We start from the raw sequence: 72,089 nt of genomic DNA on the forward strand, positions 1-72,089 counted from the left end.
CAAATAGCAAAGGTTGGACGCTAACACACAGCATCCCTTTGGCTTTGCGATGCATTCCACGACTATGAGCTGAGCCTCCTACAGACCTGCCTTTTCTATGCTGAAACGCAACAAGGCAAAAAAAAAAAAAGCTAAATTGCATATTTATGCACACAACCATCTGGAAACCTCAGGGGTGTTACCTTGATCAAAAAGAGAAACAAGAGCCGGGCGTGGAGGCGCATGTCTGTAATCCCAGCACTCGGGAAGCAGAGGCAGGTGGATATCTTTGAGTTTGAGGCCAGCCTGGACTTGCTACACAGAGAAACCCTGTCTCAAAACTAAAGAGAGAGCAGAGAACAAAAAAAACAGAGAGGATGAGAGACGTTGAGAGGAAGTGAGAAAAGAGAGAGAGAGAGAGAGAGGAGAGGAGAGATGGACGGAGAGAGAAGAGCATGGGAGGAGAGGAGGAGAGAGAGATAGATAGAGAGGAGGTAGAGAGCGAGCAGATAGAGAGAGCGAGAGATGAGATTTCAAAGCAGGACAGAATGAGAGATGAATATAGCTTTTTTTTCTATTACAATATTATTAGCAACTATATAGAAAAGTTGAGAGCTGTTACTCACCCATCAGGAAAATGATTTTACACTTCCTCAAAATCCTCCATGGAGCCTTTAAAACAAGAATAATTTAAAATATTAGCAAGAAATGCTGCAGCAAAGTCCCTGCTCTGCTCCTGTTCTGTAAACAGCTTTTTTTATTAAGATCAGGTGAGGCCACTGGGAACAAACAAGTGTGCTAAGCAGGTGATAATGACTGCTTTGGTCTTTTTCCTAGACCCAGGCACCATAGTTTTATTTAATGTTGACACCAATTTCAAGTGTAAAACTGATACCATCAAATAGTGGGACTCACAAAGAAAGCCAACTCCTTAGTGGGTTTTTAAAAATTACGTATTATTATTTTTTAATTTGAGACAGGGTCCCACTGTGTGTCCCAAGCTGGCTTCAAACTCAGCTGGACTTCAAACTCTCCACTCTTTGCCTCAGCTCTGCGAGCGAGCGCTGGGATCACAGGTGTACACCATGGCTGGCTAGAGAGCCGATCTCAAAATTTATGTTTAAGTTTTCTTAAATATGTTTGTTTTTTCACTTTTAAAACGTGGCACTTTTATTTGTTAAGGATTTGATACATGCGCATGAAGTGCTCAGAGGTATGTATTCCTGTTCTTCTCCCTAGTCTCCTAGATCCACCCCACGCCGGCCCAGTAATTTGCATTTGCAGCCATCGTGTTTAATAGAGAAGGAATTGATACACAAGTAAAGACGTCTACAAGACAAAAATAATTTACAGCTGCAGCAGACAATGCCACTTTCTAAGGTGTGATGTAAAGTTTCCTTTAAAAGCATATCTATTTATTTAATAATCACGAGTCAGTTTGCGGAACAAGACCAAATGAGTAGTAAACAGAATCATCAATGCACAGTGATGATCATGACAGTGAAAACAAGATCCAAATTTGGGGAGCCACGACTTTAAGGTGAAATGAGTAAGGGAAGGAAAAAGTCTGAAAGCATCTGGAGTTAGTGGATCCTAAAGGGTTTTGGACTGCCAAGTGCTGAAACGGAAAACACAGGGCAGTAGACAAGTGTGCATCTCTAGTCCTATAGGCAACAGGCTTGACCTAAACAGGGTGTGTGTGTGTGTGGGGGGGGGGAGTGGCATTGAGATTATGTTTTTACTGGTGTATGGAACTCACATTTTTTCCATACATGTCAAGCAAGGGCTTACTTAACCACTGAAATATATTCCAAATCTTTAAAATTTATTATTAGCATTTTTCACTTTATGTGTTTTTCCTGCTTGCATGTTTGTGCACCACATGTGTGGTTGGTGCCCACAGAGGCCAGAAAACGGTGTCAGCTCCCCTGGCGCTGGAGTTACCGGTGGCTGTGAGCCTTCATGAGCATGCGGTGTGCTGAACCCAAATTCTCTGGAAGAGCAGCCAGTGGTCTTAACTGAGGAACTGTTTCTCCAGCTTAGCTGAGTCCTTTTGTTTTTAACCTTTTAATTTGGGGTGGGGTGGCACTAAGTGGTGTAGGTTACCCTTGAGCTCACTCTGCATTCGGATATCTCTGACTTGTCCCCCTGAACAGCTGGAATCACAGGCCTGGCTATTGGTCCAGATGGTGTCTGAAGTTTTCTGCTAAAGCCAAAGACACCGAGTTTCTCACATGTTTTTCAGCTTTTCTGAGCAACTTTGTATTTGCGGTTTGGGAAGTGGCCACATTTTTGTGGTTATTTTCTTGTTTTCAGGAGAGGTCAGATTATACCCAATTTCAGCTTAAAACCCGATTATTCTTTTAGTTGCTAATCATTTTCAGACAATGTAGTAATCAGTAAGGTGTATAAACAGTTGTTGGTGGCTTGGGGACAAGCTGAGACACCAATGGGTAAGGAAGAGTGAGGATCTTTGTATACACACAGACTCTGGGTAGAAGCAGGATAGAGCCCACATACGAAGTGAGAATGCCAGCCACGAGTGTATGTCGCTTGTAAAGCTTTAGAAGGTTCTAGTTTTCTACCGTCACATACTTCTGAGTGAGCACACTGATTTTTACAGGCAGGACCAAGTGTAGCAGCCAACCTTCCCACCTCTAACTGAGATGGAGCCGGTTATGGCCAGGGGCTGAGTGATGGCTGCATTGCAGCTCAGGGTTCTGTGCCCTCCGGGTGGCTCGCCACAGTCTTCGGCGACTGCCGTTATCACATACTGATGTTTCTACTTTCACTGAATATCATGTCATGGGGCCCTTCGTGGATGAATGGGGAATTAAGAGCAGGGGCTCTTTAAAAGGCCCAATCACGTGTGAGTTACAGAGAACACTACAGACCTACTTCCACAAACCTCGTCAGCTTTTTTTCTTTTAACCAAGTAGATAGGACATAATGTATTAATCTAGGCAATTATGAAACTTGTCTTTTATAAACACTATAAAATTCACAGCATTTGTTCTATTTTCAGTTCTACATATAGCTAGCATGGAGCAGATATTTCAGTTTTTAAGTAACTGTTTTTAAGACAGGGTCTCATGTACCCCAGGCTAACCTCAAACTTACTATGTAGCTAAGGATAATCCAGAACTAATTCTTGTGTTTCCACCTGCTGAGTAGTGGGATTGTCGGTGTGCACCATCGCACTGAGGTTACCGAAGTCTAGATATTGAACCCAGGGCTATGAGCATGTTAGGCAAGCATGCTCTCGTCCTTTGAGAAACTTCTAACATGATCAAAATGATGAAATAGGATGGGTTTTGCTTTGGCTCCCAGTGGAATACTATTTCAGCACTACTATTTGTGACAAAGAATTCTGTTTCCAACATTATTAACAACAATTGCATCTCAGATGAGCCCCATTGGCTCTGTTACCAACACTATGAAGCTTTTATGTGCCAATTAAATTTGAAAAATACTAAGGAGGGAAATCATTCCTTTTACAGTGGGGCCTTGCTACACTGTAATACAAATGACTTCCAGTGGGGATGGGACAGCGAGTGCATCCCACACATCGTTCCCAGAGCATCACTTCTCACTGAACATCTTAGGAGTCACGTTCTCTGGGCAGTTAGAAACCCTTTGTTTGTTTGTTCGTTTTCCAAGACAAGGTTTCTTTGTGTAGCCATGGCTGCCCTGGACTCGCTTTGTAGACCAGGCTGGCCTCGAACTCACAGAGATGAATCTATATGCCTCTGCCTCCTGAGAGCTGAGATTAAAGGTGTGCACCGCCACACCTGGCTGAGAAACATATCTTAGTGATGATCCCCTTTTCCTCCTGTGGACAAAGAAGGCAGCCAGCCACAGAGTTCCAGGATGATGCAAGGCTGCTGGCTGGGGGAAGGCACCCTGTTGCTGTTGTTGGTGCTTGTAACCTTCTTGGTGTTAAATTAAGAGAGCGTATCAGAAGCTACGTGGTCTGATTAGCAAAGGAATCTTACCTCCTGCGGTTTCCTCTCCAAATAGATTTAGCTGATCATCACCCTGTTTTAAAAATAATGACAGCATTAGACGGTAACATTAACAGGTCCTTGCTGACCTTTAATGCTTGACAGTTGAAACAATTCTGTTAAGGGAAGAACTCCCAAACTCTTGTACAGATGAGTTTCAGGAGTTACGTTGTTGAAAGCCACTCAGTGGTAAGGGACAGAGTTCAAAGGTCGACACGGACCATCTGCCCTCAGAGGCGGTGGGTGAGAGCTACAGGATCCAGTCTCATCCTTTTGGAGTTTGAATTATCTATGGTCAGAAAAGCCTGCTTCAAGAGCACAAACGCCTTCACTGTTAGAAGCTAACGGATAGGAATGGTCACAGCTATTTTATGAAGCTGGCAAAGTTTTCAGTAAAAGGACGGGTAGTGGTTCAGCTGTGAGCCTCTGTGTCTTTGGCCGTAGTTACATTTTGTTAGTTCTTAAGCATAAAATGAGGAAAGGTCACTTGATCTTTCCTGCCATGTGTTTTTTTTTTTAAAGATTTAATCATTTATTATGCATACACTGTTCTACCTGAACTCCAGAAGAGGACACCAGATCTCATTATAGATGGTTGTGAGCCACCACGTGGTTGCTGGGAATTGAACTCAGGACCTCTGGAAGATCAGCTAGTGCTCTTAACCTCTGAGCCATCTCTCCAGCCCCTGCCATGTTTATCTTTAAAACTCTTATTTTGCCTTTAGCTAGGTGACCATTTTTGTTATAGAGTAAGTAGCCTATCATATTTAGGGGGAACATGTTTATAAAGATTCATCTGTTGGGAACTCTCATCACCACCTACACCATCGTCATGCGCTTTATTTCCCCACATCCTTACCCACAGGCTGACACATGTGCAGGCTAGTTGTAACTCTCGACTTGACACAGCCTGGAATCATCTCTGGAAAGGATCTTAATGAATGTATCCAGATGGGGTTGGCCTCTGGACATATCTGTGTTGAGTTGTCTTGACTCTTAATTGATCAGTAAGGTTTAGTCCACTGTGGGTGGCATCGTTTCCTAGGCCAAAACCTGAATGAGGAAGGCTAGCTAGCAAAGCACTTATGTGGCATTTGTTTCTCTCTGTTCTTGACTGTGGATGTGATGTCACTAGATGTTTGATGTCTCCTCAGTGGTGGACAGGAGCCCAGAACTGTAAGCTGAGGAAACACGTTCCTTCCAAAGCTGCTTTTAGTCTGGCTATTTTACCACAGCAACAGAAACGAATCTAGGACACCACCTATAGAAGTTTCTTTCCAGGTAGATGAAAAAGTGACTTCCAGATGTCCAATGATACAGTATATTCTGGAGAAATGTCTGTCACTACCGAATGTTCTCAGTAGAGTGTTCTTGGTTGCACAGTCTTCTGTTGTACTGTTGGTACCGCTGTTAATCTTTAACCTGCTCTTTACTGATGAGCTGAGCTGTTCTTGCATTGCACTATTTTAGAGAAAGTGGCTCAGTGAATACATTCACATAAATACTGCTTCACACATATATTCCCGCAGGGTAAATTCTAGGATGGAAGCTTTGTGGGCACACATTATATGTATTTATAATTTTGATAGATTTTGCCAAGCGGGTCTCCATAGAGGTTGCAGTGTTGTGCAAGGACAGTGTCTCTGGCACTTTCCCTAGGCTTGTGCCTTATTTCCCTTGGACCATAGAGTCTATTAAATGAGGCCGGTGGTTACATGGACTCGCGTAGGCAACCTGCATGGAAAGCACTTTGTGGAAGTTCAGCACCTTGCCACCTTGTTAGAATGAGAGCCTTCTGGACATCTTTACTGCTTACAGTTGCCCTATCTCTGGAGATGCTGCAGTAAGACAGGATGCTTGGTGCAGTGGTCACTCGGGGACAAATTCACACTAATTAATCTCCTCTGAGAAGGGAAACAGCCTCAGGGCTCCTCGGGGACACTTGCTCCTGTTACTTCCCTTATTGAAACTGCCAAGTTCACAGTGTGGAGAACGGGCCTGATTCCCCGCATTCCTGCCATTCCTCTTCCCCAGTCTGAAGAGGAAGATACCGAGGCTTCTGGCTGTGCCACCATGCCCTTGGTGACGTCAGCTGCAGAATGAGAGCCACGCTTTTCACTACCTTGAGCAGCTCCAAAGATTTAGTCCCACCAGCAGAGCAACCATGGTAGGGGTTGGTAGTCTCCCATTGCCCTCCGGACCCCTGGCCCTCAGGATTGATCAGTCTGTGCCCGTGAGCAGGGATGACTCTACAGTACAGATGGCACTCTAGAGTTCCCTCCAGAATCAAGAGAGCTTGGATGGAGCCTGGGGACCATAGTTCTTGTGCGCTTTTACCCCTGCACCGTCCTGAGAGTAAGCCCACTTACACCCAGGCATAAGACTCCCCAACCCGGGGCAGCTTCTAGGGCAGCCAGCTATGGACACATCTGGAGGAATGACTTTGCTTGTCCAAAGTGCACACTCAGCAGGAGGATTGGAACACTGGTTGGAGAACGGCTGCCAATCAGACTCTGCTCTCCACCTGTCTGTTGTTAAATACATCTAGGTGATGTCAAGAGGGAACTGAGTGAACACCCTCCCTTTTCATTATTGTTTGACCTCAGGATGAGATACCGACAGGCTGAGATGGCCTCACCTTTCCTGCTGATGGTAGCATGTCTTGGGAGTTTGAACAAAGTTAATCTGAGTTCCTAAAACAATGGGCCACATTGCGGAGGGACCTTCCCCACCTCTCTCTGGCTTCTGGAGTCTGATCTGTTTTTATCTCTTGCTCTTATTCACAGCCATCTATTCTGATCAGTTTAAGGCTTCGACTGAACCTCACTTTATTTCTCTTAGCTCACTGGTAGTAAATAGGTTTCTGGGCATAGAAGGAACTCTAATTTGTTCTTAGGAATGCCAGGCACAGGCATGGAGACCCAGATGAAGGTGATGTTTGATTGAGGGTACTGTTCTCCAGCAACTCCCAGAATAACTCACACTTCCAAGGCACATCTTCTGTAAGTCATATTATAGGCTCAGTGGCAGAGTGCTTGCCTAGAACACCCAAGGCTCTGGGTTTTATTCTCAGTGCTGTGAAATAAAAACCAACCTCTTGCCTAGAATGTGTGAAGCCACAGGTTCCATTCACAGCAAAACAAGCCAGCCAGCTGACTAACCAACCAAGATCAAGGGCTCGGACTGTAGCTCGGCAGTACAGTCCTCTCCTGGCATGCAGATGGCTTAGAGTTTGAGCATTGCAAAAATAATATTTATTTGGGTTGTGGATATAGTTCTATGGTGGAGTTCTTTTCTAGTTTTTCTACTGAAAAAGAAGAAATGAGAAGGGCAGAAGGAAAGGAGGGAGGAAGGGAGGGAGGGAAAAGGAAGACGGAGGGAAAAGAAAATGGAAAGATATCTGGCTTCTTACACACACACACACACACACACATGCATGCATGTGTGCACAACACGCCTGCACATGTACACACACATGCATGTTCACACACTCGCATGCACTGGCACACACACACATATGCGTGCACGCACGCACACACACAGTGTTTGCTTTGGTGAACAGGGTGCTAGAGGCCTCTGGAGCTGCATCTCATCTCTCCCAATGCCGAGTATGTTCTACACGAATGGTGCTGGTTTAGGGCTACCTGCTGGACAAGGAGGGGCGCTGTGGGATCACTCTGGACCACCTGATGTTCTACTTTTGCTCAGCTGCACTGAGGTTTCATCTGAGGGGAGACTTAAGAAATCCCAACGCTCTAACCACCAACTGCTCTGGACACTTCTTTGTGTCATAGCTTTTTGCTGTGTAGACTGCACACAGGCAGCTGTTTGTCACTCTGAGTCTGCACTGAGGACTTATTTATAGGTGATTTCCTACAGCCTTAAACTAATGTTTAAGGGGACAGGCTGTGGGACAGCCAGTTTTGTGAACCGACAAAGACAGCATACCTGTTTATGCACGGAGTTTATGTCAATGTCATTTGTGACTCACAAACATGGAGTCTAGAAGCTACCTAATGCCACTGAAGGGCGTCGGTGGTGGCCTGCGTGTGAGGCTGTAAAGTCATGGACACGGCTCTGCTTGCTGCGTGCTTTTGTCTCTCTATGTGTGGCATTGCTAACTGGTGGGGAAGCATCCATAACTCAACATTCGTGGCTCACACATCAGCATCTGATGTGCATGCCGAGGTTGACGGGTCTCTGGTTGCCATTGTTCAGCTAACCTGCACTGACTGCACTTCCCATCCTGCCTTCCTCCGGGGTAACGGAGGCTGGGTTAGTTTCTTCTCTGGTCTTCAAGACCCAATGCTTGACAAGAAAACTGAAGGGACAAAGGGACATTTTGGTTTGAGTGTATAGTTCATCCTGGTGAGAAGGCGTCTCAACAGGAGCCGCTCTCACGCAGCAGTGTGGGAGCGTGACGCTGCGAGTCCACATGGCAGACCAAGAAGCAGAGAAAGATGTGTGGGGCAGCGTCATCAGGCTCCTTCCTTCTCCTCTTCTGTTCAACCACACAGTGCTGCCACCCATGTTCAGAGTGTGTCTTCTCTCTTTAACATCTCTGGAGACACCTTCACCGACACCCCAGGGGTGCATCTCCTAAGTGACTCCCATCACACTGACTGAGCGAGCACTCACTATCACGGTGTCTGGCAGCACCAACTCAACAAAGCAAAGCCTTGTCACGGTTAGTTCCCTGAATGACTGAGAGAGGACAAAACTGAACAACTTAGCGGCACAGATGCTTCTGCGATTTAATCACCGTCCCTCTCTAATGGCAGCACAGCATGCACTTAAGGCTGAAGGGCCAGTTCTTACCGAGCTATCACGGGAGGAAGCTGATGCAGATCCCCATAATTCAGAGAAGGCATTTGCAGCTGTGAACTCACCTGATCGTTACTGTGGCCCCATGGGTAAAGAATGGAGTGACTGAAGGGGTGGGAAGCCCCTGAGTGGAATGTGCCTGGGTATCGATATTTCAGGAGGGGTCAGGGCACTGAATTCGACTTCCTGATGCCAGCCTCTGCTTCCCCGGTGTCACAGTGTGACACCTTCCTATCCTTCCAAGCTACCAGGCTGATTCCAGCTTCGGGAGAGGCTGCTACTCCTGTTGTTTACAGGACCCTGCCAACATCCTGCAGCTTCACACAGGCACAGGCACAGGCACAGGCATGTGTGCCCGCACATGCACTTTTAAATATGACACACACTCACACACAAAATAACAATGATGATGGGCACTTTATATTCCCAGGGGCTTTCAGCACGCGTGAGCTCATCTGACCTCAGCACCAGTCAGTAGGCGGCAGGCAAGCTCAGGGTTCCTGCCTGACTGATAGATGAGGAAGCCCGACCTTAGACAGTAAGTGGGAGGCAGTAGATTGGCGTCAGTGTTCTGAGCACTAGGCCTGTGTGCTGTTTCTCTCCCACCGTCCGACACATAGACCCGTGAAGCACTGAGGACCCAGTTTAGCCAACATGGAGAAGTCACAGAAGTCTGTGGCATCAGCGTGGAAGTGAGGATGGATTCATGGATGGCTTGCTAGTAAATGAACTCAAGATAGATCGCATTCACCAGAAAAAAAAAAAAAAAGACTTATTTATTTATTTTTATGTGTCTGTGTGTTTTGCCTGCATACATGTCTGTGCACCACATGCAGTGTTTGTGGAGACCAGAAGAGGGCATATCTTCTGGAGCTGCAGTTTTGGATGGCTGTCAGCCATCATGTAGGGGCTGAGAACTGAACCCAGGTCCCATGCAAGCGTGGCAAGTGCTCTTAATCTCTGAGCCATCTCCCCGGCTTTGTTTGCTTTTTGACACAGGGTCGCACTGTGTGGTCCTAGCTGACCTGTAACTTACTACGTAGACCTTTGAGCTCACAGGGACTTGCCTGCCTCTGCTTCTGCCTCTGCCCCTGCCTCTGCCTCTGCCTCTGCCTCTGCCTCTGCCTCTGCCCCTGCCTCTGCCTCTGCCTCTGCCTCTGGAGTGCGGGGATCCAAGGCACAGGCCACCACACTTGCCCCCATCAAACCGTCTAACGGTGGGGCTGCAGTAAGAATGCTGAGAAGGAACTTTTCGAAATCTCTCTTACCTCCAGCAGGAGAAGAGAACCCCCTAATGTATGGGAAATGGTATACAATTTAGTTATACTCAAGAATTTAGTCTGCAGCAAGTCATGATTAGAGGACTGCTTGCTGGAAAGTGCTTGCATAACTGAGTAAACAGACGGAAAAACATGGTGTGTGCCTGGCTGGCCCTTCCCCAGTCATCCTGAATCGCAGGCTCTCTGTGCGAACAGCTTTTAGAGTTTTACAGGCCTCCCTCTCTAGGAGTGGCACTTTTATTTTTTTAATGAATGGATTGAAATGCTGACTTTTCTAGTCAGTAATTTTAAGGAAAACACTTCCTTGGTAGCCTATAGGTTCCTGGTTTCATAGCCACGTGTTTATGTCAACTCACCTGTCGTCCTCACACACTGTGTGCGGCCCTTCAGTGAAGAAGGGCACTATGAGGCTGGTGGACTAAGGGAAAGGGTTCTTATTAAAAATTTATGTTATTTTCATTTTGTCTATGGTGTCTGTTGGAATGCTTGCCCTGTGAGGATGGGTGCTGGGGCTGGAGTCACAGGTGGCTGTGAGGTGCCTGACGTGGATGCTAGAAACTGGACTTGGGCTTCTACAAGAGCAGTGAGTATTCTAAATGGCTGAGCCATGTCTCCAACCCGTCACGTTTCCACTTTGACTTTTTTCTCACTTGAAGTGAGGTTTGGATTTGGGGAAACAGCTGAGTTTGCTAAATGTTTGCTGTGTGGGAGGTTCTGAGTTTGATCCGTAACACCCACATAACAAGCCCTGTGAAGCCACACGAACCTGTAACCCTAATGCTGGTTAGGAAGGGACAGAGGGACAGGAGGATTCCTGGGATTGCTGGCCAGCTAGTCTTGGTGAATTGGTGATTTCCAGATTAAGTAAGAGACCCTCTCTCAAAAAATAATGTGGAGCACTATTGAGGAGAAAACATTGTATGTTGATCTCCGGTCTCCACGCAGCACACGTGGACAGTCCAGGGCCTCGGACAAGCCCCCCTCAGCATCCTTTTCTTTGGGTTCTTTGCTGAACATGGTAAACCCAAGGCACTGTAGTCCAGGGAACCTCTCAATTATCACCACTGTGCACAGCTTTTCAAAGACCCCCCGAAGCCACCTACAGCTGCCACCATGCACCAACATCGCCCCTTCCAATATCCTTCTACTGCAATGTAGTTTCAGTTCCCTGAGAGGCCGAGTAAGGTCAGGTAGAGAATGGCACAGAGATAGAGACTGTGGACCAGTGCAAATGTGGAAGACAACATCAAAGGGACAGGTCAGAGTATTAGATCATTCTCCCTCCCTCCCTCCCCCCCCCTCCCTCCATCCATCCCTCTCTCTCTCTCTCTCCCTCCCTCCCTCTCTCTCTCCCCTCCCTCTCTCTTTTCCAGAAATCAGACTGGGCTCCCTTGCAGCTTTATCTCTCTAGGACAGAGAATTGACAAGAAAGCAGCAGCCCTCCCCATTCAGCTGTAGGATAAGTCTATGGTTTCCCACGCACTGCCTGTCCCTTGACATGTAGCCTAAGCCAGACTGTCACAAGGTGTGAAGCACCTCTCACTTCCCTCACCCCCAAACCCTGCGAGTCAGGAGTCAGACCTCTCCTTTTCCCTCTGGGACTACAGGGTCTGCTTCTCCCTTCAGGGCCCCTGCATGCTGAACATGGTGGCTATTCACTTCAAGACCCGAGCATAGCCCTTCACAGTCCCGAGGCTCTCTCCTAATAAGGCTCATCCTGAAGGTTAATCTCAGGCCAGCCTGCTGTTGAGGTGAGATGACAAGAAGAGTTCTTTCTGAAAGAGATATTTTCTAGATTAGCCAAGAGAATGCCTAAACTTTAGTAGTGTTATTGATCAATGAGAAAAAGAGAGCCACACATTCTCAATCTCAGAATTTGGGAGGTGCAGTGTGTATGTGTGTGTGTGTATAGTATGTGTGTGCAGTGTGTATTAATGTGTGCATGTATATAGTCTATGTGTATAGTGTGTGTATATTGTGTGTGTATCGTATGGTATCTGGTGATCAAAACCAGACTTGATGCTCGGCAAGTATTCTACCACTAAGTTATATACCCAGCTCTTGTGTTTTGGGACATAGGATCATCCTATCTAGCTGAGACTGGCTGGGAACTTGTTACACAGCCCAAGTTGACCTCACACTGGTGCGCCTCCTGCCTTGCCTCGTGAATGGCGGAATTAGAGTCATGTGCTACCATGTCTGACTTTTAAAAATTCCGGTGTCTGTGTTTTGCTGTTCCATAGTACCAGACTCCTCATGGCACCACAGGGGCACCCATGGTCTCCCATTTTTATCCCTCGCCACAGAGCCTCACGTCCTAGCCAAGGAGAACTTTGTCTCCACCCTTGACTCATTGTCAATTCTGTTACTCAGTGCTCAGCCAACAGGAATCTGGGGAGAGGTTGGGCTAACTCTTAGGCAGTTTTCAAGAGCCTCTGTGCTGTTTCCTCCCTCGTCTCTCACCAATACTACAGGGACAGACCTGAGCTGGCCTGCATGAGCACAGGAGGACACATGGAAGGAAGTCTGAGTCACAGCACTGGCGGCCATCTCATAGCTGGTCCCTGCCTCAGCAGCTTCTGGCCACCCACACCAGTCAGACACAAGTAGAGACACTTATTTACTGTCATGCCCTCGTCCACGTCTTTTCCTGGCGTTCATATAAGAAACTGGCCTGACATTCCAGACAGCTGTGAGTCTAGAGGTTGGATGAGGCATCAGACATGGTCCGTGAGCTTCTTCTCTGGATAAGGCCACCAGGTCCTAGAGCACAATCCCTTTAGTGAGCATCATCCTGGACTCACTTTGTAGACCAGGGTGGCCGTGAACTCACAGCGATCTCCCTGTCTCTGCCTCCCGAGTGCTGGGATTAAAGGCGTGCGCCACCACTGCCCTGCTTTGGCTGGGATCGTTTCTGTGCTCTGTTGTCAGTTGCTCTCTTTGGACTTGTTCACACTTCCCCCTGGAAAAGTCACTCAGCAGTGCAGCACTTTAGCGAAGCTCACACATGGATCTGACTGCCCCACACTGTAAATGCAGGAGCCAGTGGAGATCAGCCAAGCCAGAGGACCTGCTCAGCCAAGCCTAGTGTCCAGCCCACATCTGGAGAAATCATCACAAGATGCCGGCTTAAGTCCCCAAGTCCTCGGCAGCGGTACAGCAACAGTTGATAGAATCCCAGCTTCCTCTTTTGAAATATTTGAAAATCCTTCAGCCCAAGGACGACTGCCCGTTCCCCTCCCCTCCACTCTGCTTCCCTCCCCCCTCAGGACAACATAGAAATCATCTCCCAGCATGGTTTGCAGCATGGCCTCACCTAGTTGTGTGCTCCTGGCTACAAGCTGGCCTGGGAAGCCAGCCTTTACAGTGCCTCTATCTCTTAAGAGGTTAGCACAAAACTCTGCAGGCAGAAAGGAGAGACAGTTACTGGTTTTTTTGAAAAGCTTTTGGGGAAGAGTATTTTGGGAATATTTAAAAGGCACAATGACATCACCAGGAGCTGTGCACATTTAACCACTACAGATGCAGAAATCCAGGAAACTGGCCTGCCATTTCTACTTATACAAGCCCTTCCCAGACAGCACCGAACACAACAAAGACCCACTGTGAAGGGGAGAAGGGAGAAATGCTCAGACAAGGCGGAGCCTGGGCTGGAGTGACCCTTTAGCAGTCAGGACATTGCCAATGGGAAACAGGGTCCCTAAGGAAGAGGGGAGACTTCCCTTTTCTGTGACTAGAAACCAGAGGCCTGCCCTCAGGCATGGCTGCCCACATGTGCCCACAGCTGTGCACTACTGCACAGACATTCGTGGCTAAAGGGCTGGGTGGCAGCTGACTGCACGAACCAATGCATATTGGTTCCTAGTTGATGTAAGGATGGGTGTATCAATACTTTTAATTTTAAATATTCAGACTATAACATGATGAAAATATGAGAATGAGAGTAAATGAAAGTTTATAGATTTTTACAAACACACAGGCATGCTACCTGTCAATGCTGCGGGACTCATCTGACCCAGTCAGAGTCTGAAAGTGCACTTCCTTTCCCAGCTGAGGACTTGCTGGCTAGCATGGCTCAGATCAGCTCTCTAAGCTTTCCCTTCTTTTGTGAGAACAAGGTCTTGCTGGACAGCCTAGGCTGACCTTGAACTCTTGATCCTTCTCCCTCTGCCTGCCTCCTGAGTGCTGGAATTGCAATTGTATAGGCATGCGACACCACGGCCAGCTCCTGCCCTTGCTGACCCTGCTTCCCTGTACATGCTGTAGAGTGGCAGCTGCTGCTCCCTGCCTTCTCTGCTGATGGCTAACAGAAGAACCATCACCCACCTCCCACCCCCACCCGCACTCCCATGATGGCTGTGGTGTGGGTCTACTGAGGTGTGAGGAAAAGGACGGTGCGAGGAAGGATTGGAGAGGGTAAGGGGTCTTCTCAGGAGTGCCTGTGAATTCAGAGTTGGTGGGGCCAGTCGAAGGCAGGCTGGGTCCCTGTTGTGAGGAGGAGAAGGCTGGGTCCCTGCTGTGAGGAGAAAGCAGCCAGAGGCAGGCCTTTCAGGCATGGCCGCTCTATACCACTCACTCTGAAGATGCTCAAGAAATTAAACACCACCAAACCAAGTAACCCAATTGAAAAATGGGGCTCAGAACTAAACAGAGAATTCTCATCAGAGGAATATTGAATGGCTGAGAAATACTTAAAGAAATGCTCAATGTCTTTAATCATCAGGGAAATGCAAATCAAAACAACTCTGAGATTCCATCTTACACCCATCAGAATGGCTAAGATAAAAAACTCAGGTGACATCACATGCTGGTGAGGATGTGGAGAGAAAGGAACACTCCTTCATTGCTGGTGGGAATGCAAACTAGTACAACCACTTTGGAAATCTATCTGGTGCTATCTCAGAAAAATGGGAATAGGGCTTCCTCAAGACTCAGCTATGCCACTTCTTGGAATATACCCAGAAGATGCTCCACCACACAACAAGAACATTTGCTCAGCCATGTTCATAGCAGCCTTATTCATAATAGCCAGAACATGGAAACAGCCTAAGTGTCCCTCAGTAGAAGAGTGGATAAAGAAACTGTGGTACATTTACACTATGGAATACTACTCAGCTATTAAAAACAAGGAATTCCCAAAATTTGTGGACAAATGGATTGAACTAGAAATGATCATAATGAGTGAGTTAACCCAGAAGCAGAAAGAGTCAAATGGTATATACTCACTTATATCTGGACTAAGAGGCATGTCCCATGAAAGTCTGCACCTACCAGGAAATTGGGACAGAGAGGAAAGACTTCCTATTGGGACTCTAGGTGAGAGAAGCATGGGAGAATGGGAAAATAGAAGGATCCAGAGAGTCCTAGAAACCTACAAGTACAACATTATGATGGGCAGATCTGGGCCCAGGGGTCCTGCTCAAACTAAGGCACCAGCCAAGGACAATACATGCAGTAAACTTCGAACCCCTACCCAGACCTAGGCAATGGGACAGGACATTCTCCACAGTTGAGTGGAGAGTGGGGGTCTGACCTTCACACAAACTCTGGTGCCCCATATTTGACCATGTCCCCTACATGGGGAGGCCTGGTGGCACTCAGAGGAAGGATAGCAGGCTACCAAGAAGAGACTTGATCCCCTATGAGCATATACAGGGGAGGAGGTCCCCCTCAGTCAGAGTCATAGGGGAGGAAAGTAGGGGGAAAGCGGGAGGGAGGGAGGAATGAGAGGATGGAAGGGATGGGATAACAATTGAGATGTAATAAGAATAAATTAATAAAATATATTAAAAAATAAGACAGTGGACCATCCACATGGCTGGAATCAATCCCTCAATGCCCCTTCATGACTTTCTCCTCAAGGTACTAAAATGAGAGAATTAAGAGGCCTGGATAGGAGAAAACATGGAGGGGATTATGCTTGGATTCCACACAGCAGTATTTATTTTAGGAAAAATATCAAGAATAGAATTGCCATATGGAAACTAGATAATATAGGAAATGTTTTTTTCTGAAAGTAGTTTTTACTTTTTGTATACATATATGTATGTATGTATGTATGTATGTATGTATGTATGTATGTATGTATGTATGTATTCAGGTGTGTGTGTGTGTGTGTGTGTGTGTGTGTGTGTGTGTGTGTGTGTGTGTGTGTGTGCACGCGCGTGCGCACGCATGTGCACATTTCTGCATGTGAACATAAGGAAGCCAGAAGTCAGCCATCTACCTTCTTTTTTGAGAGTCTTTCACTGCCTGGAATTTGCCAGTTAGGCTTTCTAGCTAGCTAAAAAGCCCCAAGGTGCACCTGCCTCCACCTCCCCAGACCTATAGGTCTGTATCATTATGCCCTGTTTTTGTTTGTTTGTTTGTTTTTTACATGAGTTCTGGAGATTGAACTCAAATCTCATATGTGAATGGCAAACAGTTTACTCCCTAGGCTCCAAGTGTTGCTCCTGAACATCGGCTCTACAAGCTCCAATAACTACGTCACCAGCCTTGGGCTCCCAGGGTGCCTTCCCTGTCCTGCTCCACTCACTTCTGAGCAGCGTGCAGATTGCAGAGTGTGAGAGGCTCCTTGTCTCTATGAAGGTGAAACAGGGACCAGAAACAAGGCAGGGAACAGAGGTTCCAGAGGTGGGTGGGATGGTCGTGGGGCAGATGGGACCCCATCCGTGGCTATACCAGTGATAGCTGCAAGGCTGCCGTCAGCCAGGGTTTGGACTCCTGAGATTCAACATACTTTGTGTATGAATGAATTGGGAACTGAAGAAGCTGGATGTTATTTTCCAGGCTGGAGTGTGTAACTCTGTATGCAAAAGGCTGTTGTTTGCTGTGTGACAACAGCTAAATTGATGTGGTTGACAGAAAACTGTTGCTTTTTCTACATAAATTTGTGTTTTGTGTTTTAGGTCTTCATACCATGGAGAATTGTTTCTTTTCTTTTCTTTTTCTTTTCTTTTCATTTTTTTGGGGGAAGGTTTCAAGATAATGTTTCTCTGTGTAGCCTCGGCTGTCCTGGACTTGCTTTGTAGACCATGCTGGCCTCGAACTCACAGTCAGCCTCTGCCTCCCTGAGTGCTAGAATTAATGGTGTGTGCTACCACACCCAGCTGTAGTTTCATTTCTATGATCTGCAACACTGTGGTATGTTAGGAAAAATGCTAGGTTTGGGATCCAAACTCTGTCAAGGTGAAAGAACCTCCATCCAACGCTGAAGAGCTGTTTGTCAATCCTGGCCAGGTTTGGGGGAACAACTGCAGACACACAGTCATGTCCTCGCGACTCGCATCCTCACGAGATTTGAAGAGTGACACCACTCGGCACATACATAAGTGAGTGTATGTTCAAATGAACGCATGTTAGATGCAGATCTCTAGGAACATGACATTGAAAGCTCTGATCTGAATAGAGGTTGGAGAGTGAACTCAGTCGGCCAAATACGGAAGAGAAGGGCAAGAGGGTAGAAACACGGACATCCTAGGAAAAGCCCTCTGGAAGGACAAAGGAACCCGCTGGGTGCCTGGGGCCCAGAGCTGGGATGTGGACTCAAAGGGGTACATGAGGGGCCCGGAAGAGCAGGGTTACTGGACATCATCAGCAGAAAGAAAGAGCCCAAGGGCAGACAGCAAACAGAAGTGACAAGGCCAGTGTGGGGATTTTACAGAGACCATTCTGTGAGGCATGGACATGGAAGGTTAAGGAACAGTGGGTGGAGGGGAACACCAAGCCACCCTCACAAACTTCAGCCCAAAACGTGCCCCGCCTACAAAATGTGCAGGGATAAAGATAGAGCAGAGATTGAGCGAATGTCCAACCAGAGCCTGGCCCAATCTGAGACCCACCCCGTGGGAGAGAGCCAACCCCGACACTATTAAGGATATTCTGCTATGCTTGCAGACAGGAGCCGAGCACAGCTGTCCTCTGAGAGGCTCCACACAGCAGTGGATTGAAACAGATGCTGAAGTAGCGTGTTTATTAATACTGAAAGAGATTTATGACGTATTGTGGGTATAGAGAGGTAACAAAGTAGCAGATATATTGTGATCCCATTTTAGTTACTTATTTCCCTTTGTAAGTCATCTTACAGAGTTATTGGCTTTTTCATATACGTACTGAATCCTTCCTCATCTCCCATGCCACCCTTGATAGTTTTTCCTCTTCTTCTTTCATGTCACACATCACCACTGCTTTCTCCCTGCCAGCCCCTGGCTGTCCTGGATTCTCACTGTAGACCAGGCTGGCGTTGAACTCAAAGAGATCTGCCTGCCTCTGAGTGCTGGGATTAAAGGCATGCACCACCACACCTTTTAAAAAAATCTTTATTTATTTATTCATTTATTTATTTATTATGTATCCAGTGCTCTTCCTACATGTACACCTGCAGGCCAGAAGAAGGCATCAGATCACATTACAGCTGGTTGTCAACCTCCATGTGGTTGCTGGGAATTGAACTCAGGGTCTTTGGAAGAGCAGGTGGTGCTCTTAACCACTGAGCCATCGCTCCAGTACCCGCCTCCTTTTTTTAAACCTTTCTTGATCTTTCTTCTAGCTTCATGACCCACCTCCAACTCACGTATGTAAATACACAAATTAAAATCTAAGATCTACATGTGAGAAAAATATAGCATTTGTGTCTTTCTGAGATAACTCATTTTGTCTAACACAATGTTTTCCAGGCTCATCACTTTTTGGTAAAATGTCATTTTTTTTAAACAGCTGAATAAATTCCACTGTATTCCCTACTCATTTATCCATATACCTATTGATAGGCATCTATTCTGATTCTACATTTGCCTATTGAGAATAATCTGGAAATAAACATGGATATGCACGTGTCTCTTTGGCCTGGTGACTTAGAGTCCTTCACGGGTCTATCTGCCCAAGGGCAGTATAGCTGAGGCAATGCATTAGCTCTGTTCTTAATGTTTCTGAGGAAACCCCACGCTGATTTCCATGGTGGCTGCACATGCTTACACTCTCAGCAGCAGTGAGCGAAGCAGAAGCTGTTGTGGTGTGTTTTCTTGATGTCAGCCATTTTCACTTGCGTTTTCCTCAGGTATACACATCTTAAATGCGTTCCCAGATAGTCACTGACAATGTGTTTTCTTCTTTTGAGGATTGCCTATTCAGTTCATTAAGCTATATTTGAGTGGAAGATTGGTTTTTCTGGTGTTTAATTTTTTTTACAAGTTTTTATATATTTGAAATATTAGCCCCATATCTATCTGATGCATGCTTAGCAAAACACATTTTGCCCAGTCCTTAGCTATCTCTTCACTCTAGTAACTGTTTTTAGTTACAGGTAAGCCCCCTTGTCTGTCCTTGTGTCCTTGTGCTGTCAGAGTCTTCCCTGAAAGCTCTTGTCTGTCTCTATCTTGACATAATCTCTCCGTTTTTGCTAGCAATTTTAGAGTTTCAGATTTTATATGAAGATTTTCGAGCCCATCGGAATGGATTTTTGTGCGTAAGGGGCGTGGTTAACTTCATTCCTCTGCACATGCGCAGCCTGTTTCCCGCCATGGCTTGTCAGTGAAACTGCCTTCTCCCTGAGTGTGTGTTTGTGATGTTTTTGTCAAAGATTAGGTGGTGTAGCTTTGTGGGTTTATCTTTTGAGTCTTTTACTCAATTTAATTGGTCTCTGTGAATGTATCCATGGCCGTGCCAAGCTGAGATGTTACCAACCACGGGAAGGAGAAATAACTAAGCTGTGTGATAACTTTGTGCGTAGTTATGCCATCACACAGGCAAAATGCACTGAGCAATCTGAACCGTCAACATAGGCTGAACAAAAACATCAAGCTTCATGCAGATCCGGACAGCACAGGCATTTATAAGAGCTGAAAATGTAATGAGAAACAACTCTGATGTCATGTAGAAACACATTACTTAAGAGCAAATAAGTGACATCTGCCACATCCCAGTCATTTTATGTGCGAGCGATGAAGAGATGGAGTGCCTGAACTCCTGGTCCTGGCATGCTAGAGACAGTGGAAATAGGAGGACAGATGGAGGATTGACAAATGGTGCACTCAGAGCAGTAAAAGCTTCTGGGAGGCCAGAGGGTGTGAGCAGAAAGTGACACACAAAAGCTGTCTGTCATTTGAGCTTTGTCTGGGCAGTGCAGTGTTGGCGGTACAGTGGCATTCACAGTGGCCTTCCAAGTATTTGAAGCTTTATTTCTTTTTTTAAAAATAATTTATTTATTTTATATGTGTTGGTGTTTTGCCTGCATATATGTCTGTGGGTTATGGATCTTGGAGTTACAGACAGTTGTGAGCTGTCATGTGGGTGGTGGGAATTGAACCCGGGTCCTCTGGAAGAGCAGTCAGTGCTCTTAAATGTTGAACCATCTCTCCAGCCCCACAGTTGTATTTCTGGAAGTGGATCCATCCCGTCTCCAGTTTCACTCTCTGCAGTTCTTAGCCTTCTGAAACCTAATGAAAACTGATTTATTTTTGTTCCCTGGTTTTGCTTGTACAATTTTCTTTTGTTCCAATAAAAACTCGCCTCCTTCCCACAGACAGCACTGAGGTCACAGGAAGATTGGTAATGGAGGTCTTGGGGACAAGCTGCATTTAAGAAAGCCTGTGTGCTTGGGAATGACATGATGTCCTGGTACTCTCTCTGGAAGGGTGTGGGCTCCACTTGGCCTCATCTGACCATGATGGGGTGTCAGAACAGAAGCTCAGCGCCCTGTGGGTGGCAGGTGTTCTGGCATTCTGTTCATTTTATACCCTGAGTTGTGGAGCACAGAACTGGATTAGGTTTAACAACAAACACAAGGCCCTAGAGTCCATGTTCCCTTCTGTTAAGCCCATGCTGTGTGGCAGGCACTGGTGACACAAGGCACCACATGTTCTATGACAGGCAAACACATATTATGACTTAAGGTGTCATGGTCCCCCTGTAAAAGATGAACCAAGTATTGTGTTAGTTTTTCCTTTTGACAAAGAGTCTTGATCTGTTGCCCAACAGAACTCACTTTGTAGACTGGGCTGGCTTTGAACCAACAGAGCTCTTGCCTACCTCTGCCCCACCAGTGCTGGGATTAAGGGTGGGCACCACTACACCCTGCTAACCAAGCATGTGAGTAAGAGAAGGGCTTCCTCCTGGAGAAGCTTGGCCCTGGTGGTGCACATCAGGGCTATCTGGGATGGAGGTGACGGGGCTGTGGAAGCTTCTCTATGGAGAGGAGAGACAGCAAGACAGAGCCCTATTTCAGATGGCTGTAAATATTGTATGGCTGGACCAGCCACAGGGGTGAGCTGGAGAGCAACTCAGGGCTCATATTCTGATTCCTAGGTTCCCGTGTGTTGCATTAAGAGATTCTCAGAGCAGCAGAGAGTTGGGGGAGGGGCAGGTTCTAAGCAGTAGACGTCCATGAAAGAGTTTGCTTTCATAATGATAATTTTGAGTGGTGAGAAGACTGGAGCAGAAAGACTAGTTAGCTGTCCCAGGCAGGTGGGGAGAGGAGGGGCTCAAGGGAGGACAGTGGGACTGGAGGGGACCAGAGCCATTCCTGCACGGAGACCTGATTACCCTCCCAGCTGAACCTATGTGGGCAAGAGAGAAAGGAGAGAGACTAGCAAGGCACCTTTACTTTGGGCCTGGGCAGTTGGGGAGGTGGTGGTATCATTCACAGAAATAGAGACAACAGAAGGGAGGGCAGATTTTGTGGGGGAGGATGGCTTTGGACATGTTGAGCTAGAGATGCTCATGGGAAATCCAACCAGTGCTATTTTGTGGGTAGATACATACAACAGGAGCTTGGCGAGGAGCTCGGGGAGAAGCCAAGCCAGGACTGGGGCTAAGGCTTTCAGAGGAGAGTGTCTGCATTCACGTGTAAAGTGGCCACAGTTGTGATGCTGGACATGCGTTTGACTAATGAATCAGTGAAGAATTTGGCAAGGAAATGAAAACTGAGTGAGAAGAGAGGTGGAATGGAGAGAGCACACAGATGGTGGGGCTAGAGCCTCAGCCTAAGACCAGGAGCTTTGTACTCTGGGCTGGCTGGGGCTAAGGCCTCCCTGGACATACAGGATGCTCCATCTTGGTAGAGCCAGCAACTCTATGGGCCATGGGGTGACCCCTATAGGGTTAAGGTTGGGGGTTAGGGTCCTATGATACCAAACATGGGGTGACCCTCATAGGGTTGGGGTTAGGGGTTAGGGTCCAATGCTACCAAACATGGGGTGAGGCAATGTTCAGTTAAGACCTAGTTCATTCCTCAAGAACAGGTTCAGTGTTCCCCAAACCCCCAGCCTTCCATGATCTCTTTGGAAATCACCCATAAAAGGCCCTCTGAGAAGAAGGCCCCTGGATTTTGATTCACTGTCCCAATACAGCCTAGCCTATATTTGCTGACGCTCCTCTCTAGAGAGTCGGCTCTCTCTGGATTTGAACTCCGTTTCTACCTCTTGAATGTCCAGATTTGCCTCTTGTTGACTACCAATTTTTGGGTGCCTCAGTTTCCACATCAGTAAAGCAAGGCATAGAAATAGTCACATCTATCACATGTTTCCTAAGAGCAAAACCACCTAAAATAAGTGAAGGAACGAAGATTCTAGGGATATCAGAAACTAACATAGAGGCGAATATCAAGAACCAAGGAGCAGTTCTCTTGAAGGTCACTAAGACTGAGACGTGCCCAGACATGCCTAGGCCTTGCTACCTAACGTAAGAACACCATTTTGTCTTCTCTCGTTCACATCCAGTCCTTGTGGCCTAGAAGAGAAGAATGACAGTGAGGACGAATGGGTGTTCTGCCTCAGCTGAACCACAGTACCCTACTATGTTCCTTTCTCATGGGACCAGTAAGGACTGGGAAGTCCCCCAAGTTCCCGAATCCTACATCCCAGCCAATCACCTTAAAGGTCAGCTGATAATACTTTGCCTCTAGTTAGCAAAATGTAGTAGTGCTGCCTTCCTCCTTCCTTCTACCCCTGGCTTTCCTATAAAAAGCCTGCTGTAAGGGCAGATCAGGGTCACAATTTGGCTCCCGAGTCCACTGTGTCCCTGATCATGATCAGTCTTGGGGTGTGTGTGTATAAATAAACCATCCATATCTGACTGAGATTGGTGACTGGATGGTTTGTGTGGCTATTCTTGGATTGTTAACAGTTTGTAGTAGAGATCAGCCAAGCACGGCCCTCAGCCAGATCCATCTGGCTGCCTACCTCTGCTCAGCCTCTCTGCTGAGAGCAGTCTTACTGTTTTTACATTTGTTGGGTTTTTGTTTTTTAAGAGGAGTATATATTTTATTTCAGTTAAAAATCCAGTCACAAGCCGGGCATGGTGGCTCACATCTTTAATCCCAGCACTGGGAGGCAGAGGTAGGTGGATCTCTGTAAATTCGGGGCCAGCTTGGTCTACAAAGGGAGTCCAGAACAGCCAAACCTAACACAGAGAAACTCTGTCTCAAAAAACAAAAACAAAAACAAAACAACAACAAAAAATCAAGTCACATTTTGTCTTCCCTCAGATCCTTTAGCCAAAGAAATGAAGACAGGGGTAAAACACAAGTTGTGTCTCTACTTTCAGTTTGACTTGGTTTTTAAAGGGTTAAATATACCGCATGAGACTTATTTGGAGTTCAGATTTCATTCCCCACAACTATTGTCATATTGGTCCTCCGCCATGTTGATTTGTTACGACTCTTTTAGTCTGAGTCACTGCAGCAGAGACCAGATGGCTTGTAGGACCCAAGATACTTGTTACCTGGTTCTTCAAAAAGACAACTTGGTGAGTTTTACAGTGTCAAATGTACCAAGGTCAAGGATAATAACTAAAAAGTGTCACCTGGAACTGGTAATAGACTTCAGGAACCTTGGCCATGGTTTCCTTAGAGTGGAGAAGCAAATTTTGGTGCCTGGAACTACATTAGACTTCAGGAACCTTGACATTGGCTTCTTTAGAGTGGAGCAGCATATTTTAGTGATTTCTGACTCTCAACTTTCACCTGTGTGGTCCTAGGAACCACGCACCTCCACTGTCCTCAGCTGTAGGCTGGGGATGGGCAGAGCTGCTACATGGCAAGGTGAGCGAAAACCACCGTAAACCACAGAACATGGTTTCTGCTTTGTAGAGTGCTCCAGACAGCAAGCCCAAAGTGCCCTGTTCAATCCCTTCTGTAGTGCCTCATCTCTTTGAAGGTCTGGCTTTCCTCTCTTGTACTTGACCCCATGTGTCGTGTGTCACTTCACTAAATCTCATCTCTTTGTTGCGGTCATCCATTTAGTTGAGCATTTTATCGAATGCTGTGCTCAGCCCCATGCTCAGCTCTCAGCTCCCCTCTCCCCTTTGTGTATCACAGCTGACAACCTGGAGACCACTCTTGAAGGAGAGATAAACCTGTTTTTGTTATGATCCCTAGTGTGGGATGGGGAACGGTCTTGTGAGAGAACAGGTGATGTTAATCCACTAGAAGACAAACCACCTTGTGCGGGAGCTTGATTGTTGTCAGCTGAAAAGATCTGTGAACAGACTCTGGGATGATATATATAAATGAGCCAAGAACTGGAGCTGGGGACTTTTGGAGAATTGGGATAATTTTGGCTGTTCATCGCTCCACTTCGAGATGCTCCTAGAGAGAACTGCTCGAGGGAAAGGCTTTGGGGATCTGGGCTCCTGCTGAAGTTCCGGGTTCTGGTTGCTCTAGGTTACAGCAGAAGAAATCCTGCTAAATATGCCAGGAGAATCGTTCCTCAGAACTCATATCCTTACAGTTTTGTTATTGTATTCTTTAATCCATTTTTCCTATTGTTTTGGTTAGTTGGGTTATAAGTGACGTATGCTCAGTTAATAAGTTCGTAATAAAATATATTTGTTAAGCAAATTGAGACTACACAATCTTCCATGCATGGCATGGTCTTGGTACCCCTGAATTAAATAGCTGTGATTACTTGAAAAACACAGGATGGGTCAGCATCCTGTCACGGAGCAGGAGAAAGTCCATAAGACACTGCTCCCTCCTGAGGAGGTGTAGGCAGTTAAACATTACCGAAGATGAGACACTTTCTTCAGTGTTGTAAGTGAAAATTCTATTGTAAATGTCCCCCAACCCTTATGTAAGTAACCATAATGAAACTCACTGAGTCACCAAAATAAACCAACAAAACATGAAAGTAAAAGAGGTATCAACTGGTTGGATAATCAACAGACATGGGAGGAGATTGAGAGAGTAATGGGGGTGGGTATGACCAAAATTCATTGTGTAAATGTGTGCAAACAACACAGTGAAAGTTGCTAACATGTATGCTTAATGTATGCTAATGAAGATACTATAAACAAGAAAGTACATCCTATGTTCACATCCCCATTGTGAAACTGTTCATGTGACCGGGCAAATGGCTTTATCTACCTTCACTTTCCTGTCTGTGAAGTAGAATCATAATTCTACCTGTAGAGATGCTGTGCAGTGTCAGCGCAGTGGTTAGCGCAGGGCCGATAGCTTAGTTTTCCATGTAGTAAATCCTCAATAGCTGTTACCAGGTACCATAAATGCATGGTGACCATTATGTATTTATACATCTGTCAATACTTCCATGTTTTGTGATGGAAGGATCTTAGTTTATGAGCACACACACACACACACACACACACACACACACACACACGAACACACAACCAGTCATGTGGACAGAGTCAGATTCATTTACTTCTCTGACATAACTTAGTTGGAAATCGGAGCAGAAGCCATCATGAGAACACACTTGAGTCTCCATCACTTCTGAGAACATTGACTGCAGTGGGCACTGAGTCTAAGACCTTAAAAAAACAAACAAAAAACCCTAAAGCCTAATTAGGGAGTTAGATCATTTGCCAACTATTTTAGTTCATTAAAATATAGCAGTAGAGAAAGTTCCTGCTGAGAGGAAAGTGACCCAGATAAATTTCCTCAGTTTTATTTATTTTAGCTCCTTGGGCATCATTCTACCCAAAGAGTTAAATACAGAAGAGCAGAGCCTGAGTCCATGGCTAATACCCAGCCCCATTCCTCGCTTTTGACCGGGAAGGTAGTGTGCACTCCTTACCTTTCTTGTTGCTCTGATAAATGTTAAGAGAAGTAACCAAAGGAGGAGAGGGTTATTTTGACCCAGGGTTTGAGTCTATCACAGGGAGGGGAAGCACAAAAGAAGGGTGGGTGTAGTTACAGAGAGAGAGAGAGAGAGAGAGAGAGAGAGAGAGAGAGAGAGAGAGAGAGAGAGAGAGAGAGAGAGAGAGAGACAGAGGAGAGACAGAGAGACAGAGAGACAGAGACAAAGACAGAGAGAGGCAAACAAAGAGACACACACACACACACTGAGACAGAGGCACAAAGAGAGACAGACAGGGACAGAGAGGAGAGAAAGACAGAGACAGACAGACAGACAGACACAGTGGGGGAAGGAGGCTGCTGCTCATTGGCTCTCTTTTTTCTTTTTACTCCAGCTGGGACCCCAGACCATGAAACAGTGCTTCTCCTACTTGGATCTTGCTGTCAGTTGATTCCTTTGCCCAAAAGTACGACTCACTCATGTCCTCAGCATTTATCAGTCCACTCAACTAGACAAGATGAACCGTCACAAAAAGAGACAACTTCGTGGGCAAAAGGAACTCATTTGTGTCTCAAGGAATTTTCCTTAGCAATCTCTTCCTTAACTAAGTGCTTTGGGTCTATGAGTGGGAGGAGGTGAGAGAGCAAGGCGGAGCTAAAGAAGGCTGTAGATGACCGCAGCTTAACATGAAATGCTCTGTCAAGACCTCACAAGTGAAAATTTCAGGATTTTGTGTTTGTTTGTTTGCTTGTTTTGAGGCACAGTTTCTCTGTGTAGCTTTGGCTGCCTGGAACTCACCTTGTAGACCAGGCTGGCCTCAAACTCAAGGAGATCAATTGTCACCACTGCCCAGCTGAAAATTTCAGTTTCTTTTAATATTCATAAAACATAGAGATTAAAATGAAGAACACTTTTAGGCTTAGTTACCTGGTTATCGTAGTCTGATCCTGTGTCAACAATGTCTCCAGCATCAAACAGCATCGAAGGGTCAAGGTCACTTGAATCTGAGTTTAGGAAAGGCACAGTTAGCTGCTGGAGACTGTGTGTGTTTCTACAGCACATTTACACGGGGCTCCATCTGCCACCCCCTGTGTCTGGGCTGCTGGTACAAGACGCAGACACACCTGGTCCCAGCCCTCAGAATATCGACCTCTGGAGGAGGCTAATTTGTCAACAGCAAGGTTCAGAAACCGGCAAATGTGAGGTTCTAAACCTGACTCAGGCAGGGCGACAGGGGGACTGAGATTCTGCACAGGGAACTGATTCAGGGATTTGAGCTCTGGGAGTGACAATAAGTGGTTAGGAGAAACGGCTTGAGGGCATTGTGGAGTGAGATACAGGGGCAAGAAGAACCAAGAGAAGAAGAGCACGGTGCTTCTAGAAACAAGGGCTGATTTCCCATTCTGAGATGTGGCTTTTGCCTCAAGCCTGTGGGGTCACCTCAGCTCTAGTTTCATTTCACTTGCTGTGACACATACCTTGACAGAAGGAGATACAGGGAGGAAAGGAATTGTTGGGCATTCAATGCCAGGTTTCACCCCACACCTGAGAAGAAGTCAAACCAGGAGCTCAAGCGCCCAGTCATTCGCATCCACAGTCAAGAGCAGATAGACACACACCATTGTCTGCTGGCTACTCACACTTTCTCTATTCCTACAGAGTCCAGGGCCCAGCCCAGGAAATGGTGCTCCATATACGGTGTGTGTGTGTGTGTGTGTGTGTGTGTGTGTGTGTGTGTGTGTGTGTGTGTGTGTGTATGTGTGTGTTTCCCCTTCAATTAAGAATCAAGACAATCTCCGCAGACATGCCCACAGGCCAGCTGGGTCTACACAGTCCCTCAGCTGAGACTCCACTCACTGATGATTTTAGGTTGTGTCAAGTTGACAGTTGAAACTAGTCCTCACGTTTCTCAAAGGTGAGGAAAAAAAAAACCAGGCTTTCTAACAGGGGGACCGTTTCTTCGCGGATGTGCATGCTGCGTTAAATCGCATGTCATTAATCCCCAAGGCTGGGGTTTAAGCCGTTAATTTCCACCACGGGGTTCTCACAGCACAGCTGACTTGTGGCTCTCTCTGAATGACTCTTTCCTATGGGGGACATGGCCCCTCCGGGTGCACACACCTCGGATGCTGCCCATCAAAGGCTCGTGGAGTCTGAAATAACAAACCAGCTCATGTGTCGCTATACCTGGGCCTTGGCATAGCATATGAATGAGGGCTGTTTAACGAAGGTAGATTTTCCAATAACAGTAAGTACTGCATACACTTCTCAGAAACAGAGTAGCCCCAGAAGTATCGCTTCATAGTCCTTCTAAGACTAGAGCCAAGGTGTGTTTTCACCCAGTGTTTCCATTCTCTCCCTCCTCCCTCCCTCCTCCTCCCCTTCCTTAATTTTTTTATTTTTATGATAGGCCTCACTTTTTAGTTCAGGCTGGCTTTGAAATCATGAAGCTGCAGCCTCAGGCTCTAATGGCTTTGCAGGTGTGTCCCATTATACCCAACTGTTCCTCTCTGATCGGTGCTAACTCTGCCAAACTGACAAAGAACTCATTAGACCAATGTTTGTGGTCTTCTTTTCTATTCTTCTGGGACAGAGTTTGATTGGGTATCCCAGGGCGACCTCAAACTTGGAGCAGGTGTCACTGTGTGACAGCGATTATGGAACCGGAAGTTTGCGTTTCTCTTCACTCTCCCGCACCCTGCTAACAGTGCACTCAAGAAAAGCAACCCAAAGGGTTCTACCAACCCTGCCTTTCAGCACAGCATGATACACAGGTGAGGACCTGGAGGGCGTGGCTGCCCCTTCAACATTCCGAGACAAGGAGAGCCTATGGGTGCGTTCTGATGAAGCACACCAGCTCTTTCCTAGTCTCTGACTCTCCCTGAGTGACTCCTGTGGCGTCCACAGAGGGAAGAACACAACGTCTTGCTACGCACATGGCGGCGGCCGGGAGCCCTCTGTCCTACTTATTTTGTTGAATTGGAAACCTCTCTTCTTCCAATTGTTTTCTGAAGTACAACCTAAAGGGCCCTTAAACAACCCGTTGAGTGGGAACCGCGTGCTAGCTCTTGAAACAGCAGCAGATTCATTAGAAAGTAAGTTTGAGTAACATCAGGACGAAAAGACTTGATTAAAACAAACTTCCTGCTCAGGAGGAGGAGGAGGAGGAGGAGGAGGAGGAGGAGGAGGAGACAATGTTATCTTCCCAATCAGGGGCTTTGACAGAATCTTATTGTTTCACCAAGGCATGGCATTTCCTGACACTCTGTTGCCACTGGCAACTGTAGTATTAGTATATCTCAGATGATAGACAAAGGGTGTCATTGCAGCTCAGATAATGACTGAATGGTTTGCATTTTAAAAGACTGTTGCTCGGTTTTCTAATAAGGACTTTGCTAATGGCCCATGGTTTTGCACGTGAACGGGGAGACAGGTGCATATTGATGTGCTCGTTCGGGCTGCCTCTCAACCAACACATACATAGGCACATGATACACACACACACACACACACACACACACACACACACACACACACACACACACACTTTTTTTTATTAGAAATAACCACAGAATTCCGACATTTGGAAAAAATGGTGGCATGGCTTTCATTTCTCCCTATTTTGAGTTTTTCAATTTATTTTCAGATTTAGACTTAAAGATACCCTCTTTTTTAGACAACAAAGAAACGTCTAAGCTGAAATGGCTCCCCACCCAGAACACCCGATGCTACCCAATACACAAATATTTCCTTCAGGTTGTCATTAAGTGGGAGCCAGAGACAAAGGGCCTTAAAGGGCAGCATAAGTGAGAGGACTCATATTGCTCTATGGGACAGTGTCATAGATGTCAATCTAAGCTTGCAGGAAGACACACTTGGCACTTGCTGAGCCAGAGGTCCCAGCAGTGGGGCTTCTGGAGCCCTGAAGAGCAGCAGTGAGTGGGACTCTTCTGCCCTCTGTCTGCTCCCCGTAAGGGAAGCGATATCTTGTTCCTACTTCTATTAAACTGCTAGGCTCTGTTTCAAGACAGAAGACATAAAAGCACAGTTTAACGGGATGGAAAGATGGCTCAGCGGCTTCTCTTCCAAAGAACTGGATTCAAGCCCAGGCACCTACATGGCAACTCACAACTGTCTGTAACTCCACTTCCTGGGGATCTGATGACCTCATACACACACAGACACAGGCAAAGCATCAGTGCACACAAGTAAGGAAGTAAGTAAGACAGGAAGTAAGTAAGACAGGAAAGAAGAAGGCAGGCAGGAAGTAAGGCAGGAAGAAGGAAGGAAGGAAGGAAATAAATAATAAAAGAAGCCCCCCACATTATTTAGAAATTATAGACATTCTGTTCACAGGCATTGCATGTTTGTAGGTGAATCAAAGGACTTGTTCATTTTCTTCCAACAGATGCTACTCCTGGGTACTCTCTGTGCAGACTGAGTACTTCCTGCCAGTGTCCTGTCCACGTTAAGTTTGAGAAACACACTCTAATGCCACGAGCATGGGAGGCTCGTCACACTTTGTGTCAGAACTCCTTTGAGGAATGGCACTATATGTCTCTGGGAGAAGGCAAGCTCCTTCAGCGACTCTAGAATAGGGATGGGGAGAGGGCAAGAAGGAGGAAAAAGATCGGAGAGACGAATCTGAGGAAAGGTCTCTCCCTGTGAGTCTTCAAGTCATTTGCAGAGATACAAGCTCATATGCAGTCTTTCCAGTACGACAGAGAAACTTTACCCACAAATCCTTTACTAAAACCCTCATTCCAATGCTGCTACAAGGCAGGCACTCCTGTCTCTTCTTTCTCGATAAGGAAATATGAACCCCTAGGGATAGAGTGACACATTGATAAGTAGAGATGTCTCTGCTGCAAGTAATAATGGGCTCCACAGAGGAGGGACACTGTGGAATGGTGCAGAGGCCACAAGGCTGCCATGCAGGGGAAAGGCAAGAGAGCCTCAAATGCGGACTGGGGCTCAAGGTGAAGATCTGGTGAACCTGTGTGCTGTGAGCTTGGACCAGTGGCTCAGCGGAGGTGGGCAGCTAGAAGAGAAAGGCTTTATATACTATCTCCTGTGAGACTCATACTGAGTAACACACACACACACACACACACACACACACACACACGTACACACATGAGGGGGGAGAGAGAGAGAGAGAGAGAGAGAGAGAGAGAGAGAGAGAGAGAGAGAGAGAGAGAGAGAGAGAGAGAGAGAGAGAGGAGATCCTCACAGAGTCTTGAAAGACATCACTCTAAAATAGAGGCATACAATCTGGTCCATGTAGGATAAGGCCTTGCAGCTGGACAGTGGAAGCACATCGGCGGAGACATGCACTCAGCGTGACTGGAAGAGCTGGTACCAAGGCCAGAGGCAGGAGCTAAGGCAATCAGAGAACTCCAGGGTTGATGTGGTTGAGGGGTGGAGGTGATGCTACACTGGACATGGGGAAGCTGAGGATACTGGGTGAACATCGACAACACAACATCAATCAATCAATCAATCAATCATCTATCTACATCAATCATCTATATATTCATCATCCAATATCTATCTATAACACTTCTTATCTCTGATCTCCATAATACAACATCAATCAATCAATCACTCACCTATATATTTATCATCTATTTTCCATAGCTGCTCATCTTTCATCTATTATCTATTTTCTATTATATCTCTCTCTGCATCTCTGTCACTATTATCTATCATCTATCTATGTATCTATCTAGGCATCTATATACCTAATTATTTTGCAGTGCAGGAAGTTTAACCTAGGGCCACACACACACTAGACAAGTGCTATACCATGGAACTATGTTCCCAGATCCCAAATCTTTATTTTTAAGCCTAATTATTTTGTTCTCAATTCTTTTGAATTTTATCTCATAAAGTTGTGCTTGCTTCGGCAGCACATATACTAAAATTGATCTCGTAAAGTAAAATCCAAAGCTCTAGGCTCTAAAGTAAAATAAAATCAAGGGTGATTCATAGAGAATGATGCGTTCAGAAAAAGAGAGGGGTGGACAGACAGACAGACAGACAGACAGACAGACACAGACAAAGTAGCATGTATGGATCCTCTCTCAAATGTCCCAAGCTCCAGGGGTGAGGATAGAAAAGAAGGAGAAAAATGTGTGATGGGATGGTTGCAGCCACCAGAGAGAGGAGGGTGCTGTCTCCGGGCAGAACAAGACAAAGCTTGCCAGTTAGGGCACTATAACCTGATATAGTTGCACTAAGTATGGTGTAGGCTGGATTTTTTTTTTCTACTGTGGAAATACGTTATATCATGATGACCAAAAATTTGTATTTACTATGACAAGAAAAATATCAGCAAGTACTCAGGGATGGATGTTTAGCCTTTCCCTTTCTTTTTAAGTTTTTTTTTTTTTTTTTTTTTTTTTTTTTTTTTAATCTTTATTTGTGAACCCAAAAGAACGAGGCTAAGGTTATGGCCACTATCAGAACACCAGGCACAGGCAAGAGCCTGGGCTCATCTGGGAGTTGTTCCTGGGGTTCTGATGCCTAAGGGGGTGGAGACTTACCTGTCCTAGCCTCTTTGTTTGGGAATAACTTGTTGTCCACGGCCACGCTGATGTCACAGAACACTGCATCCTCATCTCGGTCAGCATCACACTGGGGGAAACACGGACAGACAAGTTTGCAGCATGAGACGCATAGCTGAGCTGAATCTGAAATGCAACGCGCACGCACCGCTCGGTTGTGTCTTTCAGGAGTCAAAGCAGCTGCGTTTTAAGCAGCGCTTTAGAGAGTCTTTAAATTGAGATCTCTGGCCAGATAGCGAAGGGCAGTGGGGAAACGTTTAGTCATTATGGATAAGACATGGGCAGCATTTTCTCAATATATACAGCAAGTTCTGAAAAGATATTTGAAATTTACTTATGGCTTTCTGATTTAGTTTTTCTAATAAAAAAGAAAAATATATAGTTATAAACAACAGGGATAAAGATTTCCTGCTATCTATCTATCTATCTATCTATCTATCTATCATCTATCTATCTATCTATCTATCTATGTATCTATCTATCTATCTATCTATCTATCATCTATCTACCTACCTAGCATTCATGTGTGTATGATGTAGGTGAGTGTGCTTAAGTATATGTAGGTGTGTATTCATATGTGCACATGCTTATGGAGGTTGGAAGTTGATGTTTGGTGTCTAGGATGTCTTTGAAATTTCTACTATACTTATTCGATGTGTGAGTGTGTGTGTGTGTGTGTGTGTGTGAGTGTGTGTGTGTGTGTGTGGGTGTGTGGTATATTCCTGTGTGTAGAAGTCAGAGGCCAACATCAGATGTGAACCCTCATCTTCTACCTTGTGTGAGACAAGCCCTCCTGTTTGCACACAGCAGGTTAGCTGTCCCGTGAGCTTTCAGTAATTCCCCAGTCGTGAGCTCCCTCTCACCACTGAAGTGCTGGACTCCAGATGCACACACGTGGCAGGCTTTATTCGGGTTCTGGGGCTCCAAGCTCAAGTTCCCATGCTTTGCATACCCTTTCTTATCCAGAGGGTCATGCCTCACAAAGAACATAGGACAACCTGTTGTATGTCATTTAACGTGAGAGGACTGAAGAGGCCAACCGGAAATGTCAAAATGAAGTGCTTACTGGGTTTCCTAGTCTGATCACAGCATGTATTTTCGCATAAATAAAACAAACAAATCAACAAAACCCAGAGCTTTACAAACACACAGGAACCATCTCTATTAGCAGAGGAAATCACAGTAGTGAGGGCAGACTTGGTATTGTCCAGGGAGAATAACAATGATCTGCATGTCCAGGGGTGGAAGCAAGCCTTTCTTTGCCTTTGTCTGACCATGTTCTCAGGAATCAACAGGCTGCATGAACCCCCGAAGAGCTCGGCCTTCCCCAGCTTTCCCCCGTTACTATCATGTATCCCAGATGCACCATCTTCAATGGGAAGGTACCAATTCAATCCTCCTTCAAGATCCCACCTTTAATTAAACTTAGGAGTGAGTTGGAGGGAGGTGAACAGGCTGTGTTATTAGCATTGCTTCAGTTCATGTTTCCCCTGAGTGTTATTCTCAATCCATCAAACCAGGCTCTAAAAATGTTCCCTTCTCCTTTGTCTCAGGCCAGGAATTTCAACCAAGCAATCTCCCCAGTGGTTTCCTCCTCCGCCACAGGAGGGCCCTTGGCTGCAATAGCTGGCCCCTCCAATGCTTCCTGAGCACCAAGCATGGTGGAGCGCCTGTGTGCTTTCAATCTGCTGGTGAGCCTGAGAAGGCAGATTCCTGGGGTTTGCTGGCCAGCCTGACCTAACAGGTGAGCCTCAGGCCCCAGTGAAAGATCCTGTCTCAAAAATAAGAGTGGGGGATGGATCAGAGGCTGCTCTGATGACCCAGGCTTGATCTCAAGCACGTACATGACAGCTCATAACCACCTGTAGCTCAGTTCAGGGCTATCTCATGCCCCTTTTGGCCTTCACAGGCACTGCCCTTATGTGGTGCATAGATATACCTGCATGCAGAACACCCATACACATAAAATAGAAATAAACAAACAAATAAATCCACCACCTACAAGTTGAATGGCTCCTGAGGAATGATAGCCAAAGCTGACGTCCGGCTTCTACATTCAAGTACACACACATACATGTACACGTGTACTTGCACACACCTGGAACACAGACACATGCTCATTCACTCACACTTGCTGCCTGTTACATGTTTGCAAATGCCCCTCTAAGTCACAGAATGTTTAGTGTTCTTATGGTGGTGACTTTTCTCTAGGTAAGAGCGGTAAAGATCGTATTAAAACCATAATAGTTAAAAGACTTTCAGTGCATGCGTGACACCGGTAGATATGTGGTGAACTTCGGGCCAATGGTCACTTTGCATGGTTGTGTTTTCAAAGCTTAATAATCCATGTGTGTGTGTGTGTGTGTGTACTTGTGTGCACCTGTGTGCCTGTGTGTGCACTCAAGTGTGTGTGTGTGTGTGTGTGCACGCGCGCACACACACACGCATGCCTGTGTATGTATATGTGTGTGTGCATGTGTGTGTTTCCGTGTGTGTGTGTGTGTGTGTGTGTATGTGGGTATGCCCATGTGTGTCTGAGTATGACATGTGGCAGAGAGCACATCTGGAAGTCAGAGGAAACTCTCAGAAGTCTCCTTCCTCCCTGCTGAGGTCAAGTAGGCTTTTTCTACCACTCTATGTATGAATGCCAGGCTGGCTACCTGTGAGCTTCTTGCAGTGATACAGCTGTGAGCCGCTGCGTTGGGATCCTGTGGGCTCATCAGGCTGGTAAAACAAATATTTTACCTGTTATTCATTGAACACATTCTCTATGGCAGATTCTGTGCCAGGTGATAGGGACACAAGGAAAGAGGACTCACCCATGTCGGTTCAGTCCTTGTTAAAGCACCCATGACCAAAACACTCAGAAAGAGCTTTGTAAAGAAGCAGCTAAAAGGAGGAAGTGGAGAAGAGGTGCCGTGCAGACTGGGCATCTGAACTCCTTACTGCACATAGTGGCATTTGCGCCTTCAGGTGCCAAACACTGAACTGGGTCGACTGGAAAGTTAACTTAATTGAATTTCCTTTCTCCTTTCAGGATTTTCTTTTTCCACCCAGGATTTTTACAGTTTGAGGCTTTCAAAAGCTATAAACTTGTTAGATAAAGATTTAAACCTTTGTCAAGAAACTTTGAAAAGTAAGAAGCTCCAGCCTTAGACATTTCAACTTTATGTTGAACTACACTTTCCTAATGACAGGTTCTGTCGTTTCCTGTGCTCCAGGGTTCTGAACATGCCCTGGAAGTCTGAAGCATGTGCGCGTGCACACGGGTGCACACACACATACACACACACACACATGCGCGTGCACACACACACACACACACACACACAGCTGAAGCCACAAGATGTGTGATTGGGGTAATTTTAGCCCTAGAAGATGGAAGACCGTATTCTTTCTCTTTTTTGTTTGTTTGCTGTTCTTTTCCTTCTCCTTTATTATTAATTTTTTCTTAGTTGAGATGCCTCTCCCAGTCACCATCATCACCACCACACCCAGCATCAGTACTGGGATTGGAACCCAGAGCCTTGCACACATTAGTCAAGCAATCACCCACTAGGCTAGTCTATAGTGTCTTCCTTTCCTTTCCTGGAATCCTACAGTGTTGGGCTTAATTACCAGTGCAAACAAATAAATGTTTCTGTCTTCTTAACTATCTGTGATGACCAAATATGGTCAGTTCATAATTGTGTGGAAGAGCCAATGGAAGTCAAGTAGAATCAAAGAGATGAGCTTAGAAAATGGGAAACCGAGGGAAATGTGTCTGATGGGAACACAGGAGAAGCTAAAGAAAGGGCATCGCCAATTGTAAGGAAACAGAATCAGATTTTCAGTCAGTGCATACTGCTGTTAACACTAAGAGATTATCCTTCTCGCAAATATTTTCTCTTTTTTCCTTTCTTTTCTTTTTTGTTTTTTGAGACAGGGTTTCTCTGTGTAGCCTTGGCTGTCCTGGACTCGCTTTGTAGACCAGGCTGGCCTCGAACTCACATTGATCCGCATGCCTCTGCCTCCTGAGTGCTGGGATTAAAGGCGTGTGCCACCATGCCCGGCTTGATGAATTGCTTATAATGTAGATCATTAGCTAGAGTTCAGCGTGAGAAGGGCTGGGACGGAGTGTGCTTCTGGGGTACTGGGGCCAAGGGACAGTAGGAGAGTGGGGGGCAGTACGGTCAGAACGTGTATGGCTTTAGCATGCCTTTGTACAGGCAAGAGGAGCAAAGTGGAAAAAGGAAGGGATTTCCAGGGGCAGGAGCCGGCGGGCCGTAGAGGGAGCTGTTGAGGCGAGGGTGCCTCTGGGCTGCGTACTGTCTTTCTTCCTGGAGGCATTTCAAGGCCTCACCTGGATTGGGAGAGTGCTTACTACTCTCCCCGAAACCTCTGGCCATGACTTTGAAGTGAATGGTACCCTGTATGTGCACATGAACGGGACGGCAGAACTCAGGTGTGCAACAAGTTGTTACTATTTATTAAGCTTTCCTCCAGCCGGGTGACAGCGGCACTGCAGAGCATCCCTGTGGAGTTCCAGAACAATGTGAAGTGTTAATCACCACAAGAAACAATTGGCCTAGAAAATACATACTTTGGAAGCTGACAGACCCAGTGGCGAAAACGGGTGGGACGAGACCTGAGGTTCTCGCTACACTGCTTATGCTCTTAAAAGCTACATTATTTTAGTTCTGGGAAGAACCAACCCATGTTCTTAATTGTTTTGTTTCTCTTTCCTTCCTATTTTTATCTGGAGGGTTATTGCCAACTTCTGAGGGCTTCCAGGGCCCATCCTCACTGTTCCTGACTACTCTCCCCAGTTCTAATGTTCTGTTGGAGCAGTTAACTGCTCAGCAACACGGCCCAACAATAGAAAATAAACACAGAATGGAGGTTGTTGAAAAATTTACTCACTGACTCTTTGGTTAATTGAGCAATTTTGCCCCATTTCAGAAAAAACCATAGGTACGTGAGGAAGAAGAGAAGAGAGGCAGCAGGAATCCACCTTGTAACAATGGGGAAAAGCAAGGGGCTTGGCAATCCTATAGATGCTTCTGAGGCTAAGACCTGGTGTGAACATGAATACCTCACCCAGCAGGGTAGGTAATTAATTACCCTACTGGTCTGCTAAAGGCCCACAGGTGGCATGTGTCTAGGATGGCTATGAATGAGGCTCAGAATTAACACCAATATAAAAAAGCTGGATATCCCTGGTGTAGGCTTTGACAAGCAGCAAGTGGAAAGAGAAATTGGTTGCTGTCTAAAGGAGCACCTAGACTATACTTGTTGAATTTTGATTCCATAGAAAAGCAATTTTGGTGGCTGTCTATCACTCAATCAATCACACTCTTAGCTGATTCAGCCACATGTGGGGACAGGGCTGACCTGTTGAGGGTCAGGAAACATGAGAGACCTCTCAGCCAGGGAGTGGTTGACTTGAGAAACAAGAGAAGTGGGGATGGGTATCCTGAAGAAGAAAACACACCAGTTACATCCCAGGGAAACACCCATGCGTGTGCTTTTTCTGAGATCAGCCTGTACCTGCCCCAGGTTACACCACATGGGGTAACATAATGGCTTTCAGGATGTGCCTTGCCTTGGATCACTTCATCTTAGAATCAGCACTTGGCACCATGTCAAGTGCAGATGCAGAGGCAGGACAACTCGTGTAGACACCAGTGTCTTCCCAGCACCACCAGAGATGCAGGCTGAGCAGTACCCAAACCAGAGATGCAGGCTGACCAGTACCCAAAGCGCTGCTGTAAATGCATCTAAGTCTATTGGGAACACAGATGTATGGACATATTCAAACTATATCAGGAAAACCAGACTACAGCAGGATGCAACATCTTCACCAGGACCCTACAGAGAGGAAGATGCCAGATATTGCAGTGGTAAAGGCTGTCGCTGACCACCAGAGTGAGCATCAAGGGCTCAAGCACTGATCCTAACTGCCCCTTGGGGCTTCAAGTCACCTGGGTCCCATTGTTGATGCGGTTTACCTTAATTGCCACCTGTCTGTCCATTTATGTGTTTGTACTTGGTCCTATACTTTGCTCTGCGGCCTCCATTGCCCCACATTGAATTTCTTTAGTTTGGCTTGGCCCTTAGGTTTGCAGCTCAGTACCCCTGGGGCTTGGCTCTGCATTCGAGGTGCTGGTTGCAAACACCTAGTGAGGTTTATTGATGTCCCGATGACCCATTGTAGCAGTGACTCCCTTTGCATCTTTATCAGCTGTCTTCTGCCTCCAGTGAGGCTTGAGCTCCTTCAACACTCCTGGGGCTTCTATAACCCTTTGTAGCTATTCTTATATTCTCTCTCTTTCTCTCTCTTGTGAAATATATAATGTGTGATCTGAGAGTTAACATCAGTAATTAAGATCGTAATAGAGAACCTGTGTTCACCAATGGCCAGATATCAAGGGGAACTGGGACTACCGGCTCAACCGTAGTCAGCAAAGCTGGCATTGTTTATTAATTTACCGCTGTTTAATGAGTTCTGATACTGTAGAAAGACACACGTGTGCCGTGTGATTCTAAACCAGCATGCTCACTGCATCCTAGCTCTGTCTGCTTCGCCTGTTTGATCTGGCTCCCTGTAGTTAATTTTCTGTAAGGCAGGCCTCAGTCCACTGTGTTGTGTGATAAGCCTGAGCCCCTGGAAGAAATTCTTCCTACCCCAAAGACCAGCAACATATGATTCTGTTCTGGAGAGGTGTGACTTCACTCAAAGCCGAAGGGAGCACTGTGCTGGAGGAGCACTTGGCTTCCCTGCGGCCTGTTTGTCTCCAACTGTTCGCTGCTGAAGCCAGGATGGCCAGGAGACTAGAATGGACAGGCTACCCTAGCGAATACAGGGTATCTCAAAACTGGAACGCAACAGGCTTCTTCACATTTTCAGAAGAAGCATCCTACTTTTGATAGACAGGCTCAACTGGATACTGATGCCCACTGGAAGATGCCAGGAGTTCTGTCTGAGAAAAATAAATGCTTATTTCAAATGCAGCCTTCAGGCTTTCTAGAATAAGGCAAACCTGATCACATAAAACAAGCGACCTATCAGCACTTACAATGCAGCAAAGGAACCTTGTAAAATAACATTTGTCACGCTTTGCAGGACCCCTTCCTTCCAAACAAAGCTCCACTCTTAGTCCAAGAATAACCTACTTTACTCTTGGGTCGTGTATCAGACTGGCACTAAGGTGAGACCTTTTCCCAAACAGTTCTGGTTCTCCTTTCTGATCCTCAATTTCTGCCTTCATTGAAAGCGCTGCAGGAGACTCCCGAGCCCTATTGCTCTCAGCTGGGAATATCACTGAGGATCTTAGTGAGGAACAGGTTCATAAGAGTTTTGTCCTTGAGTGTTTTTAGGTCCTCTATCTCTTAAAAAGTGGGTGAATCACAATCAATTTCTTAATATACTTTCCAGATAGTTCTTAAATTTTCAGTCTCATTGCAAGTTTCTAAACAGCTAAGCCTAACTCAATAACACGTGTTTGCGGAGTGTGGTTTTTGTCATAGGTATTATTCACAGACTTTCTCCTCCAGCGTCACCATGCAGGGCTATGCTCCGCTTACCTTCCTGTGCACATCCTCCTGTCTGAGTAAGAATGCCCAGGAAGAGTGTGTGGAAACATAAATTCTGACTTCATATAAACCATACACCAGAGGTTTGGTGTTAGGGAAACAAGACTTTTGCCTTATTGAGTTTTAGTCTAGATAAAAGGGGTTTATTAAGATCCTTATCTGGGCTTGGGGCTACAGATATTCTTTTAAACAATATTTTTACTTTATATGTGTGAATATTTTGTCTATGTGTATGTCTGTGGAGGCCATGGGAGGGCATTGGATCCCCTGGAACTGGAGTTACAGACTGTTGTGAACTGCAGTGTGGGTGCTGGGAATTGAACCCTGATCTTCTGGAGGAGCAGCCAGTTCTCTTGGCTGCTGACCCATTCTTCCCCGTGTAACGACATTCTTTATCTGCAGAGAGTGCACAGCCAAGGTAACATCTGTGTAAGTAAGTAAGGTAAGTTTTTTAAAGTCCCAAATGGCTTACATCTCCTTCTGATGCCTGCTTCCACTAATGGTTCTTCTGTTTAGAAGTTCCTTGCTTGCAATTGTGTGGTAGACACCATGAGAGCATTGATAAGGACAAGAAGAACCTGAGGAAGAGCTGATAACCCCCAGCCACACACACCACTAGGATCCCCTTTGCCATGGTCTGCTCTGTTTCCAGGAAGGATGCACCCTGTAAGGGATACAGGATTGGTAAGTGAACCATTGCCCCCACACAAGATATGTCTTAGGAGCTAGGCGAGACTTCTGAATTTACCCTGAATGGTGGTGGTATCTGTGCTATTATAAAATGTTTTCTTGAACTTAAAAATCTGTGAAAGGAAATACTGCCGCTATTTCCTGATGGAAATGGCAAAAGGGGAGATTGAGGGCAGAGTGATTTTGGTGGGGAAATGATAGCAACAGCACTAATACCAGGTCACTAGGCCAGGTGTCCATGGATCGCACAAACACACACACGCGCACACACACACACGCATGCACGCACGTGCACGCACGCCTCACAATAAAGCCAGTTGTTCCTATGGCCACTCAAAAGCCATTTCCTTCTGGCATAAACCCATGACCTACTTAGCCATCTTGTCAGGCAATTCAGAGCCATTATTAGGAGTGCAGAGACTGGCTTCACAATTAGCACAGCTGAACAACTGAGGAGAATACAAGTGCCTAATCAAATGTAGAGAGATCAGTGTAGGTTTTCTCTTTGTAAAATTCAGATACATGGTTGTTAAAGACTCACAATCACCCACATTGTCACCTCACCATAAGATCATGTTAGCCTTGCCTTTGATTGTGCATTTTTAGTTTTTCTTTAGTATATCTGGTGAGCAACAGAGGGATTTGGTTAAGTTTTAAGCCAGTCACCTCCGTGGCATGGAACACACCAGTAATTAACCAGCAGCAAGAGCTTAGCAACTTATTAGAGAGGCCCCCAATGCATTAGAGGCTCCCCCCATTAGATTCATGCAGTTTTAGGTTTGGAAACTTGTCCATCAGAGGAATACTGAGAAATTAACATCTATTTTTCATCTCATGCCTTTCAGTAAACTCAGTGACTTCCACAACACATGCTCAAGCTCAGCCAGGCCTAAACATAAACAACCAATTTAGAATGTGTAATTATATTTGTACACAGTAGTTACTCTGTCATAGACAAACATGCTAAGAACCTTCTGTTGTGGACGGCTGAACCGCTTCTAGGATCTAACTCACAAGATTTTAAAAAGCATTCCTCACATACTTCATTCTAAACTATATCATTGTTTCCAAACAGAAGGAAGACTTACTATGGGAGGTGGGGTGGGGGTTGGGCATGGGTGGGAGGCGGGAGCAAAGGTCCAGGATCTCTGCCGTGGCTTTGGGCTAGCCTGGTCTTCTCCCTGGTGGCGTGGTTCTACCTGGACCCTGAGAAAGCTCCCTGACAGACAGTGAGCAGAATGTGCACTAATGTCGTCACTAATGCAGCAGTTACCCCTGAACAGACAGAACAGTTACCCCAGAACACGACAGAACAGGTGTGACTGCAGTTCCACTTTTCCTTCTTCCAATGACAAACATCCCCTAACCTGACTTGTACTATAAAATAAAAATGTCACTATGGAGACAGTGGGGCTGCTATGAACACAGAATGAGTTCCCGAATCATCATCATCATCATCTTCTTCTTCTTCTTCTCCTTCTCCTCCTCCTCCTCCTTCTTCTTCATGTGTGTAGTTATGTGTATGCATGTATATATATGTACACATGTGTGTGGTGGCCATAGGCTGATGTCAGGTGTCTCCCCCCCCACCACATGTTGTATTTTGAGACACATTGTATTTTCAGAGCTCAAAGATTGTCCAGGATGACTGGCTAGTTATGTCTGTCTCCTCCTTGCTGAGCTGTAGAGTTACAGATGTGTATGACACATCTGGCTTGTATGTGAGTGCTGAGCCTCTGAACTCAGGTGCTTAGCTTGGGTGGCAGGCCCTTTACCCCAGCTCCACTTTGCAATATTCCATTTTCAGGCTAACAGAACAAAAATAACACCATAAAACGGAGTAAGAGAGATTGAAGTCTTGAGCCTGCAAAGCCACTTTAAAAAAAGAAAAGTAATATTTTATTATTTAGTGTATTTGTGCATGTGCACCCTGTGTGTGCCTGGGTCAGAGGTCAGGAGGTGGCATCAGATGCCCTGGGACTGGAGTTACAGATGGTAGTGTGCCTCTGTGTGGGTACTAGAAATTGAACTTGGGTCTTCTGCAAAAGCAACCAAGTGTTTTTAATTGCACAGGCAATTTTCTGGCCTCTCATGATCACTTTTATATATGTGCATAGCCATCTAGTTTCTAAACATTATGACAGCCAGTGTGTCATGCCACAGCAGGATAGCAAGAAAACAAATAACCAAGAAAGCCATGATATAAACAAACAAAAATGTATCCAGGTTGTGGTTTTAGCAGACAAAATTTTAACTCAGAAATAACAGCTTTCTTGCCTTGAGCAGCACATTACTGACAGAAAACTTGGTTTAGACAAAAGATAAACAAGAGGATTGTTATTTGCTTTTCAAATGACTTCAACATTTTATAAATGCTACAAGGCAGATGCCAAGCCATGGTAGTCCTTAGAGGAAGGAACTGGGAATGCGGTACGGGCAGCTCTCACCCAGCCTGCTGTAACCTGATCGCCACTCAGCTTCTTCCTCTGTGAGATAGTCCTGCTGGACCCGGTGGGCATGTTACAGCTCTCCCTGGGGTTTAGGAAATCGGTGACCAGCCAAGTAGGTACTTTCCTAGCTTGTTCATATAAAAATGCTTCATAGAAACAGTTTCTTTTGAGCCTACAGTATGGCTTAGCCAGTAAAACACTTGCCACAGGAGCCTGAGAACCAACATGGTAGAAACAAGAGTTCCAGCAAGGTGGGAGGGAAGGATGTTTGAAAGTTGTCTTCTGTCCTGCACACACACACACACACACACACACACACACACTCACACACGCGCGCGTGCGCGCGCGCACACACATGCACACACACATGCACACACAACGCACATGCACACACACACATGCACACACACATGCACACACAACGCACATGCATGTACACACCACATACACACAAAACCACACAGACACTCATACTCACATGCATACTATGCATACACACGTGCATGCACACACCACATGCATGTACACACCACATACACACAAAACCACACAGACACTCATACTTACATGTATACTATGCACACACACACAAACGCACACCATGCACAAACACATACACCATTCACATACCACAAACACACAAGCACACATACGTACCACTCACACACAAACACACATATACACATACCACACACATACTGCTCACAAACAATCACACACCACACATACCACACACATACACAAACATACCACATACACCACACCACACAAAGACATATCACACACACCACACACACAAACACATATGCTATACACACACATCCCCCAACACCTCACACACATATACCACACCCCATACATCCATCACACACACACACACAAATAATAATAATAATGGTAATAATAATAATAATAAACAATAAACTAAAAGCAATAAGAAAATGTATCGCTCCATGCACATATTCTAAATATCAAGTAGGCCCTGAGTTTCTCAGTTTAGGAAAGTTAGTGACGACTAGTTATGATACAGCCTAGAAATTTCCAGGGGCAGTCAGCACGAAATTGCTAATGTTTTCAAGGATGAAAAGATTGCGGATTTATAAGTTTGTTGTTTAAAAAATTGACATGTGTTTGTGTGTGCGTGTGTGCATGCGCGTGCGTGCATGTGTGTGCGTATGTGTGTGTATGCGTGCGTGCGTGTGCACATGTGTAGGGAAATGCACATGGAGGTCAGAGGACAACTCTGGGAGTCAGTTTTTTTCCTTCCAAGGAGCAAACTCAGATTCTCAGGCTTGATGGCGATGGAAGGCCTTCACATGCGGAGCCATCTCACTGCCCCTGCTAGGCTTTTTTCAGCCCTCAGGTCCAGCACACATCCTTACTCCCTCCTTCCCTTCTCTTCTTTTTCTCTGCATTCCCCTCCCTTCCTTGTCTTCAGCAGCTTGCTAAGCCATCCGTGCTGACCTCCACACTCCTTTCCCCATCAGCTGAAGCCCATGCCATTTCCTCTTGAGTGCTGAGTCATTGCCAGCTGTCATTATTCACCAGTTTTTGGAATATACTGCCTTGTAATATTGTCTTCCTGGAATTTTAAAAACACAGACTCTTGGAAGGGCCTGGCTTCTGGTGACCCACTATAGTCCTTCATAGAGCCTTAAATCTCTGTTTGGCTAAGAGCTTAAAGAAATTATTGATTTATAAAACCTAATCTACATAGATTGCCAGGACCATAGCTATTATATGAGGCAATGTTATTGTTATAACATTATTTTTGATTTAAATTAATTAAATCAAGGTAATACTTCCAGGGTTAAAAGAGAATATGCTATCAAAACACTTAAAGAGACCTAGCAGCCCTGTGAGGGCAGGCAAATATGCATTTATTTGTTTGCTTTTGTCATTATTAATAACATGGCTTTACTGCTAATTCTTTCCTTACAGATTTATTGGGCTGGAGATACGGCTCAGAGGTTAAGAACACTGGCTGTTCTTCAAAAGGTCCTGAGTTCAATTCCCAGCAACCACAGGGTGGCTCATAACCATCTATAATGTGATCTGGTGCCCTCTTCCAGCATGCTGGCTCATATGTAGGCAGAATATTGCATACATAATAAATAATATCTTTTTAAGAAGATTTATTGCATTTTTATTTTATGTGTATGAGTGTTTTGCCTGCCTGTGTGTATGTGTACTGCCTGCGTGTTTGATGCCTGTAGGGGCAGAAGAGGCATTGGATCCCCTGGAACTGGAGCTACAGATGGTTGGGAGTTACCATGTGGGTGCTGGGAACAGAACCCTAATCCTCTGCAAGTGCTGAGGGCACTCATAACTCCTGGGCCATCTCTCTAGCTCCCATGTTACCATATTTTTCGGACCATAAGACGCACCCAGTTTTTAGAGCAGTAAAACAAGAAAAACAAGAAAACCAGCAATCGGACCATAAGGTGCACCCTAATTTCTCCCCTACTTTTGAGGGGAAAAGTGTGTCTTATGGTCTGAAAAACACAGTATTTTTTGATGACTTAATTTTAGAGATAATTTCTGATACCATTTTCTGCCACTCACAGAGGCCTCCAATAGTGCACCACCATTTTACGATACTGTCAATTCTCTTGCCGCTGTCCCAAGACTGCACTATGGAGACAGGCACTGGTTGGTGGTAGTGTTTTCTCTCCTATTCTGCCCTTCTCAGTTTCTCCCCTATCTATCTCTTCTCTGCCTGTGGTTATATTCTTTCTTGTTGCACATTTATGAATGAAGCCATCACTCTGGAAGATCTACACACCAGGATATGTTTCACTTTATTTCCTTCATAAGAACCCACTGGCATGACAAAGGAAATTATTATATTTTTAAACATAAGCACAAAGATGATGTTAACGAGAGCTGTCAGGCACAAAGAAGAGGTGCCAAGAAAGTTCTGAGAATCATAGGCAGATGTAACATGCCAGTAGTGTATGGGAGAGGAGGGATTCTATTTAAAATGTACAAAAGGAGATTATGGTCGAGGAAAACAAAAATGGGAACAAACCCCATCACAAAAGCCAAGCTTTGAAGAGGGTCAGGATCTGAGTGTATCTGCTGTGGCTGACCCCAGTATAGGGTGTCCCCAAAGAGAGGGATGCTCCTATCTCTAATTAGGGGGGCATCCCTTGGCAGTAGAGCCACTCACAGGGAAGGGCAGGGTAGCGCCTGACAGCCTGTGGACACGCTTCCGACTCGCACTTAGATGCTATTTTATATTTGCTGTGTACCAGTGGCCATCGGCAGAAGTTTTCCCTATAAATCCCCATATTGACTCATCCTCTCTGGTTCCTCAACACGTGTCTGTGTGTAAGAATAAAGGCTTTTAGGGAGCAATTAAGGTCACATTTTGTGGCATGGTGGTGGGCCTAACCCAGTAAGACTGTTGAAGTTGCATATGAGGAGACTGGGATAAACACTTGAGAGGGATGCCCTGGGCAGACACACAGGAGACAGAGAAGATTAGAACTAAACACTGCGGAGGGATGCCCTGGGCAACACAGGGGCAGCGGGGCGTGACTCACAGAGGGACACCCTGGGCAACACAGGGGCAGCGGGGCGTGACTCACAGAGGGACACCCTGGGCAACACAGGGGCAGCGGGGCGTGACTCACAGAGGGACACCCTGGGCAACACAGGGGCAGTGGGGTGTGACTCACAGAGGGACACCCTGGGCAACACAGAAGCAGTGGGGTGTGACTCACAGAGGGACACCCTGGGCAACACAGGGGCAGCGGGGTGTGACTCACAGAGGGACACCCTGGGCAACACAGGGGCAGCGGGGTGTGACTCACAGAGGGACACCCTGGGCAACACAGGGGCAGTGGGGTGTGACTCACAGAGGGACACCCTGGGCAACACAGGGGCAGTGGGGTGTGACTCACAGAGGGACACCCTGGGCAACACAGGGGCAGTGGGGTGTGACTCACAGAGGGACACCCTGGGCAACACAGAGGCAGTGGTGTGACTCACAGAGGGACACCCTGGGCAACACAGGGGTAGCGGGGTGTGACTCACAGAGGGACACCCTGGGCAACACAGGGGCAGCGGGGTGTGACTCACAGAGGGACACCCTGGGCAACACAGGGGCAGTGGGGTGTGACTCACAGAGGGACACCCTGGGCAACACATGAGCAGTGGGGTGTGACTCACAGAGGGACACCCTGGGCAACACAGGGGCAGCGGGGTGTGACTCACAGAGGGACACCCTGGGTAACACAGGGGTAGTGGGGTGTGACTCACAGAGGGACACCCTGGGCAACACAGGGGTAGCGGGGTGTGACTCACAGAGGGACACCCTGGGCAACACAGGGGCAGTGGGGTGTGACTCACAGAGGGACACCCTGGGCAACACAGGGGCAGTGGGGTGTGACTCACAGAGGGACACCCTGGGCAACACATGAGCAGTGGGGTGTGACTCACAGAGGGACACCCTGGGTAACACAGGGGCAGTGGGGTGTGACTCACAGAGGGACACCCTGGGCAACACATGAGCAGTGGGGTGTGACTCACAGAGGGGACACCCTGGGCAACACAGAGGCAGTGGGGTGTGACTCACAGAGGGACACCCTGGGCAACACATGAGCAGCGGGGTGTGACTCACAGAAGGACACCCTGGGCAACACAGGGGCAGTGGAGCATGACTCACAGAGGGACACCCTGGGCAACACAGGGGTAGGGTGGGGAACACAGTGGGGATGGCTGCAGAGGAACCAACAGCATTGAATTTCATCTTGAAGTTTTGGCCTCAAGAACTGGGAGAAAAGTTATAGTTTTTTTCTGTTTAAATCACCTGCTTCGTGGAATATTTTATGGTGTTCTTAAGTAAACAAGATGATGTTTCTACATCTTGAATTTTTGGTTTAGATTTTTAAAGAAAAAGTCTTTAAAAGTCTTTCAGAGAACAGATATGGAGAACCAATGGCACACACAGAGGAGCTGGCTTTCCCAACACTAGCACAACACACTGGGGCTGATATTCAACCCATGCCAGCAGGTGTCCTGGGATTCCAGCCCTCACCAAGGCTTGGCTTTATTTTCTTGTTCATAACCTCCCTCCACACACTTTTAAAGAGAATTTATCTTTTTTCTTTCCTTTCCTTTTTTTTTTTTTTAAGATGACTGCCTTGTGTCCCATCTGATTTCTGTCTTTGAGACGTGTGTTGGCACCCCTTATTTGAGCCTGGCTGCTCTTGTCAACACCATCTTTGTCATATGCTTCTAAAAATTTATTTTTTACAGAATTTCCAAGATGGTGGGAGCCAGCATGTACTGTATCTAAGTGCAGTTATGGTGAGTAACCTAACAGCTGATCCCAAGACACTGACATCTGTGTTTCCCAGATGGAAAAGAACATGCCAGGAGCTGGGGTACACAGTTCCAGGCCTCCCCTAGCAGCTGTCTCCAGAGTCCAGGAGTAGATAAGATCCAACAGCATCTAGTGCATTCTGCCTATAGGTCACACAGGGCCTCTGTTCTGGGGCACTCTGCTCCAGTAACCAGACCAAAGATCCTCCCACTTCCTGAAGGGCAGTGCCTTGATGCCTGGGGTCAGCATCCCGACCCCAATCCATGGGTCTACTGGTCCCCTCATGGAGACAAGCTGGACAATACAAATGTACAGAGCACGGGGGCAAAATGGCAGAGCCTAGCCAAATCTGAGTGCTGGGAGCACTTTGTTCACTTGGCCATCAAATGATTGCGTGGCTTAATCTGATTCTATAAATCGAGTACCTGTTCATCGTGAGGCTGACTTCATTAAAGCCAGGCCTACCTGGGACAAAGCAAGCAGAGAGGTGAGCTGTAGGTGGGACACAACCCCCATTATCCACCCCTCCAGAAGGCCAGTGGGGTGGCCCATGCAACATTCAGCTTAGAGCCCTCTCCCTGCTGACTCCGGACTTGCCTGTCTCACATGGGAAAAGGCCAGTAGAGGTGAGTGGTACTTGGGCTCCAACTAATATCTGCCAATCCAAGGAGGCCTCTGCAGGGCCCAAGCAGCTCAGACCATTCTCTGTCTACTTCTGAAATACCTGGACATCAGAGACCACCCGGCCTGCAATCCCTAGAGAAAACCGGATGGCTAGAGGTCAGCATAAGCACACAAACAAAAAAACCCAGGGCCATATCACACCACCAGAAATAAGCTATCCTACCACAGCAAGCTCTGGAGATACTAACATGCCTGAAACACAAGAGAATAATCTTAAATCAGAAGTTATGAAAGTTATAGAGGCCTTGAAGGAGGAAAACAAAACCCTCAAAGAATGCAGGAAAACATAATCACACAGGAGAAAGAACTGAATAAAAATGTTCAAGACCTAAAAATGGAATTAGAAACAAGTCCTGGAGATGGAAAACTTAGGAATGAGAACAGGAATTACAGACACAAGCATCACTGACAGAATATAAGAGATGGAAGAGAGAATGTCAGGTATGCTTGAAGAAATTGATACATCAGTCAAAGAAAATGTTAAAACTAAGAAATTCCTGACACAAAACATCCAAGAAATCTGGGACACTATGGAATGACCAAATCTAAGAATAATAGGAATAGAAGAAAGAGAAGACTCTCAGCTCCAAGGCCCAGAAAATATTTTCAAAAAATAATAGAAGAAAATTTCCAGGACCTAAAGAAAGAGATGCCTATAAACATACAAGAAGCTTACAGAACACCAAATGGTTTGGACCAGAAAATAAAATGTTCGTGCCACATAATAATCAAAACACTAAATGTACAGAACAAAGAAAGAATATTAAAAGCTGTAAGAGGAAAAGGCCAAATCACATTAGAATTACACCTGACTTCTCAACAGAGACTATGAAAGCCAGAGGGCCTGGGGCAGATATAATACAGACATTAAAAGAAAACAGATGTCAACCCAGACTACTATACCCAGCAAAACTTTCAGTCACCATAGATGGAGAAAACAAGCTATTCCACAACAAAACCAAGGTTAAACAGCACCTATTCACAAATCCAGACATACAGAAGATACTAGAAGGAAAATTCCAACCCAAGGAGGCAAACTACACCCAGGAAAACACAGAAAATAAAGAACCCTACATCCACAAAACCAAGAGAAAGCAAACACACACACACACACACACACACACACACACACACACTACCACCACCATCAAAATAACAGAAATTAACAACCATTGATCATTAATATCTCTCAACATCAATTGGCTCAACTCCTCAATAAATAGACACAGGCTATCAGAATGAATGTGAAAACATGACCCATCATTCTGCTGCATTATAAGGAACACACCTCAGCAATAAAGATAGACATTACCTCAGAGTAAAGGGCTGGGAAAAGGTGTTTCAAGAAAACAGAACCAAGAAGCAAGATGGAGTAGCCATTCTAGAATCTAATAAAATAGACTTTCAACAGAAACTAATCAAAAGATTATATTTCAATTGTGAACATCTATGCCTCAAATGCAAGGGCACCCACATTTATAAAAAAATTACTAAAGCTTAACTCACACATATAACCTCACACATTGATAGTGGGAGACTTCAACATCCTGCTCTCACCAATGGACAGAGCATTGAAACAGAAACTAAATAGAGAAATAATGAAACTAACAGATGTCATGAACCAAATGGACCTAACATATATCTACAGAACATTTTACTCAAACACAAAAGAATGCACGTTCTTTTCAGCACCTCACAGACCCTTCTCCAAAATTGACCATATACTCAGTCATAAAGCAAACCTCAACAGATACAAGGAAATCAAAACAATCTCTTGCATCTTATCAGACCACAGTGGATTGAAGCTGGAACTCAACAACAACAGAAACTACAGAAAGCCTACAAACTCATGGAAACTGAACAACTTTCCACCCAAATGACCACTCTGTCAGGGATGAAATAAAGAAATGAAAGACTTTCTAGAATTCAGTGAAAATGAAGGCACAATGTATCAAAACGTTTGGAATACAATGAAAGCAGTGCTAAGAGGAAATTTCACAGTAGTAACTGTCTTCATAAAGAAATTGAAGAGATCCCATACTAGCAACTAACAGCTTACCTGAAATCTTTAGAACAAAATAAACAGACACACCCAAGAAGAGTAGATGGCTGGAAATCATCAAACTTGGGGATGAAATCAATAAATTAGAAACAAAGAGAACAATACAAAGAATCAATGAAACCAGGAGCTGGTTATTTGAGAAAATCAGCAAGATAGACAAACCTGTAGCCAAAATAACTAAAAGGCAAAGAGACAGTATCCAAACTAACAAAATCAGAAATGAAAAGGGGGCATAACAACAGACACTAAGGAAATCCAAAAATCATTATGTCTTACTTCTTCAAAAATACGTATTCCACAAAATTGGAAAATCTAAAAAATGGGAGATTTTCTCAATAGATTTCACTTACCAAAGTTAAATCAAGATCAGGCAAACAGTTTAAACAGTCCTTTAACCTGCAAGGAAATAGAAGCAGTCATCAAAAGTCTCCCAACCAAAAAAAAAAAAAAAAAAAAAAAAAAAAAAAAAAGCCCAGGGCCAGTGCAGAATTCTACCAGACATTCAAAGAAGAGCTAATATCAACACTCCTCAAACTTATTCCACAAAATCAACACAAAAAGAACAATACCAAACTCATTCTATGAGGCCACAGTAACTCTGATAACTAAACCACACAAAGACTCAACAACAAAAGAGAATTTCAGGCCAATTTCATTCATGAACACTGATGCAAAAGTACTAAATAAAATATTTGCAAACAATCCAAGAACTCATCAAAAGCATCATCCACAATGATCAAGTAGGCTCCATCCCCGGGATGTAGGAATGGTTCAACCTACATATGAAAATCCATCAATGTAATCCACCATATAAACAAGCTGAAAGAAAAAAAATCATCTGATCATCTCATAAGATGCAGAAAAAGCCTTTGACAAAATCCAACACCCCTTCAAGATAAAAGTCTCAGAGAGATCAGGGATACAAGACCATGCCTAAACATAATAAGGGTTATATGTAGCAAGCGGATAGCCAACATCAAATTAAATGGAGAGAAGCTGAAAGCAATCCACTAAAATCAGGGACTAGCCAAAGCTGCACACTCTCTCCATAGCTCTTCAGTATAGGAGTTGAAGCACTAGCTAGAGCAATAAAGTGACTGAAGGAGATCAAGGGGACACAAATCAGAAAGGAAGATGTCAAAGTGTCACTATTCACAGATGATATGATAGTGTACTTAAGTGACTCCCAAAATTCCACAGGGAACTCCTATAGCCAAAACAAAAAACAAAACAAAACAAAAACAACAACATACCAAAAAACAAAACAAAACAAACAAACAAACAAACAAACAAAAAACACCTTCAGCAAAGTGGCTGGACACAAGATTAAATTTTAAAAAATCATTACCTCTCCTGTGTACAAACAGCAAACTGGCTGAGAAAAAAATTTGGGAAGCTATACCCTTCACAATAGCCATAAATAACATCAAGTGCCAGGCACCTCTAACAAAGCAGGTGAGAGACCTGTATGATAATGGCTTCACGTCTCTAGAGAAAGAAACTGAAGAAGGTATCGGTAGTTGGAAAGATCTCCCATGCTCATGGATCTGTAGGATTAACATAGTAAAAATGAACATTTTACCAAAAGCAATCTTCAGATTCAATGCAATCCCCATCAAATTACCAACACAATCTTTTATAGACCTTGAAAGAACAATTCCAAACTTCATGTGAAAAATCAAAACCAAAAACAAACAAAACAAAATAAAACAAAAAACAGAATAGCTAAAAACATTCCTATACAATAAAAAACAAACAAACAAACTTCTGGCGGAATCTCCATCCTTGACTTCAAGCTATACTGCAGATCAATATTGATAAAAACTCAATGGTACTGGCATAGAAATAAACTGGTTGATCAATGGAGTTGAATCAAAGACCCAGAAATAGATCCACACACTATAGACACTTGATTGTTGACAAAGGAGCTAAAACCATAGAGTGGAAAAAAGGCAACATTTTAAACAAATGGTGCTGGACTGACTGGATGTCTACATGTAGAAAAATACAAATATATCTATTTTTATCACCCTGCACAAAACTCAAGTCCAAGTGGATAAAAAACATCAACATAGCACAGGATACACCAAATCTATTAGAAGAAAAAGTGGGAAAGAGTCTTGAACACATTGGCACAGGAGACAACTTCCTGAACAGAACACCAAAAGTCCAGGCCTTAAGGTCAACAATTAATAAATGGGACCTCATGAAGCTGAGAAGCTTCTGTAAGGCAGGAGACACTGTCAACAGAACAAGGCGACAGCCTACAGACTGGGAAAAGATCTTCACCAGCCTTACATCTGACAAAGGTCTAATATCCAAAATGTATAAAGAACTCAAGAAATTAAACACCAACAAACCAAATAACCCAACTAAAAAATGGGGCACAGAGATAAACAGAGAATTCTCAACAGAAGAACATCGAATGGTTAAGAAACAAAGAAATGCTCAATGCATTAGTCATCAGGGAAATGCAAATCAAAACTACTCTGAGATTCCATCTTACACCTATTAGAATGGCTAAGATAAAAAACTCAGGTGACAGCACATGTTGGAGAGAATGTTGAGAAAGGGGAACACCCCCCATTGCTGGCGGGAGTACAAACTTGTACAACTACCTTGGAAATCAATCTGGCATTTTCTCAGAAAACTGGGAATATCTCTACCTCAAGACCCAGCTATTCCACCCAAAAGGTGCTCCACCACACAGCAAGAACATTTGCTCAACTAGTTCATAGCAGCTTTATTCATAATAGCCAGAATCTAGAAACAACCTAGATGTCCCTCAAACAAAAAATGGATAGAGAAACTGGTACATTTACACAATGGAATACTACTCAGCTATTAAAAACAAAGAAATCTTGAAATCTGCAGGCAAGTGGCTAGAACTAGAAAAGATCATCCTGAGTGAGATAACCCAGACCCAGAAAGACACACATGGAATGTACTCCTAAGTGGATTTTAGCCATATAGTTCATATCCAATTAAGATAAATAACAAGAAGGATCAAAGAGAGGCTGCTTAAATCTCACTCAGGAGGGGAAATAGAACAGGGGAAGGTGAAAGGGACTCTAGCAGAGACTCCTGCTAGCAGGCACCATAGAGACTGAAGACACCCTCTAACTAAATAAGTCTCCTAGTAGAGGGGTGGAAACAGCAGCCCACCCACAAAAACATAGACTCAAAACTCACTCTGCCTACAACATGTGCATGAATAAAGATAGAGCAGAGATTAAGGCAATGTCCAACCAATGCCTGGACCAACCTGAGACTCATGCCATGAGAGACAGCCAACCCCCCTGGCACTATTAAGACACTCTGCTAAGCTTGCAGACAGGAGCCTAGCATAGCTGTCCTCTGAGAGGCTCCACCCAGCAGCGGTTCAAAACAGATGCTAAAAATCACAGCCAAACCTTGGGCAATGGGTAGGGAGCCTTGTGGGGAAGTGGGAGGAAGGAGAAGAGGACCCGGAGTGTGACAGGAACGTCACCAGAGGACCAGCGGAACAAGCTAACTAGGGCCAGGAGGGGCCTGCTGAGACTGAAGCAGCAACCAAGGGCCTTGCAGGACTAGGCCCCCTACATAGATGTAGCTCCGGCTTCACGTGGCTCCTCTAGTAAGAAAAGCCAGGGTTCTCTCTGACATGGACTCTCTTGCCAGTGTTTTCATTTCTTCCTCCTGGCAGGGCTGCCTTGCCAGGCCACAGGGGAAGAGGGCACACTCAGTCCTGATATGGCTTAATGAGCTGGGGTGGATGGGAAGGGGCTCCTCTTTTCTGAGGAGGAGGGGAGGGGAGGAGGGAGGAGGGAAGAGGGAAGGAGGGAGGGTGAGGAGGGGTGGGGCTACCGCCAGGATGCAAAGTGAATAAATGAATACAATTTAAAATCCCTCCTTTTAAAAAGATATTATGCAGGCTGGGCATAGTGGCACACACCTTTAATTCTAGCACTTGGGAGGCAGGGGCAGGTGGATTGCTGTGAGTTCGAGGCCAGCCTGGTCTACAAACTGAGTCTAGGACAGCCAAGGGAACACAGAGAAACCCTGTCTCAAAAAACCACACACACACAAAAAGATATTATGCTAGTGAAATCAGGGAAGGAAAGGGAATCTACATGCATCTAATAGAACTTTACTTAATGTTAAAAATTATAAAATGAAAACATTCTCAATAAGCTTTTAAAAAGCAAGATTAAATGTATGGCTCACTAGGACCCACTTAGGATTAAAAATATAATACAAAATTATGTGTTAATATTTTTAAAGTGTGTGTGTGTGTGTGTGTGTGTGTGTGTGTGTGTGTGTGTACATGAGTGCACCATTTATGGGAGTGAGTTTTCAGGAGTCGGTTTTCTACTTCCACCCACTGTTCTAGGAATTCAAGTCAGGTAACCAGCCTGTCAGCAAGCCCCTTTCCACACTAAGCTGTCACGCTGTCCCATACACATTGACTTTTACCATTTCATTGCGTGTACAAACATAGTTTAGTTGAAGATTTAAAGGAGTTGTATCATGTAAAATGGGCATAAATCTAAACTAAATTTGATCTCGTTTATAAGTAACATAGTATGCAGGGGGCAAAAATCTGTGTGCACAGAGGAGCACAGGAAACGTCAGGAAAAGCTGAACACATGGTGTATCTCTTAAGGAATGGGGTGCTCAGCTGCTCCTCCTGGGGTGCTGGGGACAGATCGGGCTTCAACTTGATGGTCCTCTGTTTTCTGATGAGCCAGGCTCCACCCAAATCTCCTAAATTGCTGGCTATGCTTTACTTATACCAAACCTTCCCCTAAATAGACCACAAAACCCATCCTTGTGAGTGATGTCACTTGTGATTTACAGTAGTCTAAGTGACTGCTGTGTTATCTCAGGACCAGGCCGATAACGACACCACAAGCTTTCTATTTACCTTAGTCATTCTCCCTAGACCCTAAATCTTGGGCATTATCTCTGGGTCAACAGTATTCATATTTGTGCAAGAAGCCAGATATACTTTATAAAGAATTCCTATGTAAACATGTCTTAAATTTGTTGTGCCATTGGGACTGAGCTAATTGTTATCAGAAAACTCCCACCCCTTCCAACTATGCTGTGATTAAATATGGCTAAATAAAACTAACTGGTGGTCAGACTTTCGACATCTCGGCCCAGCGTGGCTACCTGAGTTGGGCTGAACTGAGTTTCATTCTGGTCTCTTGTGGACAACCTCCCTGACTGTTGTAAAGCCTGCAGGGACCTCCACAACAATCAATGGATTAGAAGTTATCTAACATTATATTTTACCTTAGTAGAAAGTGGCCTGCACTGTATCATTTTACTGCTGTGCGTTATCATGCCATTTTGGCCAGCTGCTGGCACTGCGCATCAAACCCATACTCACGTACTGAGCAGCATCTTGGATTTGCTTTCTTTTCTGAGTTACGCAACACTAAATAGGTACCAAAGAGATTCTGAGATTTGCTTCTGAGCGGGCTGCCTTTATGTGAATATGAGGAATGTAAATTATTTTTCCTGGAAGGGCTTGGAGCGCAGCGACAGTCACTAGATCTTCCATAACTAAAGCCAACAGCCCAGCTCTAAGAAGTCACTGTTTGACTTTATATTCATATGCTGTGCGACTTCCTTGGCAAAATATTGCCTTTGCCACCTTACAGTTGATTTAAAGACTGTATTGGCGAATGCTACATAAAGATGTGAAGGGAAATTTTCAGTCTAAGGCTGGCTCATTTTGAACGCGTTTACATCACTTCTGCATATTGTTGAGTTTTTGTGTGAACTTGTGTGGTTAGGAGTTGTTTCCAGTGTCCGGTGTCTTTCTTTGTTTTGTGCTGCTGTCACAGAGCACCCTCAGCGAGTGTTTTACAGAGAAGAGTTTCATGCAGCACGCACAGGGTCTCCAGCAAGAGTTCTCCGGTCACATCCTGACGTCACAGATGGTATCACAGGGTGGAGGGTGTGGATCCAAAGCCATGTGGCCAAAGAAGGAGCAAGAGACCCTGGTGAAGCCGGACTGGCTCTTGTCTGACAGCACAGTCCTAACCCAGTCCTGCAAAGCCAGCCTCCTTCCACACAACCTCTTAGATCCCGTCACCAGGGTGACCGTGGCATAAGAGGCTGCACTAGGCCACACTTTGTAAAGGTTTTACCACCTCCCCACACTGTCACTTCAACATGAGTGCTGACAGAAACAAGTCATATTCAATTCACAGCCACACCGGCCTGTGCCTTGGTCCACCAATGGCCCTGTGAAGTGCATGTTATTTCTCTTCCTTTGACAGCATTTAAAAGACCGGAGTCTAGGGGGCAGAGTATTGAAAAGTCTAGCCTCCCTGTGCTACAGGAAGTGAAGCCAGGCTGGCCACACCCACCACACTTTTATTTTGTGTCCAGCAAAGCACCCACAGCCCTGTCTGCTTCTCCACTGTGATGTGCAATGGTGCTGTCTCCATCGCCAAAAGGCCTCCTGGACTCCAGGGAGATGCTTGTTAGACAGGCATTCCTCAGTTCTTAGTTAATTTTCAAAGTGGCCCTCAACACTGGATTATCTCTAATTTCCTTTCTGAGATAAAGAGACACACAAGTCCAGTACTTTTCTTGTTTCTATTCTCCTTTCTCTTCTGCTCCCTGATGTTTTTAGCGGTTCTTTAGCGGTTTCCTCGTTTCCTTGGCACGCTCTTTCAGAAGTAGCAACTGTTGGTAAAACGGAACTCAAGTCATTTCTTCTCACCTTGCCGAATTTCAGCTTCTTCATTCTGCAGTCTGCACTCCGTTCCTGCAGAGTGAAGCGTTTGCAACCAACCCCGTTCTAGGCCCGTGCAGTGTTTGCTTAGGCGATCTATCTCCCTGTGGCTGTGGACCCTGTTCTAGGCCCGTGCAGTGTTTGCTTAGGCGATCTATCTCCCTGTAGCTGTGGACCCTGTTCTAGGATCGTGCACTGTTTGCTTAGGCAATCTATCTCCCTGTGGCTGTGGACCCTGTTCTAGGATCGTGCACTGTTTGCTTAGGCAATCTATCTCCCTGTGGCTGTGGACCCTGTTCTAGGATCGTGCACTGTTTGATTAGGCGAGCTATCTCCCTGTGGCTGTGGACCCTGTTCTAGGCCCGTGCAGTGTTTGATTAGGCGAGCTATCTCCCTGTGGCTGTGGACCCTGTTCTAGGATCGTGCACTGTTTGCTTAGGCGAGCTATCTCCCTGTGGCTGTGGACCCTGTTCTAGGCCCGTGCAGTGTTTGATTAGGCGAGCTATCTCCCTGTGGCTGTGGACCCTGTTCTAGGATCGTGCACTGTTTGATTAGGCAATCTATCTCCCTGTGGCTGTGGACCCTGTTCTAGGATCGTGCACTGTTTGATTAGGCGAGCTATCTCCCTGTGGCTGTGGACCCTGTTCTAGGCCCGTGCAGTGTTTGATTAGGCGAGCTATCTCCTTGTAGCTCTTTTCCTTATCATCGCAAAGCCCTGAAGCTGCAGAGAGGCAAGGGCAGTTTGAATGGTCCCATTGCGGATTTTCCGTTATCTTTCACACGAAAAGTATAATGACTATATTGCTGACTGCAGTTCATGAGGATACCCCACAGTTGTCCATATAAAGCCCCACTTTTGATAATTCATTAGTTTTGAATGACTCTGAATTGGCAGGCAAGAGGGACTGTATCTTGTCTCAGTGGTGTCCACCTGCACGGTGGGAGCTGTCAGCGTGCGTACACGTTGTTGGAATCTGAGCTATAGATGTGGAGTTACACATCATGCTGGTGACGGTTTGATCACAGCTCTGCCACAGCATACTTAATATTTCTTTTTTTTAAATTTCTTTTGTGTATTTATTAGAAAAAATATTTTAAAAAGTAAATCAATAAAGCAAACATGGATACATTTCTACCCTTAACAAATCTCTGAAACGATACATGTGGCATTTACTGTGTTAATTTCTACTCAATGTTTTTTTCCTTTTTTTATTATTAATTTATTCAAATTACATCTCAGTTGTTAGCCCAGCCCTTGTATCCTCCCCTTCCTCCCTCCCTCCCGCTTCCCCCCCTTCCCCTCCCCTATGTCTGTGACTGAGGGGGACCTCCTCCCCCTGTATATGCTCATAGGGTATCGAGTCTCTTCTTGATGACCCATTATCCTTTCTCTGAGTGCCACCAGGCGTCCCCATCCAAGGGACATGGTCAAATATGGGGCACCAGAGTTTGTGTGAAAGTCAGATCTCCTTCTCCACTTAATATTTCAATAGCAAAGCTCACGAGCTCATCATTTCCTTTTTTCCTAAGAACCATAGCAACTGTGGGCTAGAGAGATGACTTGGTGGTAAGACCACAGGCTGCTCTTCCAGGGGATTTGGGTTTGGATCCCAGCACGTACATGGTGGGCCACACACAGCTAAAGCTCCACTTCCCAGGAATCTGACAGCCTTTGAAGGCCTCTGGAGGTACCGACCACGTGTGGTACACAGATGTACATGTACACAAGACACACACACACACATATATATATATAAATAATAAAAGAAGTGTAGCATCTATACCATTATGTTCATTTTTAAAAACACACATTTTTGAAGATTTATTTTCACCTAGTTTTTGTTTCTGTGTATATGTGTGTCTAGATGAGTATATTTTGTGTATATGTGGGGGGGGGGGTGCCCAGGGAGGCCAGTAGAGGGCATTGGATATCCAAAGCTGGATTTGTAGTGGCTGTGAGCCCCCCAACATGCAAGATGTACTTAGGTGCTCTGTAAGAACAGCCAGTGCTCCTAACTGATCCCCAAACCCACATTTTATACAGTCTCATGCGGCTGGAATTCATGTGGCTTATGATATAACATAGAATTGAGTTGTTTTCTCTTTGAATGACAGCCAATCATTCAAAGTGTTTGCATCATTAAAAAATATTTGATTCAATACACACCTACATTTTGTATCATATAATTTTATTTTTATTAACTTCTTTAAACATTTGCTGTTACATTTCGATGTTTTGATTGAAATTGTAGCAGCCTTGAATGCCTTTAAGCGTTGGAGCTAGAATCAAGGCATACATTGGGTTTTTCTTCAAATTGTTTTTTATTTCTCCTATTAAGGTTTGGTAATTTTATCTGTCCAGTGCTAGAGAATTCCACATTAGCATAAGAAGCAGATATTTCTTATTGTTGCTGATGCTGAAAATGAGATATTTTTCATTTAATGACCACTTTACCGAATTTTCTAAATTATGACAAATACCTTTAAGTGTTATACTGGATTCCCAACTATAAATCATTTGAAAGTTATATTTTCTCTCTTTTCTAATAATATCCTGTTTTAAATGACATCACAATAGCAGCAGCCTTTTACAACATGATAAATTTGAGTAGAACAAATTGTTCCCCCGGTTTACATGGAAATGTGTGCATTTGTGCCTTTGCTTAGCTTTTACTATTACTCAACAGGATCATTTTATGCTTAAACTTTACTTTTAAACCTGAAGAGCAAAATGTAATGTTATCAAATGTTTCTCTGAGAAATTTGTTTATATGTTCATCTTTTTGTTAATCATTCTGTTGATGCTTATACAATGATTTTTCTCATGTGGCACTAAATCGTGTTCTAGATATAAATTTATTTAGTTATGGGAATGGATTGATGAATGTATTCATTCATTCTCTCATTTAGCCTCATAAATGGGCCATCTGTCCGGGAATTTATTTCAAAGCAATAAATGTGGTAGTGTTAATGCTCAATATAATAGAGGCCCCAAGAATCCTGGGATGCTGGCTAAAGGGGTATTACTTTTCTTATTAATAATAACATCATAGCATTTCAGTATTTAATGCTGTGTGTGAGACTAGTGACCATGTTAATTCTTAGTTAATATCCAAGGAAATGGAGATCTCTAGATGTTAGTGACTTGTTCACAAGTCCATATGCCAAGTTAGTGGCATAATACAACTAAATAAATTGAAAATATGTTCCATATCCTTAGAAGACATAGCAAGATGGCTCAGTGAGACAAGTGTACTGGCTATACACAAGGAGACACTCCTGTGTGTGCGCATGTGCACACACACACAACACGCATGCACACATGCACACACATACAAATATAGTACTACTAAACGTCATTAGTTCTTTGAAATCACCTACTATCATTTGGATCCATTGATAATTTAGGCATCATTTGAATAGACCAAAATAGAAGAAAAAAAAAATAAGGAAATAGGTCTTATGAAAAATGTGAAAGAAACCGGGGTCATCTAGTTTTCAAAGCTGGAAAGGTTGAAAGGACTTCTTATCATCTTGTTTTGAAAAAAAATCCTAAAGAAAAGAAAACCTGTGCTATGAAAAATTTCCAGGAACTGCTGAAAATATGCTTGATGGAGTTCCCTGTCAAGTGATGGAGTTCCCTGTCAGGTGATGGAGTGCCCTGCCAGGTGATGGAGTGCCCTGCCTGGTGATGGAGTACCTTGCCAGGTGATGGAGTACCTTGGCAGGTGATAGAGTACCTTGGCAGGTGATGGAGTGCCCTTCCCGATGATGAAGTGAACTGCCCAATGATGGAGTACCCTGCCAGGTGACAGAGTACTCTGCCAGGTGACAAGGCACCCTGACAGGTGACGCGAAGCACCCTGCCAGCTGATGGAGTGAGCTGCCTGATGATGGGGCACCCGGCCAGGTGATGGAACACCCTGAAAGGTGATGGAATACCCTGACAGGTGAAGAAGCACCCTGACAGGTGATGGAGCCTACTGCCCAGCCCACCAGTATCTCTGTGTGGAAGGTATATGGAGAGGCGGGATGTGTGGTGGGGAGGCCTGGTGAGCAATCTCTGAAGTTTAATGCTGGGCTTCAGAGTTACCTACTGTTCTCATGAAGGCTGTTTGCACATCAGTGTGGGATTTATTTTGCTTAATAAGATGTTACTTTTGGGTAACAGTGTATTTCTAGAGTTTAGCTAAATATACACAGTAGAGAACACTGAGTACTGCTGGTAATAACAGTGGTAACCATCAGATAGTTACTTGGGTGTCCCTCAGATTTATGAGCTGAAGAGTGCTCAGAGTTCTGTTAGGCAAAGTGCCACACTGTTGCTGCCTTGGTAAGCTACTGCCAGCCTGCTGTGGAAACTGCCATCCTGCTGCCTGTACAGGAGTCTTTCAAAGCAGGTCTTGCTCACTCCTGCAAGTTTCTCATGTTGAGCAGTGTCGAACTCACAACTGGCCTGCTTTAAGTATCTTGAAGAGCTGCCTGGATGACTGTAACTGGGATCCGTTCTTTCTTGTTACTATAGCAAACAACAGATTTTTATTTCTTACAGTTCCAGAAACTGGAAATTGCAAGGTCAAGTTTGGTGGAGGCCCGCTGTCTTGTTCACAGAGCCATTTTCTTACCACAGCGTCATGTGGTGTAGGAGATGCAAGCTCTCTGGGTAAGGGTAGGTGGAAGGTTACGTTTAATGTGTGAATATGTACATTTGTTATGGGTTTTAGCATGAACTAAACTGACCTTTGTGCCCAGAAAAGAGACACATCCATCCTTGCTGGAACTGAATTGCAAGCATTGCATTTTGTCTTTTCAGCTTTTTAAAAATAAAATTATTTGTGTGTGTGTGTGTGTGTGTGTGTGTGTGTGTGTGTGTGTGTGTGTGTGGTGGCACACATGTCCCACTGTGCATCTGGTGGTCAGAGGACAATTTTATGGAGTTATTTCTATAGGGTCTGGGAGTCAAACTCAGGTCACTAGGATTGCACAGTATAAGCACCTTTACCCAGGGAGCCTCTTTTTTTTTTTTTTTTTTTTTTTTTTACTGTGACAATTTTTTTTTCTTAATTTATTCTTGTTACATCTCAATGGTTATCCCATCCCTTGTATCCTCCCATTCCTCCCCCCCCCCCATTTTCCCATTATTCCCCTCCCCTATGACTGTTCCTGAGGGGGATTACCTCCCCCTATATATTCTCATAGGGTATCAAGTCTCTTCTTGGCTACTTGCTGTCCTTCCTCTGAGTGCCACCAGGTCTCCCCCTCCAGGGGACATGGTCAAGTGTGAGGCACCAGAGTACATGAGAAAGTCGTATCACACTCTCCACTCAACTGTGGAGAATATTCTGACCATTGGCTAGATCTGGGAAGGGGTTTAAAGTTTACCTCCTGTATTGTCCTTGGCTGGTGCCTTAGTTTGAGCGGGACCCCTGGGCCCAAATCTGCCTATCATATTGTTCTACTTGTAGATTTCTAGGACCCTCTGGATCCTTTTATTTTGCTGTTGAGTCTGTCTTTCCAGTCTTGGGGGATGGTTTGATGTATTTTGATGCTAATTACTGCTTGCTGTCTGTATGACCCAACTTTTGCTTAAGAGATTCTGGGAAGAAGAAGGACTGCCACCAGGAGAAAGGAGAGAGACCTGAAGGGAAGAGAGGAAGGCCGCTGTGGGTTAGATAGAGGAGAAGCACATGGCCGGCATGGATGGAGAATCTGGCCCAGATGAAGAACATTAGCAAGCATTTGGGATTATGGACGGGAGGTAGCTTGATAGAAGTTATTGGAAGCAGATGGCATGGGATTGAGGCAGGGATCTCATGCCTGCCCCACTATGAAGAGTAGTGTAGAGGATTGCTATCTGCCTGCCCCAGGTTAACTAAAGCTATTTAAAAATATATCAAGTGTCTGTGTCTTGACTGATTGCTAGCCGGGCCTACAGGTAATACAGATACTTTTATAAAACAGTATTTCAGTGTCAGCTCTTAGGAGTCCTGCCTTCAGTCTCAACTCCAGCCACAACACACCAGCCATTTCTACAGTAACACTTGCTAAACTTTTCTATTGGTGACCCCTTTAATGATGAAGTTGTATGTGACCTCAGGCCTAAGGGAATATAAGACAGGTATACAAAACAATTGGTTACTGATACTAAAATATACATGTACTTTATTATTTATTTTTACTTCTTAAAAATTTTAATTTGTTCACTTTACATCCTGATTGTAGCCCCAAACCCTCATAGCCTCCTGATCCCACTCTCCCTCCTTCATACCATCTCCACTATGCCCTAGTCATCAGAAAGGGGAGCCCTCCTCCCCTTTCATCTGACCTAAGCCTACTAAGTCTAATTTGGACTGCCTGTACCCTCTTCCTCTGTGGCCTGCCAAGGCTGCCCCACCAAGGGGAAGTAACCAAGGTGTGGGGGCCAGAGTCCATGTCAGAGGTAGACCCCACTCCCCATATTGTGGGACCCACAAGGAGACTGTGCTGCCTATCTATTACATCTGAGCAGAGGGTCTAGGTCCTCACCATGCATGGTCCTTGGTTGCTGCATCAGTCTCTGCAGCAACCCCCCTCCTCTGCCTGGATTTGTTGGCTCCATTGGTCTCCTTGTGGAGCTCTTAATCCCTCCAGGTTCTTCTATTCCTCAACTTTTCCATAAGACTCCTGCACTCCCTCCCAAAGTTTGGCCGTGAGTCTCAGCTTCTGCTTGGATCCCCTGCTGGGTGGAGTCTTTCAGAGGACCTCAATGGTAAGCTCTCTTCCTGTTCCTTCTCTTCAACTGCTTCCAGTCTCTACTCTATTTGTCTTTCTGAATGATAATTAAGCATTCTCCCCGGGGACCTCTTTGTTAGTTAGGTTCTTAGTTCTGTGTATTGCAGTATGATTATCCTGTACTATTTGGCTAATATCTGCTTATGAGTGAGTATATACCATGAGTGTCTATCTGGGTCTGGGTTACCTCACTGAGGCTGATCATTTCTATTTCCATCCATTTGCCTGCAAATTTCAAGATTTTCTTGTTTGTAATAGTTGAGTAGTATTCCATTGTGTAAATGTACCACAGTTTCTTTATCCATTCTTCAGTTGAGGGACATCTAGGTTTTTCCCAGATTCTCGCTATTATAAACAAAGTAGCTATGAACATAGTTGAACAAATGTACTTGCTGTTTGATGGTGCATCTTTCGGGTATATGTCCAGGAGTGATATGGCTGGGTCTTGAAGTAGAACTATTTATTCCAGATTTTCCGAGTAAGTGCCAAATTGATTTCCAAAATGTTAGTACAAGTTTGTACTCTCACCAGCAATGGAGGAGTGTCCCCCTCTTTCCACATCTTCACCAGTATGTGCTGTCACTTGAGTTTTTGATCTTAGCCATTCTGAATGGTGTAAGATGGAATCTCAGAGTCATTTTGATTTGCATTTGCAACTATAGATTTGGAACATTTCTTTAAGTGTTTCTCAACCATTTGATATTTCTCTGTTGAGAATTCTCTGTTTAGTTCTGTACCCCATTGGATGATTTAGTTTGTTGGTGTTTAATTTCTTGAGTTATTTATATATTTTGGATATTAGCCCTTGGTCATATGTAGGGTTGGTGAAGATCTTTTCCCAGTCTATAGGCTGCCATTTTGTTCCCATGACAGTGTCCTTTGCCTTACAGAAGCTTTTCAGTTTCATGAGGTCCCATTTATTAACTGTTGATCTTACTTAGTGCCTCAGCTGGTGGTGTTCTGTTCAGGAAGTTGTCTCCTGTGTCAATGAGTTCAAGGATCTTACCCCCTTTTTCTTCTAACAGATTTAATGTGTCTGGTTTTCTATTGAGATCTTTAATCCACTTGGACTTTAGTTTTGTGCAGGGTGATAAATAGGGGTATATTTGCATTTTCTACAAGTAGATATCCAGTTAGACCAACGCCATTTGTTGAAGATGCTGTCTTTTTTCCATTGTATGGATTTGGCTTCTTTGCCAAAAGTCAACTATCCGTAGGTGTGTGGGTTATTTCTGGGCCTTTGGTTCAAAACCTGTCTGTTTCTATAGTAGCACCATGCCATCTTTATTACTGTTACTCTATCGTACAGTTGAGATCTGAGATGGAGATACCTTCAGAAGATCTTTTTTGTATAGCATTATCTTAGCTATTCTGTTTTTTTGTTGTGGTTTTTTTGGGGGGGGGGTTGGTTTGGTTTTTTGTTTTTCCAAATGAAATTGGGAATTGTTCTTTCAAGGTCTGTAAAGAACTGTGTTGGCATTTTAATTCAAATTATATAGAATCTGTAGATTGTTTTTGTAAGATGGCCATTTTCATTATATTAATCCTACTAATTCATGAGCATGGGAGATCTTTCCATTTTCTGATATCTTCTTCAACTTCTTTCTTCAGAGACTTGAAGTTATTGTCATACAGGTCTTTGACTTACTTGATTAGAGTTACACCAAGATACTTTATGGTTTTGTGGCTATTGTAAGGGTGTTGTTTCCCTAATTTCTTTCTCAGCTTGTTTGTCTTTTGTATAAAGGAAGGCTACTGATTTTTAAAACTTGATTTTGAATCTAGCCACTTTGCCGAATGTGTTTGTCAGCTGTAGGAGTTCTTGGGGTCACTTATGTATACTATCATATCATCTGCAAATAGTGATACTTTGACTTCTTCCTTTCCAATTTGTATCCCTTTGATCTCCTTTACTTGTCTTATTGCTTTAACTAGGACTTCAAGTACTATATTGAAGAGATACAGAGAGAGTGGACAGTCCCTGTTTTCAGTGGAATTGATTTAAGTTTATCTCCATTTAGTTTGATGTTGGCTATAGGCTTGCTGTATATAGCTTTTACTACTATGTTTAGGTATGTGCCTTGTATCCCTGACCTCTCCAAGACTGTTAACATGAATGGTTGTTGGATTTTGTCAAATGCTTTTCCAGAATCTAAGGAGAGTATCATGTGTTTTTTCCTTTCAGTTTGTTTATATGATGGATTACATTGACGGATTTCTGTATATTGAACCATCCCTGCATGCCTGGGATGAAGCCTACATGGTCATGGTGAATGATGTTTTTGATGTGTTATTAGATTTTCTTTACAAGTATTTTTTGGGTATTTTTGCATCAATATTCATAAGGGAAATTGGTCTGAAATTCTCTTTCTTTGTTGGGTCTTTGTGTGGTTTAGGTATCAAGGTGACAATGGCCTCAAAGGATGTTTGGTAATATTACTTCTGTTCCTATTTTGGGGAATAGTTTAAAGAAAATTGGTATTATCTCTTCTTTGAAGGTCTGCTCGGAATCCATCCATCCCTGAGCTTTTGTTGTTGTTGTTGTTGTTGAAAAACTTTTGATGACTCCTTCTATTTCTTTAGGAGATATAGGAATATTTAATTTGTTTATCTAATCTTGATTTAATTTTGGTAATTGGTAGCTATCAAGAAAGTTATCCATTTTATTTACATTTTCAAATTTTGTGGAATAGAGGCTTTTGACTTTTCAGATTTCCTTGGTGTCTGTCCTTATGTCTCCCTCTTCGTTTCTGATTTAGTTGATTTGAATACTCTCTCTTTGCCTTTTAGTTAGTTTGGCTAAGGGTTTGTCATCTTGCTGATTTTCTCAAAGAACCAAACCAGCTCTTGTTTTCATTGATTCTTTGAATTTTTCTCTTTGTCTACGTTATTGACTCCAGCCCTGAGTTTGATGATTTCTAGCTGTCTACATCTCTTGGGTATGTCTACTTCTTTTTGTTCTAGATATTTCATGTGTGCTGTTAAGTTGTTAGTATGAGTTCTCTCCAGTTTCTTCATAAAGGCACTTAGTGCTATGAACTTTCTTCTTAGCACTGTGTTCATTGTGTTCCATATGTTTGGGTATTTTGTGCCTTCATTTTCATTGAATTATATGAAGTCTTTAATTTCTTTTTTATTTCATCCCTGACCCAGAAGTCATTGAGTAGGGAACTGTTCAGTTTCCATGGGTTTGTAGGCTTTCTGTTGTTTTCAGTTTTAATCCATGGTGATCTGACAAGGTGCAAAGGGTTATTTCAATCTTCTTGTATCTGTTATGGGTTGCTTTGTGACCAAGCATATCATCGGTTTTGGAGAAGGTTCCATGAGGTGCTGAGAAAAAGGTATATTCTTTTGTGTTTGGGTGACAAGTTCTGTATATATTGGTTAGGTCCATTTGATTCATGACATCTATTAGTTTCATTATTTCTCCATTAGTTTCTATCTTGATGATCTGTCTATTGGTGAAAGTGGGGTGTCGAAGTCTCCCACTATTAACTTGTGGGGATGGATGTGTGATTCAAGATTTAGTACTGTTTCTTTTACAAATGTGGGTGCTCCTGCATTTAGGGCATAAATGTTCAGGATTTAGATGTCTTCTTGGTGTATTTTTCCTTTGATGAGAATGAAGTGTCATTCCCCATCTCTTTTGATTAGTTTTTGTTGAAAGTTTGTTTTATCATGCAACCATCATCAAACCCCTACCCAGATCTAACCAAGGGTCAGAACATTCTCCACAGTTAAGTGGAGACTGGGGACTGACTTTCACAGGATCTCTGGTGCCCCATATTTGGCCATGTTCCTTTGTTGGGGAGGCCCAATGGCACTCGGAGGAAGGATAGCAGACTACCAAGAAGAGACTTGATACCCTAGCACCATATTCAGGGGGAGGAGGTCCCCCTTGGTCACAGTCATAGGGAAGGGGGATTGGGGTGAAAGTGGGAGGGAGGGAGGAATGGGAGGATGCATGAGATGGGATAGAAAATGAGATGTAATATGAATTATTTTATCTTTCAATAAAAATGTGTTAAAAAAAAAAAGAAAGAAAGTCTGTTTTATTAGGTACTAGAAAGGCTACTCCAGCTTTCTTGGTTCTGTTTGCTTGAAAAACCCTTTTCCAGCCATTTACTCTAAGGTAATGTCCATCTTTATTGCTGAGGTGTGTTTCTTATATGCAGCAGAATGATGGTTCCTGTTTTTGCATCCTTTCTGTTAGCCTGTGTCTTTTTATTGGGGAAATGAGGTCACTGATGTGGAGAGATATTAATGACCAGTGGTTGTTAGTTCATAGGTTTTGTTTTGGTTTTGATGTTGGTGGTGATATGGTGTGTGTGTGCATGTGTGTGTGCGTGTGCGTGTGCGTGTGTGTGTGTGTGTGTGTGTGTGTGTGTGTGTATGTGTTCCTTTCTTTTGATTTTGCAGATGTAGGGCTATTTACTTCCTGTGTGTAGTTAGCCTCCTTGGGTTGGAGCTTTACTTCTAGTATCTTCTGTAGGGCTGGATTTGTGGCTAGGTACTGTTTAAACTTGGTTTTGTCATAGGATATCTTGTATTTTAAAACCTTTGTTATACATAAATTTTATTATTTATTAAACCTGGAAGCATCTTACATATTAATGAGATGGATATTGTTTAGTTTTACATAAAAGTTAAATTTTGGCTAGATATTTGACAGTGTTGGATTAGGGCACTTTTAATGGCTTTCAGTTGAGCAATATTTTTATTTTATATTTGTCAGTCCTGAGAGTGTTGCTCTACATAAACATGTTGAATAAGGTGTCAAAAGTCTGCTTAAGGCATTTCAGAATTGTTGAAAAGTCTGTTCCAACCCCAAGCCAAAAATTCACTGAAAAACATTTTATGAGACTCCAGCGAGGAATTTAAAGATCAAAATTTAAAAACCAAGCATTTCAATATAATATAACCCAAGGATGCACTAAATTGGTGGTAGGAAAGTCGTAAAGTTCTTGTTTTCCATTGCCAAGCTGCGATGTGTTTTCTGTGCAGTGAAGTCACTGCACTGCAACTCCTCACAAATCTGAGCTGTGGTCTTGGGCAGCAGTTGTGGGAGTGTGGTCACTGTGGACTCAGAAACCTCTTACAGCTGCTGTTTGTGTGTCCTACGACGCCCATAATCAATGACCAGCCCCCAGGCAACAATGCTCAGTTTGAGCGGCATGCTCTGGACCCTGTTCTTCCCTTTTTTGTGCTCTATCTACACAGCCTTAGCTCCCCACATTTCCCTACCCAAGACAGCTCAGGCCGACATTCTCCTGAAGTGTTCTCTGACCTTTGACATAGCTTCATCTCTCCAGCACACCTCTATCTTGATAACACATGGTACACAGATCAGCTGACCCTGAGGGAAGAGACCATGACCCATATATATCTGCAGCTCTCTACTTAGCACAGTGCCTGGGTGCTCAGGCAATGCTCACTAATGATGAATATAACACACTTATAGTTTCGGCCCAAGGCCCACAGCAGTGCATACACACACACACACACACACACACACACACACACACACACACACATATATGGAGAGAGGATGGGAGAAAGGGAGAGAGAGGCGGGGGCAAGGGGGTGGGAGGGAGGGAATGGTTGGTAAGTCTTGAGAGACAGAGTGAGCAGCCTGTGCACAGACAGTTGGAAAACATGAGGCAGGTAGCACAGGCTCCGGACTAGTCATTCTGGTAGAGCTCTCTCACTCATTACTCGGGTGTTTCTTGGAAGCACAACTCCTGGTCTAGGAACACGGGTCAGAGTAATGCTGAGCCCTTCAGGTGGGATGGCAGAGCGCTCACCCTGGCATTCGGTGCTGGGAAGGCACTTAGAAGAGTGATTATTCCCAGAAGCGAAGACGCATGGGAGCCCGACCTTGAGGTTGGCACAGTAGTGCACTTTCCTCCAGATTTGGGGGCCAGAGACAACAAAGCAGTTAGCAATTACTTCCACCGTCCCAGCCCCGCTGAGGAGGATGGCAGAGTGTGTCCACACCCTCGTGACTCTCACATGTCAGCTGGCTCATTCAGCAGCAGCCTTCTCAATGGAAACACGCCACTCTCCCGGCTCAGTGGGGACACTCAGGAGGCTGTCACTAATAATTAGCACTTCCGTGCAGCCCCGCAAGCTGTTGGCAGACTACTGAAGCATGCTGAAAGCCCATTTCCCCACAAGGAATAATCAAACACAGTTTAGATTCCATTGGCTTTTAAGATAGGCCTGTATGAAAGGCATGCTCTGAGCAATGACCCAGATTCGGTACTAATTTGGGCTCACGGCTCCTACAAGTTATCTTCTGAGGCACGCCCAGAAGCACCGTGGGCCTCTTGCTTCTGTCCCTAACATGTCAAGTTTGTTTTCCAGTTTCTACATGGACACCCTGCTTCTTCTTTAAAGGTAGGACCCAGGTAAGATAGTTGGACCCCAAGGTATGGAGTTAAAGAAGCCATGAAGTAAACAGTAAAACAAACAAAACATATGACTTAGCCAGTGCTCCCCTGTCCTTAAATTCACTGCCTTGGGAGTGAATTTAAGTGAAGTGTCTCTTGATGGCACCATGATGGTTTCCCAGCTTGTAAGACACAGAGGACCCTGATGTGACCATCAGTGGCTCTCTAAGTCTGTGTAGAGTTATCTCTTGAAGTCTCCGATGGTCGTCTGCAATGACCTGAATCCACTGTGCTGGAATTCCAATGTCAGATGCTGCCAGCAGAGAAAGGAGACCACATATCCAAAGCCTCTGCCTCCTGGTCTGTAATAATGACCATGATTAGTGTGATCTGTAAGTGACAGAGGGCAAGTCTCCAGGCTGGGGCGGGGGGAGCGGGGAGGACTGAAGATGCCAACTGCAGTCATTCCCAGGGCGCCTGCCTCTGTGAGGTGGGCAGCTAGCTAAAGCCTTCTACCATGGCCCAGCCAAGGCAAGAGTTCTCTGCCACAATGCACTCACTTCCTTTCTGTTCCACCCGAGGTCATTGTCATGCTAGTGCACTCCAGGCCACAAAGGTCAAAGGGCATGTAAAATATGTAGATCACAACAAGACTGTGGAGCATTGTGAAATGGATGATGGGATTGAAGAGGAAAATTCAGAATAGT

At 44.8% G+C, this 72,089-nt stretch overlaps 1 protein-coding gene across 1 annotated transcript; it reads right to left on the bottom strand.

Moving 5' to 3' along the window:
• Positions 1–600: 600 nt before the first annotated feature.
• LOC127206459 (adenylate kinase isoenzyme 5-like) lies at positions 601–35,513 on the bottom strand. Its single transcript, XM_051165735.1, has 5 exons — positions 35,510–35,513; positions 32,670–32,870; positions 27,049–27,125; positions 3,975–4,017; positions 601–651 (listed from the first exon to the last, which is right to left on the bottom strand). The coding sequence occupies exons 1-5, from the start codon at positions 35,511–35,513 to the stop codon at positions 623–625; spliced, it is 354 nt and encodes a 117-aa protein (XP_051021692.1). The 3' UTR covers positions 601–622.
• Between the last annotated feature and the right edge of the window lie 36,576 nt (positions 35,514–72,089).

The sequence above is a fragment of the Acomys russatus genome, chromosome 23 (genome assembly GCF_903995435.1).
Source record: "Acomys russatus chromosome 23, mAcoRus1.1, whole genome shotgun sequence".
NCBI lineage: Eukaryota > Metazoa > Chordata > Mammalia > Rodentia > Muridae > Acomys > Acomys russatus.

What these genes read in the sequence shown, in the direction of transcription:
- LOC127206459 (XM_051165735.1), bottom strand. An exon ending in AAACAAAGAGGCTAGGACAG is followed by an intron (nt 27,126 to 32,669) that starts GTAAGTCTCCAC and finishes TCCTAAACTCAG; the next exon opens with ATTCAAGTGACCTTGACCCT. An exon ending in GATCAGACTACGATAACCAG is followed by an intron (nt 4,018 to 27,048) that starts GTAACTAAGCCT and finishes TTTTTAAAACAG; the next exon opens with GGTGATGATCAGCTAAATCT.